Below are 72,089 nucleotides of genomic sequence, written 5' to 3'. Positions count from 1 at the left end.
TTATCAAAAGTCATAATAAAACTTTCACGTTCAACGCAGGAAGCTTTCAAGACATTTTCCACATTGAAATTCAATGCAGAACGAAAAATCCCTCCATGTGAACCTCGCAAGTCTGAATATATTATAATTCTAAAAATGAAACCTTTACTGTACAACACGTTCCTACATACATACACTACAAATAATGAACAATTGAAACAAATTCACCCTTATACTAAATTACACACTTTTGGCAATTGATTCTGTCTGTCTGTCTGCCTTCAGTGATAATACTTATCTTTTTCACGGGAAATTCATTCCAAAAGTATATAAAGCCGTTTTCAATTCATAACTGTGAAGGCTTCTTCTCCATTATACATATATTCCTCGTGCGTCGGTTTATAAAAACTTCACTATGGGTAGGTTTGTCTACGTAGGAACCTGATGCTGTCATGTTAAACAGACTATACAAGGTACAAGGTATTCTTCCTCAATTTACCGGCCCACAAAAATTCCTCGCATCGAATTTTCACCAAAAATACTTTGCTTCCGATTGAATTGCTCCATCGGAATGATGACTGTCTGATGTGGATGTCTATTGGTTCTTCTTCTTCTGCTGGATGCTGCAAAGACGTGTTTGGAAATTATCATTCGAAAACCAAACAGTCGCCTATGCAATAAATTTCATATCTGATTTTCCCTTTGGATTATCCTTTTTGAATTTCAAATGGGTAATTTTCCTCCAACAAACCTCCATCTCTATAGTATTGTGGCCAATTTGCTTGAATTCCTTGACGTTTTGAATCTGAAGACGGTAGATTACATAAGTTGGGTTCGGATTGTTCGTCGTTGGATGCTTTTCAAGGATAAAAAAAAAGCAACTGATGTTTTCTAATGAATATTCTTGAATAAGGCGCGTATGTGGGCGATGTGTGGGTTTTTGTAGCTTGGGAAAAAAAAGTGTAACCACCCCCTCATACATTTTACATCTCATAAAAGTTTATGCTTACGTAAATTTAAAGATGAATTTCTTAAAGATGTAATGAGATTCTTTCGAAATTCATATGAGTTTATGTATTTACTACCTTTATACTCAAGTGCAAGAAAAAACACTAACTGTCTCGAAAGCAAAAGTGCCAATAATTTTTCAAAAGAAAGCATATGGGTGGTGAGAAATTTAGGATAAATGGTATATGAAAGGTAAAAATAAATTGCCCACAAACAAATTGGGGTAAAGTGGGTAAGTAGGCGAAAAAGTTGGGTGGGTGTCAAAAATCGTGGTTTTTTACCATTTATATGTCAAAAGTAGACCTCCTATCCGGCAAAAGTTGTAGATGATAAAAAGGTCTACAACTTTTACTCAAACTGTTTTTTTTATAACCTCAAAAATATTGAGAAAAATGCAAAAATTCGATTTTTTGTTTTTTTACTTTTATTTTTTACAAAAAATAGTTGGATTTTAACAAAACGTGGTTAAAATTACTTTGATATATGTTTTTTACCTATTTTAAATGTTTTTTGAGCAAAAAGTAAATTTTTAACGAATTTAATTTGAAAAAAAAAAAACCTTTTTTTTTCAATAAAAAAAATGTAGCTACAACATTTTTGATTTCTGCAGTTATTAAGATAAAAGCCTTTATTTAAGATTATGTTTGTAGAAAATGAGATAAGGGCGCATTCTGAACAAAATACCGGCATCTTACCTTTTTCCTCCTTTTTAGTTTTATTGAGATTAAGTTTTAAGAGCTTTGATGAAAAGAATTATTGCTATCAGACGCAGCAAAAAAACAAATTTATTATAACCGGTGAGATTGAGACAGGACAGGTCGCTAAAGCCAATTTTTTACCGGTAAAAACGCTAGGCCCTTTTTTAAAAAGAAAATTTTTGTATTTTGAAGAAAAGAGCTAGCAGGTACAATGTTAGCAAGTTTTCGATCTTCACCGACGAATTATTGTAGATAGATAGATAATATTCTTTATTTTTTCATCATAAAATTTTACAATTTTTATAGTTAAGAATAAGGACATGGCAATACTGCCGTCTGCCTGATATGACATTTCATAATATGATTTAAAAAATAAAAGAAATAAAATGCAAAAATAAAATTAGAAAATTTGAATAAAAGATTTTTTTCACTTTTATATATAAAACTGCAAACAAATATTTTTAGTTTGGCAATGATATCAATTTTGCCGTGATTTGAAACACAAAAAATATATTACACAATTTGCTTTAAATAAATAGGTATTTGTACAAATTTTTAACAATGTTATCAATTTTGCCGTGATTTGAAACACAAAATTTTACACATTTTAGTTTGTTTGATTAGGCATTATTAAAAAATTACTAACAATTTTATCGTGATTTGAAACACAAAAGAAAAAGTATTAAGTTTAATATCAGTTTAATATCAGCAACATATCAATCAAAAGTTAAAAGTAATTTGACAGAGTTTATTTACTTTAGAAACTGCAAGAAGTGGGTATAGGACTTCGTTTTAATATAAGAAACTATTACGGTACGAAAGAGCATGTTGGCAATAATTATAGAGGCTGATCCAGCCCCTTGCTCCATTTAAGATTTCGTAAAGTTTTTGTAAGGATAGAAAACTCTCCTGAAAATGTAGCCGACGGATTTCTTGCAAAATTGGGCAAGCCGCAACGAAATGGTAAATATCTTCGTTTACTCTTCCGTTACATAGATCGCAAAGTTGAGGCAGATCCGGACGGTGAGGTATGAAGTTTAAATTTAAAATTTCAACTCTAGTTCTAAAGATGATACCTATAACAGAGGCTGAATAACCGTTACGAAAGTATGTTACGTCCGAGAGTAGTTGATGATTTAAATTACTGTAAATTGCTCTAGATCTTGTAGAAGATGCTTTGGAAAGATTATCCAGAAACATTTTGTGATCAACCTTAGCAATCACATCAGCAAACTGAGCCTGCCAATCAGCCACGTTACTTTCAGATAAGTTTAAAGATGTTTCGTAATAAACAGCTAGTTCGTTCCAGTCTTTGAACGGGGAAGCATTTACTCTTAGTAATTTCTTTAAAATTATTTTATGGAGACATGATTCACTTCTTTTCATTACTTTAGTGATGAAGTCTGCGCTTGCTTTTAAGCTTTGTATGTATATAGGGGCTATACCAGACTCCACATATATCGCATAGTTAGGTGTTGAGTTTGGCAAACGGAATAATCTCTTAAAAAAGTTTCTTTGTACGGTTTCAAAGGCCTCAAGGTACGTGTATCCGAACACCTGAACTCCGTACGTCATGCAAGCATTAACCGTCGCATTAAAAACTTTGTATTTTGACGATAAATCAACATTTTGGTTAGAGAAAAACTTTGGCCACATAATATTTAATGCTAATTTCGCTTCGTCGCTTTTTTCTTTGGCATGCTTTAAAAAGCTTAAATTGTAGGTCAAAAGGACTCCCAAATATTTGAACTCCTGTACAACGTCAATGCGTACATTGTTTAGCAACCAGTTTTCTTCTGGACGTCTTCTTGACTGTCTCTTTTCAAATATGACGATCTTAGTTTTTTGGGTATTTACTTGTAAGCCCCAAGACTCACAAAATGAACTCAGACGGTTTATTTGCAATTGAAGCGCAAAAGGATTATCAGCAAGCATAACTAAATCATCTGCGTACAAGAGGACTTTGATTTTTAAGTTTGAAAAATGAACTCCACCCGGAAGGAAGTTGCAAACATCATCTATAAACAGGGCAAATAATAATGGGCTGAGGATGCATCCTTGAGGAACACCTGCAGATGTTTCAAAACGATTTGAAAATGCGAGGCCATCCCATACCCTTGCATTTGTTGATGAAATGAGGCTGGCATAGACTTGGAGAAACTTTCGTGACAAACCAATACAAGAGAGTTTGTATATTAAAGCTTGTCTGTTAACTTTGTCAAATGCAGCCTTAAAGTCAACAAAGCAAGTGTATAGTTTGCTTTTTCTGTCTATAAATTGTCGGGCAATACTTGAAATAGCAAAGATATGATCCGTGGTCGAGAAACCTGGGCGAAAACCAGCTTGAAAGATGCTCAAAATACTGTTATCCTCAATCCATTTTGTAAGCCGATTGTTCAGAATTGCAGTAAAAGTTTTTCTAATTGAGTTCAAAATTGAAATTCCTCTATAATTTTCCACAGCGTTAACGTCACCTTTCTTAAAGATGGCAAAAATAACAGATTCATTGAAACTGTTGGGAACACATCGATCACTATACAATTTATTGAAGAAAGAAACGAGGTAGTTTTTTAAATCAGTGGTGCTGTTTTTATAAAACTCGACTGGTATGCCGTCTACACCAGGAGCCTTGTTATTTTTCATCTTTTGGAGCGTTACTTCCAGTTCAGACAAAGAGAAATCCATATCCAGCTCGTTGACTCTAGTGTCAGGCAGTGCGTATTGAAAGGTATGAAGGTCTTCATCAGCTGAGAGCAGAGTTTTAAAATGAGCTGCTAGCGTCTCAGCTTCTAAAGAGAACTTCATACCCTGATTGCGCCCACCAAGCTCGCGTACAGTGTCCCAAAATTGTTTTGAGTTAGTGCAGTTTTCTAATTTCTTAGCCACGTTTTTTAAATAAATAATTTTTTTACTTAAAAGCATTTTTTTAAAGTCGTTATTAACACGAAGGTAGATGTTTTTGAAAAACTGGGAATTGGTAGTTCTAAACAGTTTTAGGTAAACAAACGAAAGTTTCCGAAGATTTTTACAATCCTTGTCAAACCATACATTTTTAGCTACAAAAGTGTGAGTACTCTTCACAGCAAAAGGGGCTGCAGCCTTTACAACCTGTTCTATGCTTTCACATATCTTTTCAGAAGAGACAATGGATTGTTGAGGCAGAGATTGGAAGTGCCGGGACAGGAGACTTTTATATAGGTTTGCACTGTTCTCCGACCATTTGAGCTTGTTAAAGCTAGAAGGTGTAGCTTGTTGATTTAACTCCTTAAGCTGAATTTTAATAACTAATGGAAAATGAGCCGAATAGTTGACTAACGCAACTTCAAAGTCGTCTATAACGTTAAGCCAGTCCCCTGACATTGCAGCAAAGTCAATCACGGATTGTCCCTGTCCACTAACAAAAGTAAATTCACCACATGCATCACTATTAGAAGACCCATTTAAAACGAATAGACCGAAAACTTCGAAAAATTCTGTTAGACTCCGCCCGTTGCGGTTATAAATTTCATCTTTAGAACATCTACTCTCAGCCAGCGCACCTCGTGGTCGCAATAAATTAACGGAAGAATTTTGATATTCACCAATCCTAGCATTTAAATCACCGACGATTAATACATTTTCAAGAGACGTGTTATTCATAAAATCAACAAGTTCATCGAAATCGCTTAGCCAATTATTGCAGTTTAAGTAAATAGGAATGATATAATAGTTTAAGTTGTTGCTTACCATATGAAAAATAATTTTAGATTCAATAATTTTAAAATTAATAAGATTACCCCATAAAGATTTTTTAATCCCATATAAAATACCCCCACTGGCTCTTCCATGTAAATTAGATCTTATCGCGGGTGTAAACATTACTTTAAAGTCTTTGAAATATTTCAGAAATTCATTTTGATTCTTTTCTTCAATAAAAGTTTCTATAAGAATTATAACATCAAATTGTTGTAAATATTTAAAAAAATCGGATTGTAAAAGCTTACTTTTGAGACCAGTTATATTATACGAACATATATTTAATTTTTTAAAAATAATTGTGTTATGGCAGACGACAGAATTTACCTATAGTGTTTTATCCCTAAGATGGTGTGAACTTTGATTTCCAGATGGCGCTCGCTGCGGTTGGTGGCCAAAAGAGGAAGAACAATTTGGAACCACAGCTAACTTCGCTCCCTCGCTGCAGTCAAAGTAATCATAGCAACTGTCACCAAATAGATCACTAATGAGTGACATCTCCGCTGCTGATTTGACAACTAAACCTCGTGAAATTTGGTAAACAAAAAGTTGATTGTTGATTTGCAATTTGTTGTCTCCTTTGACGAAAATTCTGGTGTTTGGATTTATCTGCAGCAGTTTGTTTTTTGTTTCAATTAGTGTTTTTCTTTTTTTGCGTGATAAAAGTGATTGCTCTCGAAATAAACTTATTCCGGAGCCTTTGAGCGTGTGCGCGGCCGCAATAAGTTTATCGGTGATCGCCGCTGTTGGAAGTTCGATGATGACAGTTCCTCTTTCAGTGTTGTTGTTGCGTATTTGTCTGGAGCTCTTAAATTGGATTTCTTCGTCTTCATTTAACTTCAGAAGCCCCTTGCAAGTCTGTTTTGCAAATTGGATTGCATCGGTTTCTGTGTCTAAAGGAAGGTGTACCACAATAGACTTATCGTTCGATTTCCGTGAAAGAATTTCCAATTGGGTTTCAAGCAAGTCGCACCTTTCCGTCATGACAATGAGTTTATTGTTGAGTTGTGTGTTGAGTGTCTTCAAAGCAGTTAGCTCGTTTGAAAGCATCAAAAAGTCATTCTTTGTGGCTAGATCCTTAAACTTTTCTTCAAGGGTCTCATTAAGGACAGTTTTGAGTTCAGCAATTGATAATTCACCTATTCCCATATTTGGTGTTTTTGTATGAGAATTCTTTTTACTGGCAGTGTTTTGTTCGGGTGAAGTTTCAAATAGGCTACGCTTACGGTTCATCAGCTAATCGTTGTACCGCAATTTGATTTTGCTGTATCGCGGAAAATATATTTTTGATTTTTCTTTTTATAGAGCTTATTAACTTCAGTGAATTCAACTATTAATTTGTGGAGTTTAATTAGAGTGCTTTTATTACTATTTTCGCGTGATTTTTTTAGAAAATTTCAACAGATTTATGATTTAATTTCGAAAAAATACGGGAGCTACGAAAATTTTGCACTTCCACTTTGACAGTTGAAATGTCAATTCCGAATTATTGTAAAATTAAATCAATTATAGGGATATGGTAAGCAAAAAACTGGTTCAAAGTAGGAGTTTTTTTTTAATTTCACAAAAAATGCGGAAAGGAAGGAAAACGGAACGATTGGAAGGAAAAAGAAGATTTTTTGTGTTATACCTGGAAATTATTCAAATCAACAACATATGTATGGAACCAAAAATTAATTTTTCAGAAAAAAACCTATACAAATATTCAAAAATTCATTTTTGAAAGTTCGTCTTTTGGGAAAAATTAGTTAAATGTCAATTTGAATTTAGTCTGACCTGATGAGTATATTCTATGTGTGATGGTCCAATATTGTAGATATACAAATTTTACTCTTAAGAATATGGTCCAACTTAGATTTGCTTAACTACTGGTCCTAAAAGATCGATATAAGCCTGTCCAAAAACAAAATATTGTGCCTATATATCACGAGAGATTAGGTATGTCAGTAGGAGCTGTTAAATTGGAGCCCGAGTGTACCTACCTACTTACGTAGACAACCTTCCCCAACAAAATGTTTTACTCGTTTATATCATAAGTAACAAGCAACTTGTATGTATCTGTATCCCTCAGGCTCAGGATTCTTAAAGAAACGAGGTGTAAATTTAATTAACTCGCCATGATGATGTATAAGTACGCAGCACCTTTTTATGTTTACTTTACACTTCTTCCCCAAAATGGGGGTGTAATTTGATTTCAGTTATAGCTATTGAATTTTATAAATGGGGAGGCCAACATTTATTGCTCACCTGGAGGTGATGGTGCAGGTGGAGCATCCAACTTCAGTTAAGAAAATATTCCACTCTATCTTATGGCAATAAATATGGGTGCTTGATTTTCTTTGATTTCATATCTTTAAAAGTACCTCTACAACGAAACAATTTAAAAGAAAGGGAAAGATGTGAAATTTGTAATAGTTGTTTTGTTGTCTATGAAGAAAAAAGAGTTTCCTTGCAAAGGAATAGGACGTATATTTGTATATGTATTGTTTAAGCAAAAACGGATGTTATACAAGATTGTCGCCGGAGGATACATGAATATGAATAAACAGGAAGAGATAGAGGAACAACACATTATGTTGTATATTATTTTCATACTACAAGAAGATAGTTTACCTGAAAAAAAAGAAAAGTTTTTGGAGGTTTTTAATGATGCAAAGGAAGACGACATTTATAAGGGATAGGGATGGAAAGACGAAATCTCAGAAGAAGCTCACAAAAATCTGATTTTAACAACTTCAATCAACTTTCGCAAATGATGTGTAAAAGTAACTGATATTTTGCAAACGTTTACTATCTACTTATGAAAATATTGAAGTTTCAAAAACGTTAAATAGAATAAATTATAGCCACGACAAATTCTAATATTTTGTCATTTAATAAGAAGCAATATTAAAAGTAAAAAATAAATCAACCAAATTCACTAAAACTATGATTGAATACCATGTAAAGTGAAAAGGTAAGTTAAGAAAATTTCAAATAAATATTTGCAATGAAATTCGACACTTCTATTTTGAGATCGAGTCGCCAATATCTTACTATACGTGCGTGTCAATATACTGGATGTTATTATGCAAGCTTTCAACCATTTGCTTGATTTGTTTGCACGAGCCGAAGATAATTTCATAATAAATTATAAAAACCATGTTTTCACTGTCACAATTATATTGCTATCACTTACTCATAATGGCACCAAAATGAAATATAATAAATTACATTACCAAATTGCATCTCCTCACACCAATCTGTGGTTCTCAAAACAACGCCCGCAGCGAATCATTTCTGGAAACCAGCAAAATGCATGCAATCACGATCCAACATTAGCGCCATTACGAAGTAATTTAACACCATCACATTACGGCTATTTTATAGCAATTATAGGGGCAGATCATTCCAACTGATGCAAAATCTCCCATCACACCATCACCACTGCTAAAAACCAATCTGAATCACCAGTAGTATAGTGATGTGAGCGCATATAAAGCTACTGCGTGCTGATGTTGATGCTGATTCAAGGACTACTGCGAATATGTTGTACTTTTGAATGGACATATCTACATTTTGCCTCTAGAAATCACCAAACATACATGCAGTCATGCATACGGAATTTCGTGGTTTGGCTACTGGCAGCCTTTTGTCGATTCGGACACTATACTCCACTCCTTGTCGCGGCTGCCTTTGGTTCCATGTAACAGGTGTGTCCTCCTGTAGTTTTTCGCATTTGCCATATGGCTGCCTAATGTAGACATATCCACGGGACATGGCAGCCAATTAAATGTTTATTTTTTTATCGATTTTCATATACATATATAGCAATTTATAGGTACTGCAATTATTTTTTATTTTTAATCTGCAAATGACAAAATTAATTTGTTATAAAGTACCTATTTATATTAAAAATAGCTCCAATAATTGCCTTGGTCTTTTTTTTTAACTAGAAGCTTGTGACTTTTGTTTTTTGATTAATTTCAATAAAACTTAATTACTCTCGCAGACTGAGATTTATATACAAATTTATCAAGTGGTTCTTATAATACAGCTAATATGTATTAACTTATGGGGATAATAGGAAGGTTTGTGTCTTCCTTTATTTTGTGATAAATTAAGCATCGATTTAAATAACTTAATTAAAAAAAAAAAACGGTAATCATGGTAATAAAACCAATCTATTTTAAGAATTTTGTAAAAAAAAATAATGTATAGGGTAACTTCGGGCATTATGGCGCACCGGGCATTATGGTGCACCTCTCAACTACCATACTTCCAATGCTCGTATTTAAATAAAACCAATGCAGAAACTTTGGTCTTCGTCGAATACCAGACTTGTGACGATCGCAGGTCAGTGATATTATTTTTGTGCCAAACAAAAAAGAAACCAAAAAAAATATACCGGTTCTGGGTTCCAATATAAATATGGCTTTGTTTTTGTTTGTGTTTATCTCAGTAAGTATACAGTGCACGTGTTTGTTGTGAAAAGTTTTATTATGGCGTGACATTATACAAGACTGCACCATAATGCCCATATGAAGTTTCAATGTAAAACTTATTTCAAAGGTAACTTACATAAAGTCTCTGCATTTTTTTAAATTTGAAAATAACCTCAATTTAAGGTTAATTTTATGAAACTTATTTATAATTATTATAATTCAGAAATGTCGAATATACGTAAAAAAAAAGTAAAGGGCTCCGATGTAAATGTATTGCCCGTACATAGGGCAATATGGTTTTTTTTTTTTTTTGACTATTTTTAATTTAATTTATTTTTTGTTAAAAAGCTTCAATTTTTATTCTTAAATAATTTGTTTATGTTACGTTTTTTATGAAATTTAATAAAAAACAATAATTAAAGTAAAAATTGTTGTCCGTTGTAAAGTTATTTGAGTTTGTGCTTAGGTATGCTATAATGCCCTAATTTACCCTATTGTTAATTGAACCTGAATAAAATGTATTCATTCATTGTTCAAGTATTGAACTACGCATTCAATAGATTTTCTTACCGTCAGAATTTAGATTTCAAATCAGTTTTTGTCGGTGTAATATCCCTAAGTATAATAATGTTTTTTCTAGTTAAATCAGGTAGTTCTGATTTATGGCATAGTATGTTTAGGCCAATGAACAAAGCTTCCTATGTTTTGCGACAAAATTCTCCAAAATGCATACAATGTCGAGTTTTTAAGACTTTGTTGATTTTAGCCCTTAAAAATTTATTTTTGAACAAAAGCGATGTATCACGGTCGTAATAATATAATTTGAGTTTGAAAAGGTTTCTGTGTATTTAATGGTTTCCAAAACATAACTTCTCAAATATCATCAACTTTGCCGAATTGAATAATTTTTTTCAATTTTTTTTAACACAAGTATATTTTTTCCTCCTATACTTGAACTTTTACCCTTTGTTTAGTTCTACATTTCAACCTACAATTTTGAAAGCATTTTAGATTAAGCCCATGACTACAATAATTATATCGTTTGTTTTACATAATTGATTTAAATTTCATTAGAAATAAATTACGGAAAAACAATAAAAATGCTGAGTTATGGAAAAATCTAGGTATGTTACGTATACACCATGGTGTACCTTTACCTAAACAAACAAATTTAAAACTATTTTCCTAAAAACTTGCAAAATAATTCAGTTTGTTAAAAAAATGTTCAAATTCCTCTTTAAGATTAAGCAAGTAGTAAGGCCTTCAGATTTGAGATTGAGATTGAAATTATTATATATATTATTTTCAAGTGAAAAGTATTAACAAATTGAAAGCTTGAACAAATAAGCAAAATCGTTACTAGGTCCAATGTGGTGTTGAGATTGTTCAGTCAAAAAATCCTAGGATGGCGATTCTCTATTACCATATATTGCTTTAGCAGCATTTACTCTTTCTAATCACATATATATTCTTTAGAAAATACCAATTATTCAAATTATTATATTTAAGTTATAAGTATCCATACACAATAATATTATTTATTTTCAGAAAGTTCACTAGACGAAACAGCTGAAACAAATACACAAAATAAATAAAAGAGCACTCAAAATATATGAAGTAAATATTTACCAAAAACTTACAGACTTTTATAATATAAATCTATCTAGCTATACCTTAACTGCTTTTCAACAAACAAATGCGATATATTTTTATAGATGAACGACTATCACAGTTATAATAAAATATAGAAGGCAAAATAAATGGAATGCACATCACGTGGAAAAACATCTTCAAGATGAACGTCCCTTTTTATTGTCTTGTCTAAGTAAACACTAAAGCTCTTCTTCAAAGGATAAAACAGTAAGCAGGAAAATTTAAATGAGCTCGTACACATAAAAATAAAGAGAAAGGCTAGGGATGAATACATATATATTGTAAACATAATGCAGACTTTCAATAAACGTAATTTGTATGCAATTTTCATTTATGAAATATTTTAGGGTCTTCAGGTCTCTATAATGACTTATGAAAAAATCGGAAAAGTTGTTGAATAAAAAAGCAAGTTTTTCTCACAGAAAGTCTAAGTGATTTAATTTATTTTTAACAATGATAGAGAACTTACATCTTCTTCAATAGGCCAAGAACTCAAATGCATCATTTAAAAAATTGTCAGTTTGCCAGAGGAGACCTTTCAGATTTGTATTTATTTAAACAATGAAGTCAAATGGGTTAAATTTGTCACTCTTAAGAAAGTTGAAAACGAATAAATTTATGTGAAAATTTCTAAAGCAATTTTTCTAAAGTGAAAACAAAATAAAGAGTCCTTGGTCTTTCTAGTAAGTAGCTCTACTGATTTAAAAAAAATCTGCTATTTTTTCTTTTTTGACTTTTTTTTTAGCTGATTACATCGAACATTGTTAATTGCTTGAAGTCTAACTCAATTTGGTATCTATCTCCACTGGACCGGTTGCATTTTTATGTTAAAAGCTACTGCAAACCAGCCCGCAGATGCCAAACAGATTATTTGTATTGATAAACACATTTTGGCTGCAATCCAACAAAAATTAAATTTAAATAGCATAAAATAACAAAACGGCAGACAGGTTCTTTCTGTCGCGTTGATGATAAGAAAAATAAATAATACACCCAAAACACACATAAGATATAGAGTACACTGGCATACATTACACACATGAACAGGGCTGTTTTTATTCAAGTTAGAGCCCATGTCCTTTTTTTCACAACAAAGCTTTTTACAATAAAAACATGTAAAATGGAACTGGTGGCACGTCCTTTCATTTGTGGTAAAAAATGGCAAGGGATATATTTTGATGAAAATATTTTTTTGTAATTCCTGGAATACTCCCAAACGACTTATTTAGTAAATCTGAAATACCCGAGTAAAAATAGAAATTGCACAGCTGCACCACAGCCACCGTTTGGCGGAAAATTTCGGCACACCACTACTGAACCACGTCCGCACCATTTCATTTTGAATGAAAAATTCGGTGTTCCACCGCCGCACCACGAGTGCACCATTTCATTTTGTATGAAAATTCGTGGCACCATGATACATAATTTTTGATTATTGAAAAATAAAAAAAACAAATACCGACGCCGAGAGGAGATTCGAACCCGAGTATCCAGAGCACTTTCAATTAGAAGTCCAACGCCTTAACCACTCGAAAACCAAGTCATGTTTGTACGAACTTAAGTCAAAATATCTTTGAAGACGACTTAAAAATTTGTATAAGTTAGAGAATAGAATTTTTGATCTTGGTGCAGTCGTGGTGCGGCGGATTTTTTTCATATTGTTTTCATTTTTTTCAAAATGAAATGGTGCAGACGTAGTGCAGCGGTAGTGCGGCAGTTTCGAAATGTTTAAAATGGTGCGGACTTGGTGCGGCTGCGGTTTAGAAATTTTTGATCATGGGTCGGACGTGGTGCAGCGTAGTTTTTTTTAACGAAAGAAAGAAAAGAAAATATTCTAAAAAAAAGTGTTATTATCAATAAAATTAATATTTTCTTCGAGCATTTTCTTAGACCCCCCCTCCCATGGTAGTAAATGATTGTATTGAACCCCTCTACAAAAAACCGTTATCAAATCCAGGCGCCCAAGTTATCGTACTACGTGCCAAAATAACATTTTTGTTCGGTGCCTAAACGTTCGAATTTCTGTATGTTGAAATCGTAAAAATTTTTTTTCTAAGCCAACTTTGAACAGATTTTCACAAAAAGTACCTCGTTTGATTTGGAAATAAATATTATTTAAGAATATATTTTTAAAATAGCATGTTGTTTGATTTGATGTCGAAGTTGGGCAAATGAGGATAAAAATCTAATTTTTGAACTTTGACAGCTTATAAATTAAAGGCTTAACTGAACGAATCACATGTTTTATACATTGTTGAACAGGTATAATTTTCTTTTATCAGAAACTATATAAATAAAATGCACGACTGGGGCCGCACGAACTTGCTCTTGCAGTTCAAAGCACTTTTATGTTAGGTTATTATGTAGGTTATTAGAGCTGCCTCTATATACATTTTTAAGAAATTTGGTTGATGTAGGGGAAGAGCCGGCATGGAGGCCAAATGTTAGTTAAATAAAATTTTTTTTTATTTTACTCGACTTTTTTGAGAAAAACTAAAAACGCAGTTTTACTGCAATTACTTTGAATATTACGTAAGCAAAATTTTAACAAAATCCTTAGAGCCATTTTTGAGAAAATTGCAATAACTCCATAATGATATACGGGAAGAGCCGACATCCGCGATTTAAAAAAATGTAAAGACCATATTTCCACTATCCGTATTTTTTGAGAAAAACTAAAAACGCAGTTATGTTAGAACTATATACAGCATTACGTGTGCTAAATTTAATCGAAATCGTTAGAGCCGTTTTCGAGAAAATTGCAATAACTCGAAAATTTTGTATGGGAGGTATACGTTCTAAGCGAGATATTAAAGAATAAAAAAAAACCAACCTTGGAAATTACGAAAAAAACATCCATACCAAATTTCAAGAAAATCCGTCCACTCGTTTAGGCTGTAGCTACTTGTACAGATGGACGCACGGACGCACCGACGCACAGACCGACGGACGTCATGACGAAACCCACTTTTTTGGGCTTCTCCATCATCGTAATGTTAGTTTTGATTAAAACCTCGAATTTTTTTTTACACGAAACCAATACTTGCCCTATTGAGCAAGTAAAAAATCAATGGGTAAACATTTGACGAAGCTAGAATTTTTCAAAGGGTGAAGGTCCAAAAAACCGTTTTTTGCCCCTAACCCAAGATTTTGGGGGTGTAATTGACTTTTTAAATACCGTTTCGTAATCAGTGTGACTAGCTCTACAAAACGTGATAGGTCTCCGCCCGCGTTTATTTTGGAAACCCTCTTTTTGTAACACAGTGTAATTAAGATTTTCTTATACCTAACATAGCAATATTTTTTTAAATCTTTTATTTTCATTTATAAATTACGGAATACGGCGCTGTCTATTGAACGATTTTCAACATTTCTTGCCATTTTTTGCGAAAATGGTTTAAACAGGGTTGAATGAAGAGGCCGAGGCCCCCTTATTCACGCCCGGCCTCGAATATGGCCCATGTCTTATGATAGCATTATATATTATATATTTTTGTTGTTGTACCTACATGGTAAAATATAAATACAAAGATAGATATAGGAATATATAACATTTATGGAAACATTTTGTTTTTGCAAGAGGATGCAGATGCATTCATAATATTTTCTGCTGGAGCAATTGACACTGCATTCGAAAGCGAGCAAACGAAACGTTCCGATTCTGTGAGTTGCACTACAATTGAACTCAAGGATAACTTTGTGCAGTGACAGTGGGTTGATGGTTGCATTAATTAATGACGGGAAAAATGGATGCCTGTGTTGTTCTTAGGGTTTTCTCCTTTGATATACATGCTACTAGTTGGTTTATGGTAAGCTGGTGGTGATAATGGTGTGGTATAGTATCTTCTACCTCCAACATACAGATACCTACACACAAATGCAATTTAATATAATACACAATATGATGATGATGATGGAATTTATTCAAAAGGGGTTACTCTGATAATGAATGAAATAAAAGCACGTTGCATTGTCCTGATGTCATTTATTTAAATTAAGGGTTGTATTTTCTTATTTCTCTTTTTTTTATTTAAAGTTTTTTGATTTTGAATTCATTCACGCTATGAAGTTTAAAGTGCAATGAATGGTTATTTAGAACAAATGTATACTCCCATTTTTGGACGAAGCAGCTTTCGTCTTTGCCTTTGATTATTTTTTTTTTTTCTAAATTTTGTTCCTTAAACCCATAAAATCCTTCTACCCCTTTCTTTCAAAGTTTAATTGATTTTTTTTTTCCTATTTATTTCCAATTAATTTACTTTGTCAGGTTAAATCTAATCGATTTTTTTGAATTTCCTTTAAAATCCCTTTCTTTTTATTGTGTCATTGAATATCCGTTTTCTTTCTTAAACACAAAACACAATCGAAATGCCGAACTTAAATTTGATTCAAATTACAGTTTACATCCCTTTTATGTTGTCGTTTTCATGTTAATGCTCCATTTTGCCAACTTCACAAGCGAACATAACACAACAACCAACAACAACAAAAAAAATACTTCACGAATCCCTCTGTATACAGGGTGTCCCAAAAGTAATGGATTAAACGAAATATGCTGATAGGCCAACTTTAGTGCTCTCAGAATTTGGTAACTTGTTCATCCCAAATCCTTACGGTTTTCGATTTAATGCAGTTGTTGTGAAATTTCGAAAAATCCCGACTTTTCAAGAGTATTTTGCTTCCTCCGGTAAAAATATATTTTTTTTTTTTACAATTCTTTCACTAAAACATTGCCTAATAATAAGAAATAATTAATTAATCAAAATATTTTTTATTTCATACGCCATTTTGCTGCAAATTAATTAACAGTTCCATGAATTTTAAAAAATCAATTTTTTACTTTTATTTTAGAGCAACACCCTGAAAAAAAATTGTATGGTTTGACTATGGTTTATTATTTTAAAAATTTGCCGTGTTATTGCAGTTTTCAAAAATGTACAAAACTCTCAAAGTTGAAGTTAGAACTAAAGATATTACAATTTAAAAGCAACAAAACAGGGCTTTTCAGAGAAAATAACAAAGAAAAATAAACACATTTTCTCGACTGTTGTTTGTTTATTTCTTTTTGAATAAAAGCCTCGATTTTTGTTTGTTATTTTGCTCTGAAAACCTCTGTTTTTTTGCATTCAAATTGTAATATCTTTCGTTCTAATTTCAACTTTGGAAACTTTTATGCATTTTTGAAAACTGCAATAACACGGCAAGTTTTCAAAATAATAAACCATAGTCAAACCATAAAAAATTTGTTCAGGGTGTTGCTCTGAAATAAAAGAAAGAAATTGAGTTTTTATAAAACATGGAACTGTTAATTAATTTGCAGCAAAATGGCATATGAAATAAAAAATATTTTGATTAATTAATTATTTCTTATTATTAGGCAATGTTTTAGCGAAAGAATTGTAAAAAACAAAAATCAATTATGACCGGAGGAAGTAAAATACTGTTGCAAAGTCGGGATTTTTCGAAGTATCACAAAAACTGCATTAAATCGAAAACCGTAAGGATTTGGGATGAACAAGTTACCAAATTCTGAGAGCCCTTAAGTTGGCCTATCAGCATATTTCGTTTGATCCATTACTTTTGGGACACCCTGTATATGTAAGTATTGGTACCTACATTACGTAGATTACATAGACCGATTGGAATTTTATGTCAATCGATACAATGACAACATTGACTTCGTTGTATGCTAATTCTGTATCGTTTTTCTGTAGCTTCACACCAATGAATTGACTATTTTGCTGATACATATTTAGATAAGGTCACGCAGGGAGGTGGTGGTTATCCTTGGCTACATATGTACATAGCAATGTGCACATCAATGACGATGAATGGCAAACAACATTTCCGAGTACCCACAATTCAGACAGTTAAATTGACCTGCCTCATGCAGGTGGTCAAATGTTCAATAATTGAAGACTGGCAGGTGGGAGTGATCGGTAATTGCAATCAACGCAACGTAAAAGTAGCAAAAAGTGACTTTAAATTAATTTCCCATTGCATTACAGAAATTGATTGGATTTCTTTGGAAAAAAAAAGAAATACCTATCAAAAACTTTAAAACATTTTGTTTTGTTTCTTCATTGATAAATCAAAAACAATGTCGTGATAGAGAGCTTAAAAGATGGAAAATAATTTCATATTTGCCTGAATTAGTTCACATTCTATTCAACAAAATAAACTTTACGTATATGAACAACTATCGAATCCAATTTAACTCATCGTTGTGAAATACCTTTTTAAGCTATATTTTATCCAAAGGTTTGGTTTATTTTAACCGAAAAGTGGAAGCATAAATTCTGAAAATTAAATTTATTTCCTTTAACCCTTTATATGACACTCCTGTAACAAACCAAGAAAAAGATCCTACAAAAACCATACGAAGTATTTGAATTTCTTTTGACTTTAATAATTTAGCTTTGAAATATTTTTTTATCTAAATAGTTTAAAATGCTACACAGAAATGTCGCAATGTTAAGACAGTTTATTTTGAAATTTTTGGTTTTCTTGAAAAGAAGGAAATTCGAAAAAACATATTTTTCTCATCTTAAGCATTCACTTGAGTATAGAGTAAAATCTTGACTTGACAGAATATTTTTTTTCAATCAAACTCACAATTAAATTTGACTGATTTGAGGAAACTATCATCTAAAAAAAAATAAATTTAAAAATTCCCTATTCGTTTATTTCTTCAATGGTAATTATAGCTTTATATAATGAACAAAACAAAAATAGAACAGAATTGACCTATTGACTAGAACAGCACAAGTAGGTACTGTCAAACGCAGATTAGTTTTTTTCACAAAACTGGCAGTTTTAAAATTTAAAACTCAAAAATTAAAAGATTTTCTATCAAATAAATTTTAAAAAGCGCTGTTTTCAAATTCCTGTATTTTACTACTTGCGATGTAGAAAAAGGTGGGTACTAAAAAAAATTAATGGTTAAGGCAAATCAAACTCGAGATAACAATGTCTCTGAGTCTGTCTCTTTCTGAAGCTAAACCCACTTCACTAACCATTTAATTAATTTTACCAAACAAAATCTGTATACCTGAATTTAATAACTAAAAATAGTTTTCCAAAATATCAATTCTGGATTTTTTAAATATTTTAAAAATTATATTTTCTTGAAATTTTGTTTAAATATTTTAAAAATTATATTTTCTTGAAATTTTGTTTAAATATGTGGGAAAATAATTTCTTCTAAATGACAAACAACATTTTCTTTTTTGTAAAAATTTTTGAAAATTTGTAAGTACCTATAGGCGAAATTTTTTTTTAAACGGCTCCAACAATTTTCAAAAATTAATTAAAAAAAAAAACATTACTATTGATTAAACATAACAGAAAGCCCTTAAGAATATTTATGGCAAAAGCATTTTTTTATGTGAATGTATCTGACATAAGTTTTGTTTATTTTTTAACAAATTTTTATTTTTTTAAAATTTTGTATTGGAAACAAAAAAAATTTAAAGAATCTATAAATAAAAAATTAAATTCAGGAATATTTCCGAAAAAAAACTACAATATAAATTGTAGTAAAAATAATTCTTTAATATAGAAATAAAGAATATAAAGAGTCAATCAAAAAAATAAAGTGTGAAGTCCCAAAAAAAAATCAGTGGTATAAATTGAAGACTTGCGAAGTTTATTAAAAATGTTACCTATGTACTAAGAGTAACGTTTTTTTAAGCTGTTTTTTGAATCATTGACTAAAATTTAACGCTTTTTAAATTTTTTACAAAAATACTTTTAAATAATGTGTGTTATGATTATGATGTACTAATATTTTTTAAACTGTCTTCAAACATAAATATTTCCTACTGACCCGACTATTCATTAAGCCAACTGGGCGCACACTAGCACCGCCACACTAGAGGTGACGTATTACTTTTTGAATACCCGAAAAAATGACAAATATCGACGCACAATGGCTCAAGAATACAACTTTAAAAAAAAATGTTACACATACACCCCGTGACCTAAAATACTAAATTATGAAAATAGTTGATTTTTGCTAACGATTCGCAGAATGTGAAAAATATACAGTTTTTATTCGAAAATAAACTTATCGAACTGTGTGCCATCATGACAAAAATCTTCTTTTATGCCTACATAGAAGAAAAATAAAAAGCAAGCCGGAAGCGGCGTCGATAAAATATTAAAGAAAATATAAGTTTTTTTTTTTCATTCAAAAAACTATCTTTTACAATTCAAAACAGGACAATATAACTTGTTCGCATTAAATTACCAAAGTTTTACCTACAGCAAATTTAATTACAAATGGTTCTTAATAGAAAACATTCTTGCATAAAATTGTTCCCATAGTTAAAAGTCATAATCTGAGTCGACAATTTTCATTTTATCTACCATAAATGTCAAAATAATATCTATTTCCCAAAAAAGTGAATGAATATTTTCTAATTAGTTATACCTATCTGATATCCTATTCTGGATAAAAGACCTTCTGCTACATGTAGATTAGTTATATGTATGTTGTATAGGTTAGGTAGGTAAGTCCTTGTCCATATACATAACACTTTCGAATTATGAAGCTAATTATTAACGCTTGCTAAGCAACTATACACACCATGTGTTGTGTGTGTGCTATGGACTAAGGTCCAATAAAGAGCTAAGGGATGTTTCTATGTACCATGGTTCTGATGTTTTGGCATAATTAAAAACTTTCATTTTGCATGCATTATTTGGTAGCATAAATCAAACACCAAACCTTATTGTTATGAATGGCTAATGAGTTATTATACAACCTCGCAAGAGTCCTTCCCATATACCATCTGGCTAACAGTGAAACTTTTAATGGATAAGCATATTTTTTGATAAACATTTTTTCAAGCACCGCAGATATTTTATTTAGTAAAGTTTGGTTTTGACATTAAGAAGAGTATAAATGTAAAAGAAATAATCAATTAGTTTTAAACATTATAAAAAAAATTATCACAACCTTTACCTCTTTAATAGTTTTGAGTTATCGTAAAACCAATTATTCTACTTACGATTGCATCTCCATCTTCCTCCAGAATACTGATACGTATGTATGTTTAGTTTGTGCCATAGTTGCTTGAGAAAGCGTCTGACGTTTAGGAATTTCGTAAATAGGAATACTTCTACTTGATTGAGCCATCAAATTTGCAATTCTGATTTATTGAAAAATTCAATTAGACGCGATAAATTCCATAAAAATATTATATTTATGTATTAGACGATGTATACTTGTAGATTTATTTATATGGGAGAAGGTTACATTCTAGCTTTTGATGGGGGGTTAACATGAGAACACGTATGCGTTGATTAAAATTGTATGTTTAAGGGCTGGGGTCGAAATTCTGTATGTGCAAAAATTGGTGCAGGGTCATAAGTCCACAAATCAATTATGGACTTACAACCCACCCAAGGGTGTCAGAAACCCACAAAAAAGTGAGCCAGAACTCCATAATGTCGAAAAAGATGTGCAAGGTCCTTAAGGAATATTAATTTGTAAAGAATGTTGAAACGTTAATTTTTTTCAACAATATTTGTAAATTGATTTAGTTTTAGTTTTTTTGTATAATTTTTTTTTTGAAAATTTTATGACTCGAGTTTTGTTTTTAAAGCTTATTGAAGTAATTTTCGCAAACTCGCACAAAGTAAAGAAGAACAAAATTTTGTTCAAAAGACGATTAGTTTGGAGTCTCATAGTGATAATCGCCACTTATTTGGTTAACTATCTCGCAAACAAAGCGTGCTAATTAATTATCACATGGAGATTAAAAACAAATAAATCCCAATTAATTGTCGGAAAGCGAAGCGGAACAAAATTTACTCACATGAGAATCTAATTAAATTGCAGAAGCCAAACGCGAATTTTTATTTTCGCACCTCAAAATTGATTCTCCCGTGGGCAAAATTTTTTTCCGCTTCGCGGTTGGCTTGTGCAATTTAAATAGATTCTCATGTGAGCAAATTTTTTTCCGCTTCGCGTTTACAGAGTTATAACATAAACATCTTTGGTGTGCGGTATTATCATACAATTGCCAAAATGGGATTTTTTCATTTAATGTATTCAATGTTTATTCAAATGTTTTAAAATGCTTTTGAATAATTGTATATTTATAAATGTTGAAAATTTAAGTAAAACCTATTTTTGAAAGTTGGTCTTATTTCACTTGGACTAATTTCATGACACCAATTGAACATTTAATAAAGAAACTTTCGAAAATTGACGATTGTTGGAGTTTTGAATACTTATTAAAGTAATTTTCGAAAATTCACTCGAATTTAAAAGATATTTGATCACATTATTTATAAATGCTTTGGAGAGATATTGCGAAGAAAATTAGAATATGAGAACTCAGCCGCATTATGAATTTTTGCTTTCCTAATTCGTTATAAATTTTGAATCGATGGGCCAAAAGTTCACAGAAATTTTGTGTGAACTTTTGACCCACTTGGGTGGGTTGTAAGTCCATAATATTGATTTATGGAGCTATGACCCACACTAGTGAGCCAATAGTTATGGACTTTTGGCCTGTTGACTTTCGACCCTGCACCGCCAAAATTCGGATTCCAAAATTCTGTATTCCAAAATTCTGTATTTTAAATATGCTGTAAATTCAAAATTCTGTATTCTAAAATTCTGTAAGCACAAAATTCGGATTCCAAAATTCTGTATTCCAAAATTCTGTATTTTAAATATGCTGTAAATTCAAAATTCTGTATTCTAAAATTCTGTAAGCACAAAATTCTGGGTTTCAAAATTCTGTATTCCAAAATTCTGTAAATGATAAAAGAAAAATTGTTTTGATAATGAAAAAAGTGCGCACTTTTTTTCACTATCAAAATAATTTTTCTTTTATCATTTACAGAATTTTGGAGTACAGATTCTTGGTATTTTTCTTGAAGAAAATGTTGAAGTAAAGTACCTCCCCAATTAATTTTCATATGACTTACAGCTATTGGATTGAATTTGAATGACATATATCATATATGTACCGTACCTTGAATACCAAAATACTAGTAATATTTAGCCAAGAATCTTCATACATATTTCACCATTTTGTTTTTTTGTTATTTTTTATTTGTTTTTGTCTTTTTTTGTAAGGTCTGAAACGAAACTTAAATATTTATGTATGTAGAACATAATCTCTTATTCCCTAATTTTTCCTCTGCGAAAACTGTCACATGAGGTTTTATGTAGAACATAAATCCTAAACTTGCGTTTTACCAAACGGCTCTTATACACTGTTGCACTTAATTTGTTAATTGAATACAAATTGTTTAACAGGAAAGACAAAAAAGGTTTGGTGTGGAATATACAGAATTCAAAAAAGCAGAATAATGGATTTCCAGAATTTTGAAAACAGAATTTTGTATTTACAGAATTTTGAAATACAGAATAATAGAAAAGCAGAATAATGGAATACAGAATTATGTTCATACAGAATTTTTTATTGAAATACCTACAGAATTTTGGTCATGCAGGCTTTAGGAATACAGAATAACGATCCGTTCCCTATGTTTAATATAAAAATATTTGAAATTAGATAAAACAAATTATTCAAAAACTTTCAAATAAAATTGCAATTTTTGTTTTGTATAGAAAAAGGCCTTTTTCCAAAAGTTGTCCTCAAAACTATTTTATTTTTTTTTTTTTTTTCAAAACAATAAATCCAGATCTCTTATCCAAACTAAATTAAGTTTCGAAAGTTTCATTGGTTTTGTAAGTTAATTTCAACGCCATTTTATTGATGCCTACCCCACTAAAAAATATTATTGACCAGTTAAAGAAAATACTATTACTTCCTCCAAATCCCAAAATGGACATTACCAGCAAAATAAAATCCCATAAGTTATTAACAACATTCATTTTTTGTAGTCCTTTTATATTAAAAGGGTCCAGTCGATGATGATGTTGTGTACAATATCCGGGGTATTAATATGATGTTGTTTTAGTGGTGACCATTCTCAATTGTTGAATGTTGATAGTAAACTTGACAATAGGTACGTTCCACACTCAGTCTGAGACTGCCGAATTTAGTAATATTTGGTTATTTTTGATACTGAGTCTGTTCCCAACTACAAAAATTGTGTAGAAGAGAGCGCTCACGAGAGAATACAAAATTTTCCCACCCTGACAAATTTAGACCCAACAATTTCATTTGGCAGAAATATGAGTTCTGTCAAATGAAAAGTTAACGTATGCCAAACAAATAAATAAAAGAAAAAAACAGATCAAATTGTAGTGATTCAGTGTTTGTTGTATAATGGTTTTCAACTCGTTCCAGACTCTTTGGCAGTCTTTCTTAGTTTTATTTCCTACTGAGAGAATTCTCTCCCAATTTTCATTAACTTCACAGACTTCCTAATTTAGTGCACAAAAAGTCTGGAACTGACCTAATATAACTACAGTCATGTAATTAAAACGATCAATTTAGTAATGTTGTCATTTAGTCCTTTTTTCAAAGTGACAGTTTGATTAAAAAAAAAAAAAGTAAAGTAAGGCCGTGTGTGAAACGGGTTAATTTTTTGACACTATTGAGGTAAAAAGATAAATTTCCAGCTGAAAATGTATCTTTTCACCTCAACGGTATCAAAAATTTATCCTCAGCTATCATGTGAAGAAAATACGATATAAGACTAAGTGCCCAATAAATGATGAATTAAAGTAATAAACATTTGTGTTTCTTAATTGAGCTTTTCAAAAATATTATCTGGTCACCCTTTATACACATAAAATCATATACAATAAAAGCCGACTATACTAAAAAAAAAAAAACCAAACACATTGCATTTGGCTCCACATATACGATTTTTTCGTTCCCAAAGGCGCTTCGTACATTTCATTTTGCAGGATTGCTTCCTCCAATGCCACAAAATAAAATATCAAATTTTATTTGGCGAAAAACACGCATCCCGAACCACCCGATTGGACCATTGTTGTCAATGGTGCTTTCATGTTTAGTTCACTTTATTGTGTACAATGTACATTGCTCAGAGGTTTTCTCAGTATTGCTTTTAATAACATTTTTACCACCCCCTAATGGATCATTATGGGCACAAAAAAAAAAAGATTCAGTCCAGTGGTGGCCCATTGAGCATATACATATATGAATGTTTGTAATGATTTGGCCCCAAGGTGTTTATGTCGAACGGGACTCACAAACTGACGACATACATACATTTAAAAAAAAAACCTTTATTAGCATAAAAGAAAATTCTTTGGTATAAACTTTCACATTGGGAGCAAATGGCATTGACAACCACTGCGATGGGAGCATAAAAAGATGTTGTGTTGGTTAACTGGAGCCCCCAAAACATTTTTCTGAAATCAGTGTTCGTTTAGGGAGTTAAAGTTTATTTGTAAATTTAGAAAAAGAAAGGTTAAAAGTAACATTCTACAACCATTATAAAATCATAAAGTAAAACGAAGTTATTTAGATTTCCCTTGTGGATGTGTGGGTTTATAATGATCTTTAGAAAATGGTTAAATAAAGCAAAAATGGTGTTATAAAACATAAATTATCTTCCTAAGATCTATTTAAGTACTTAAATGACCACACAGAGCAGATAAATTGCAATTGTCGGATTATTAGGTGATTTTTTTTACAAAGGAATAATAGTACAGAAAAGTTAGTAAAAAAAAGGCGTTTTGTGGATCAAATAATATATGAAGACTGATTTTTTTCAGATCTCAAAGAAACGTATTAGAAAAGCTTAAGTCTTGGTTTTCGGGATGCCATCCACCCCCTGGAAAAAACCACCATTTAAAAAAAACGCGATTTGGTCTGTATCTCTGAAACTATTACTTAAACCGAAAAAATAAATATCACCAAAGTTGTAGCAAATATAAGGCGTGTTTTTTCTAATACTCAGTAGCTAGGCTAGAGTTGCTTATTTTCTGCCGTCTCCAGTATCCGGCCACCTTTCGGAAAATCGTTGTAACTAGGTAATTGACAGGTATATAAATAATTAATTTATGTTACTTTAACCCATTTTTTCAAATAAAAATAACAAAAAGCCCAAAAAAAAAAACGAAAGAAAAAACACTTCGAACACTTTGAACATTCTAAAATAATAGATTTTTTTAAAAACTATATGTCTCACTGTTTGCTTTTTAAAAATCTTATGTCTCACTGTTTGCTTTTACGTAATATCTCACTGTTTACTTTTTGTCATTTTTCGGAAAAATATAAAATTATAAAAAACGAGAAGGAATTCTAATTACATGATATTTTTTTATGAAAGAACATATAAGTATAATACATATGTAAAAAAAAGTTGTCTCCACTAACCAGGGGTCGAACTACGGCATACGTTCGTTAACGTTTTGACTATTGCTCTCTCTATTTAATTAGAAGAAAATGATAGAGACATAAAGCGTCATTACGTTAACGTACGTATGCCGTAGTTCGACTTCAGATTTTTTTGTGTTATACACTCTTTTTATAACACTCCAAAAACTACTTTCACCTGATTTTATGTGATATTTTACGGTGTAGGGAAATGGACAGCTTTAATTAAGTCGGGACAAAATTAAAATACGCAGACGGGGAAATAAACGTTTTGACCCAAACTAGCGTTACTGTGCTTATTTTCAGAAAAGAGAAAAATGGATTGTCTCACTGTTTGCACTGTCTCACTGTCCGCACCTTTCCCCTATTTGTTTTTATTGTTTTTCGAATAAAATAAAAAAAAATGAGTAGCTATGAGTTGTAGAAAAAACACGCCTATAGTTTCTCCTTTTTAAACATGTTTTCTTTTTCTGTAGAGGCATTTTGAGGTAGTATTACTTGATTTATAATTTTTTAGTTTTTATTACATAATTTTTTTGTCCTCATAAATGTTGTAGAGAGACCATAAAATTTTCAATAGTTCGGTAAACTTTTGAAGATCATACGATTTTTAAGTCCAAAGTTATGAAATTTAAACAAAAAAGTCCATATAAATCACTAAAAAGAGCTAGATCGTGCGAAATCACACTTAAAATTGTTATAGTGCCTTTTCATCCCTAACAAAATAGGAACTAATTTTTGCTTCAACAAAAATGATTCCGATTAAAAGTAGGAACTTTCAATTTTTCATTATGGTGTTCTTTTGAGGAAGACAAGGACAAACATAGTTTTTTAGTGCACTCAAAATTGAATTTTTACTGGCTTTTCACACCAAAATCAAGAGGCGGTTTACCCCCAAAAAGTATGTTCACATCGCGTATTCTCAGGTTTTTGTTTGACATTTCAATTATTTTGCTTCTGCTACGCACCAGACGTCTCCAGAAAATTTGCAAAATTAGTAAAAAAAACATACCTATTTCAATGATATTAAATTCTTTCTTCTTTAACAAGTACAAATTTAACAATCAGCGGCATAAAGGTATAACTACAACGGCCACTTTTTGCAAAAAGTTTCAAACTCATTTTGTGACAGTTTTTCCGACCACAAAATTAAAAACAATGATGCAGAAAGCTTATTTTATTTATTATTTAAAAAACAATTTTTGTAATTTTTTCCAAACAAAAATAGCGATATACTACGTTTCCACCTACCTTAAATCCGAGATTTAGCTAAGTAGATTTAGAATAAATCTCGAGATTTATTCTAAATCTACTTCGCTAAATAACGGATTTGGATTCATCTACCCTAAATCCAAGGTTTTCACCCACTTTAATTCCGAGATTTAGAATAAATCCCGAGATTTTTGCTAAATCTACTTAGCTAAATCTCGGATTTAGAGTAGGTGGAAACATAGTAATAGAATGAAATAAAAAATTTTTAGTTTTGTAAATTACAAACTTTTTCACTTGTCATTGTGGTTAAAGCTTAAACAATAAAGAAAATCTTGTGAAATTAATTGTTTTTCTTTTAATTTCACGGCCAGTTCTTCCACACGTCATATTTCTCTCTCTCTCCGTCTGAAAATCTATTCTTATTTCTTTCTGTTCTTGAAGAAAGAACAAGAACCGGGATATTTTTAGTACACCCAAAATGAATTTTAGAACATCGAAATAAAGAGCTAAATTGGCGATTGGTAAAGTTGAAATGCGCTACCGGTGGTCAAAAAAAAAAAACTAACACAACAGCTTCTTTAAATTGAAATCTCGCAGGTTCTACTTTTTAAACAGCTTGTATTGATCTTGCTTCAGAATTTAATTGCTTATAGAAGTTCGAACTTCTTTAACAACTTCTAATAAGTTGTTTAAATACTGTTAAAGAAACTTAACCGAAAAGAATTTGTTTTTCGGATAAGCTTGTTTAATGAATTTATAGAAGTTTTACCGAAATTAACAAGTTGTATTTGATTTTTGGTTTTGATATTGAATAGTCTAGCTGGAACACTTTTTGGTTTTGTCATTGAATAATTTGGCTCGGACATTTTATTTATTTTGATATTTCTGTTATTTCAATAAGACATGTATTAAAGAGCTATACAAGCTCTTCCGAAGCTATCTGTCAAATCTCAAAGTTTCGGTAGAGGTTCGGTAAAACTTCGTTTAAACTTCTTATATAGGGCCAAACTTGTGTAACGTTCTCCTTTTTCCATGCCCAAAAACCTTACTAATGTTTAAAAGAAGCTGAAATATAGCTTTTGTAATACCTTAACCGAAGCTGAAATGTTAGTTGGGAGGAGCTAGCATCCGACATTTTTATCGAAAACTTGTGTTTTACGAAAATCTGTAGCTTATTAAAAATATATGGAAAAACTTGTTTTTTTTTATGTGATTTTCGCCTTTTCGCAAAACCCAGTTTTTGTTCGATGTGAAAAGGTTTTTAGCAGATCAGTCAGTATAAAGCTGAAATGTTTAAAGTCTTAACGAAAACCTGTTGCTTACAAGAACCTGTATTTCAAAAAAAAAAATGTACCATAAATCTTGATTTTTGAATGTGGCTTTAGTGTATTTTTTTAATGAAGCCCCGGTTTTTATTCAGTGCTGTGTTTTGTTTAGATTCGAATTTTAATTGTTCTTTTTAAATGATTAAAAAAGCGACATCTACATGTCGAGTACTAAAACTGATAAAAACACCCTGAAGTATTTCATTTAATCATTCAACAAAACACACTCGTTTTCATTGAACGCGTTCACTTTATATTTACTTCGCCGCAAATTCCTTTCCAGACAACAAATCAAAAAATTCGCTTCATATATGTATCATTTTCTTGTATACATCAGCTGGCGCAGTGTCATTCCATTTTGTTTAATTTTTGCAAAAAACTTTCCATATCAATGAAAAAAATTAATTTCATTAAATTTTTTTGAAAAAAACTATAGAAAATATTTAATAACATAAAATCAATTGTTTTCAATCAAACATCAAGGCGAAATTTTGCAAAATCCAAAAAGAGATTGTTTCTTTTTTTCCAAAGTGACCTCGGCAAATTGACAATTTTACCATAGTTGTCGTTGTCGCCGCTGCCGCTGGATAGAAAAAAAAATATATCTTGCTTTGTCTTTTACACATTCAAAAGCAATACTAACCATCTCTTTTATCTACCTGCTTATTCGCCCAACAAAACGACAACGTACCAAGAAAACGGCCATTTTTAATTCTCATTGTGGATTTTCCAGTTAAAGTGAAATTGGTGAGTGCTGCTTGTGTGGTGCGTTTAAATTTTTTTCGTATTTTTAAATCTTTATGTATATTAATTAAATTTACAAATTTATTATTAAAAATACATTTATAACACAAATAACAATTGTTAGAGTTAAAAAATCAAAGTGTCAGGTAATTTATAGTTTGTTTTCTATATTTTTTTCCAAACTGAAAATTGGCGTCAGTGCTTGAGAAGTGCAAAATTTTCCCAACAAAATTCCGGTGCCATTATTTTGTCTTCTATTTATTCTTTAATGGGTTTTCTGTCTTTTTGACATTCTAACAGTGATTAGTATGAAAGAATTTCTAAATTCAATTTAATTGAATATTTTCGTTTATTACCAATTTCAAAGATGAGAGAGTCTGACTGACTTTGGTATGCAACAGTATTTGATTTGGTAACTGTGCCACTTGTGGCATTACTTAATATTTTTGTGTATCTTGGTTAAGCATTTTACTTTCTTTTCTTGTTCGCTGTCGTCTGTCTGTTTGTCGTTGTTCGCCATGGCCACATTGTTGTAGGCATTAAAAACGAGAAATACTAAAACGAACGAAAAAAATAAACATTTTTTTTTTCGTTGTAGAAGGCCATCTCCGTGCGTAGCCATCAAGTCAATTCGACACACGACTCTGTTTCAGTTTATATAAATTATAAGTCGTCACTGATTCTATATACTGTTTTTTTGCTCCAAGTGGAAATCGCCAAAAATGTGTGTATACTACTCGTTGCAGTGATGTCAAATTTTTTGTTGTTTGAATCAAAACGCACGATATGGCTGACATATTTGGGGCACACACCGCACCGCAATATTGCAACGATAAGGAGCGCAAGTGTACACAAATACAAAAGATCATCATGACAAAACTTTGGTTCTCTCTAGTATCCACATAACTTTTTTGTTTCGTTTCGTTTTTTTGTTTTGTGTACATTATTTTTGTGGATATGTATATTGTTTTCAATTTATTGTTGTTTGCTGTGCGCAAGTACAGTTGTGAACACATTCTTCACCCAAGTACGTAGTCATGGGGGGGGTCGACTATGGATGGGGAGAGTCAGAAACCCCTTTTGTGGAATGAATTTCTTTATAAATTGACATCAGTAGTGTTAAAAGATAGAATTATTTTTTTTTTAACCAATTCCAATTTGGGTACCTAATTACTCAAAATCTGTTAAGTTTTTCCCAAAAGAGAAAACTTTCGAGGGTTCAAATATGTATTTTCGGGCAAAATTGACTGCACCAAATTACAACCATAAAGTAGTAAAATGGAAAAAAGATGAAATAAAGTTTTTTTATTTGCATTTAAAATCAAATTGACCAAAATAGCCTGCATATATGACTTACCTATCTAATATAAATCTACAAAAAAAGTAGTAGAACCATTTGCTGGAAAACAGTTGTCCAGGTGTTATTATTATTATTATTTTTAAATATTCATCACTTTTATTAAAATTTTATGTAGGTATTTTATCCTAATTTTATGTTTTCTCAGATTTATTGAATTTAGCCCCAATTTGTTCACTCTCCCCCATTAACAAAAATAATTTCCTTATAAACGGCAAATTTAAATATAATGGAATCGGGCACAATCCTTACTTCGATTTGCATAATGAATGAACTTTGTTTTGTTTATATTAAAAATGTAGGTATTTTATTTGTCTTTGGATCTACTTTCAATAAGTCATATCATATCCCCTGCCTATAATTGTTATTTTTGGTTACAATTCTTGCACTTAAAAACTTATTATTTATTTCAAGTACCTACGCTATTTCCAATGTCAATTTAAATATATGATACCATAATAAAACCACATTTTGAGTATTGCCCAACGATACTATCATTGGGGTCTACCTGGTATGACCCTAAAACTTCAAATATTACAAAAGAAAGCTTTGCGGTAAATTATATTTTGCAGTAAGTCTATGCATACGCCAATATATTACGAAAACAAATCTCAACATTATGTGCAATAAACATATACAACACCGTTTTAAAACCGCACTTTTTATACAATTTTATATATGGGGAACCTATCGGAAATCAACAGGCTTAAAAAACTTCAAAATAAAGCGTTGAGAATAATCCTGAAATGCAGCTTTTATACACCAATTAACTTTATGCTCTCATGCTTAAAATGGCTTAACATCACACAGAGAATTACATACAATGCAGCATTTTTTGTGTTTAAAAATAAAATGATGCCTGATTATCTTTGTCTAAACTTAACCCTTATTCATGATGTTCAACCTCACAACTTAAGAACAAATAACAATTTTAGATTACCACTTACAGAGATAATAGAACTCAAAACATGATTATGTATAAAGGACTTAATCTTTTTAAAGAATTGCCAAATGAAATTGAAAATGAATCAAATTTTAATGTTTTTAAACGTTTGCTTATATCGTTTATTAAATCTAATGTGTAATTTTACAATTTATAAAAATATAATAACAATTTTTCTCAAATAATTAACCCAAAATGTGTTGTTTTATAAGAGAATACAATTTGCTCAGACTTAAACTTCATTTTCAGTTTATCATGTACAGCTAGAATACGTGGCTAACATTAAATATATCGGTTAGTTATAGACAACAAGTTTTTTTTTTTTTTTTGTTTTTTTGTTTTTTGACAGACAACTTTAACAAGTTATTGTCCCAAATAATTTTGAAAACCAGCATAATCTTGTTTTTATAACTACTTTTTAATGAAAATAAAATTAATTTATCTATCTATCTATCTAGACAACAAGTTTACTTTTAAAGATCATAATATAGACTTTGTGTAAATAAATATGAAAGAAAATTAGAGTTCTCTGTAAAGTTACACATAACAATGAATTGTGCAGCAAGAGTGTTTACTGTTGTCCTAAAACCTCATTTTGAATATTTTGATAGCTTACTTTTTCTATGCCATCAATACCAAAAAAAAAAAGGCTACAAATGCTCCTGATCCAAAATAAAGCAATGCGAATAGTTTTAAAGTGCGATAGATACACACCAATATCATATCATTGAACTGGCTCAATATTAACCAAACTTTTTATGTGCGCTATGCTATTTGTATATAAACTCAAAAATGGTATATGCTCAATGTATCTGAGAGAAAATGTTAGCACCAATAAAATCTCAGAACACAAATCAGGACACATCCATGACATAAGAATTCAACGGATACGAAGAACAAGAGGACAAATAAAATGCACGACTGGGGTCGCACGTACTTGCTCTTGCAGTTCAAAGCACTTTTATGTTAATTTAGTTGTAGATTCTAAGAGCTGGCTCTATATAAATTAAAAAAAAAATTTGTGGAAGAGCCGACATTTAAGGCAAAATTTTGAAAAAAAAAAATTTGTATTTGACTTTTTTTGAAGAAAAAAAACTAAAAATGCAGTTTTATTGTAATAGCGTTGAATATCACGTCTGCAAAGTTTAATCAAAATCGTTAGAGCCATTTTCGAGATATTTGGTATAAATTGAAAAATTTGTATGGGGGGTACACTTTCTAAGCGAGATATAAAAAAACAAAAAAAAACCAACTTTCAGAATTCCATAAAAATCATCTGTACCAAATTTGAAGAAAAACCGTCCATCCGTTTAGGCTGTGGAAATGTGTACAGATGGACGCACAGACGCACAGACGTACAGACGCACGGACGGAATTGCGAGACCCACTTTTTCGGAGTTCTCCATCATCGTATTGTTGGTTTTGATTAAAACCTCAAATTTTTTTTTCGAGACGAAACCAATACTTGCCCTATAGAGCAAGTAAAAACAATATATGGAATTCCAAACATTCAACAGCCTCCCATACTATAAAAAAAAACTTCAGAAACTATTTTTGTATTTAAAAGAAAAATTTTAAATTATACAGGGTGTCCCAAAAGTAATGGATCAAACGAAATATGCAGATAGGCCAACTTTAGGGCTCTCAGAATTTGGTAACTTGTTCATCCCAAATCCTTACGGTTTTCGATTAAATGCAGTTCTTGTGAAATTTCGAAAAATTTCGACTTTGCAACAGTATTTTGCATCCTCCGCCCACAATTGATTTTTGTTTTTTACAATTCTTTCACTAAAACATTACCTAATAATAGGAAACTATTAATTAATCAAAATATTTTTCATTTCATGCGCCATTTTGCTGCAATTTAATTAACAGTTCCAAGTTTTATAAAAAATCAATTTCTTACTTTTATTTCAGAGCAACATGCTGAAAAAAATTTGTATGGTGTGACACAGGCTTATTATTTTAAAAACTTGCCGTGTTATTGCAGTTTTTAAAAATGTATAAAAGTTTCCAAAGGTGAAATTAGAACGAACGATAATACAATTTGAATGCAACAAAACAGGGCTTTTCAGGGCTTATACATTTTTAAAAACTGCAATAACACGGCAAGTTTTTAAAATAATAAGCCTGTGTCACACCATACAAATTTTTTTCAGCATGTTGCTCTGAAATAAAAGTAAGAAATTGATTTTTTATAAAACTTGGAACTGTTAATTAAATTGCAGCAAAATGGCGCATGAAATGAAAAATATTTTGATTAATTAATAGTTTCCTATTATTAGGTAATGTTTAAGTGAAAGAATTGTAAAAAACAAAAATCAATTGTGGGCGGAGGAAGCAAAATACTGTTGCAAAGTCGAAATTTTTCGAAATTTCACAAGAACTGCATTTAATCGAAAACCGTAAGGATTGGGGATGAACAAGTTACCAAATTCTGAGAGCCCTAAAGTTGGCCTATCTGCATATTTCGTTTGATCCATTACTTTTGGGACACCCTGTATACGATTAAAATTATATACGCTTAAAATTATATACGATTAAATATTTTAAAAAACTGTTAAAGTAAAGTTGAACATTTAAGAAGATCAACCGATAAAACAAACAAATATTGTTAACAATAGAGATGTGTGTCTCTACCTAAATCCATTTTCAATGATCAACTATCGATGAAGGTCGTCTATCGAAAGACAAACGACTCGCAATAAAGGCCACAATATGGTTTAAAACAAATTATGCAAAGGAAATAATAAACTGCAAAGAAATTAGAAAAAACTTGGTTACCACTAAAATGAATTAGTTTTTTTTTTAAATCATAAAAGCCCAAATAAACAGATTATAAACTTTCACAGTATCAAATAACATCTAATACGAAAATTTTTTTCATTCCAAACTTCGATATAAATTGAGGAGGCTATGTTATAAGACTTATTAAAAATGTAATTTTCTAACCAGATGCAAAAGATATGGCAACTATTTAATAAACTATAAAAATATAGACTCATGGAAATATTTGTCTACCAAAACAAAAATGCGATTATAATCGTTCGATCATTCATTCAAGTTCAATAAAATTTTCCCCCTCAAAAACAATATTCTACCTACGGGTTTGATACAATTTAGTATCTCAAACTTACCTCCATACAAATCCTTCAAAAACGTTTCATTGCAAAAAGGGGGAGGCGGATCCGGTTTATTATTAAAACAGAACGCGAATGCGGCAACAAGGCATAAACGACAATCACAACATTGTAGGCAAGTTGGTTGCTATGAATTGTGACGTCAGATCAATGACCTGTTTATATTTAACGTTCTACTTTGCGAAAACTTTTCTTTTTTTTTTATATATGCTTAATTGTGCAGGTACCTGAGGCATAAAGATTGTTTGACATTTCGTTTGATAATTTTAGAATTGGGATCCCCAAACAAAACTCTCAAAATTGAAATGGAAATGGGGTTAACAAAAATTTGTTTTCATGGTGGGAGAAAAATGCGCCCTTTTCTTGTTTTTCTTGGGTTTTCGTTCTCTCAATCACGTAGACATGCAGGCGAAGAAAAACAACTTTCCAATTCGCCTAAAAACACAAAATACACACATACTATCCTATACCGCGCAAATAGGTAAATATATTATGTATGTATATATGTATTTAGCGTAAATAAAAAACGTACACACCACAAAAATAATCACACAAAATACTCGTTTTGTTGTTAAACAAAATCTTTATATTTTTTTTTGTGTATTTTCCTTTGCGCATGTTATTATGTACTTCTCTTTTTCTTTTCATCATCCAGCAGCACCAGCCAGCTGCTAATCGCTGGTTCTGCTTTATTTTGCTTCTTCTACCTTGACAGTTTTTCTTGTTTTCTTGCTTTAATATTGTCGGTGTTTGCTTTGGTGCTGCCATTCTCTTTTGTGTGTACCTATGTTATTTTCTTTTGGTTAATTTCTTAAATGTTGTCCATTTTTGATTTTGTTTGATATTTTCAATTCGTAGATTTTGATAGTGTTGGTGGTTGGTAGTGGTAGTCTAGTAAACGATACCGATACCTACTCTTGGTCAGAGATACCCAAAGGAGATGGGAAACTTTCGTACGTTTTACCCCCCAAAACCCATTTGTTTATTTCGTGTTGTTGTAATCTCTTTTGTATTCGTGAATAAATGTGAAAAACACACATAGTGTAGCCACGGTGTTTTTCCGCACACCTAAGCAAAAATGTCAATTTTTCACGCATACTTCTCCAAAAATGTATATTTTTTCACGCATACTTATCCAAAAATGTCTAAAGCAGCTTGTAGGCAAACCGCGTATGACGTCAGAAGTTTCTCATCTCTTTTGGGTATCTCTGCTCTTGGTTTTTGTTGCCGTTGTTGGTTCCATGGTTCGTTTTTTTCGGTTTTCGGTATTTTTTCTTCTTCTAGATTTTAGTCGTATAGTTGTTGCCGCCCGCCATTGTATAGAGAACGTAGTTATTCTTTCTGTGTCTTCTCATTCAAAATTAAGAAAAATCTTTCATAAAGTAAAAGTCGGAAAAGTTTCCCCATTTACTTTTAAATCAGCAACTATCGAATTAGTTCTGATTAAAACAAAAAAGTGTTGATAATTGTGTTACATCTCTTTTGTGCACTGTTTAAAACAAATATAAAACCAGTTTAATTATATATATATGTGCATTATTGTATATATACGTTTAAGGTTTTTTCAACATTGCTTAAGTGCACTCTTTTGGGAGAAATGATAAAAATTGAAAGGTAATGGCGGGTTTAAAATTTTTCTGTGACATCGGATATGTGATTAAGCTACCTGTTTAAACAAAAAATGTCCATTGTCAAAAGAATTAAATATATATTAACAAAAGTATCTAATATGTATATATATAATTAAATAAATGAAGAAGTGTTATCTGACAAAAAAGCAAAGCAAATTATTAATATTGTGTCTCTTTTTAGAACTTTCATATATAATAAGTATGTATTCGTAAATTGCATTTTATTTTTTTGTTTACAAAATCTGAATCGTGACAAAATGGCAGATTCTGAAAAATATTCGCGCATAAGAAATAACAAAAAAAAATTTTCTGCGATACGAACAAGAACAAGATGCTACATGTCGATATGATGTAGGAAATTTAATTGTGCCAGAGCCCAGACGAGAGAGTTGAAGACTAGAAACGGGTGTCTTCATTGAAAAAAAAATCATCAAAAAAAAAATGGTTAACTTGGATACTTCTTTTTTTTTCTTCTTTTGCTTTACGAAAATTATTGACTCCTTGGTATGATAGTAAAGATGTCAACCTGTTTTTTCTTGTTTATCGTATAGGTATTTATTCGATAAAGAGATTTTCTTTTGTTTTGTGTTAAATTTTTAGTATAAAGCAAATGACCATGGAATCTTTTTTGAATTTGCAAGAAATAATAATCAAATTTTTATTGAATGCAACAAAATGATTATTTTAACTAACACCGACTTTATTTCAAGATGAAATAGCTCTAAAATACATACATACACAATTTGTTAAAAATCAGCTTAAGGCTCTTATTAACCACCTTCATCTGATGGCAATGCCTTATTTCAGAAAGTGTTCACTCTATACTACACCAAAAAGTAGAGTTGAGAAGTGACCTTTTAAATTTTCACTTTTTTGAAAAACTCCACAATCCAATGCACAAATAAACTTTCAATTTGATTTAAAAATAAATAAAAAATTACTTATTCTTTTGAAAAGTGACTCCCAAATTCATCTATGTATCTTTAAAGTTTCTCATTTTACAATTATTCCAAAATCGAATTTAAATACATACCTAGATAGAAAAATGTGAATTCAATTTGTTTTAAAACTCGATTCATTCCCATTGGAAGATTGTTGTTAAACTAAACAAAAAAGTAAGAACCCAACCAAACATTGACTTCAGAAAGAATGAATTTTTATTTGTCAGAAGAAGGCTCTAGTTTTAAATAATGATGTGAAGTAGGAACTACTTTACCAAAAGTCCCTACTTGAGAGTTCAAATTCTTGTATCAAACTCTGGTAGTAGGTGCTAGACAATAATGATCATAATATTTTCTTGTGCTGTATGGTAACTTAAATCTTCGATAGCTAAATAACCAGAAATGCAATTTGATCATAAATACACGATTACAAATTTTCATTGTTGGATTGGGCATACTTAGTTCGAAATGAAAGACTGAGGGATAAACCAGTCGCGAACGATCTCTTTCGGAAACCTTGAAAAGTTTTATAATATTCTTTCCCTATCGTACCATTGAGAACATAAATCCTAACCACATAGCATTCTTACAATGCTTGAGGGATACGTAGGTTATTGACGAAAATTAGCAACTGGGCTTACAATCTGTGGACTACGATTTAGCCAAAGTAAAACAACTAATGCTTTTCACTACCAAAACCAAACTCCCCATATCTGTCCAAATCTGCCTTCAATTACCTAACAAAATCAAAGGATTGGTGGCATAGTTTGAAAAATATTGTCTACCTATAAGGCTAGAATAAATGGACCAGTCGAGATATTTGTGGATTATTAAAGAGATACATATTTTAAAATCGAAAATAGAAAAAGATAGCTCCCACAGTCCAGGATGAACCTTGGCCTCAAGCCTCAACCAACAAGCCTCTCCACCCAGCTCAGTCCCTAGCTATCTATCTTCAGCTGCACACCTCAAGTTGATTGAGATTGTTCTCAAATTGAGAGCACCGCCTAAAATGAGATCTTCCTCTTTGCTCATCGGGGTTGGATACGGAAACGCGGCGGGATGGTGAGTCGGTGTTCTTACGCTCCACATGTCCCAGTTATCTTAAACGCTGTATTTCCAGCTTTCTGGCCAGAAGAATGTCCCTGTAAAGCCCTTATACCTCGTGGTTGTATCTTCTATATTTTTCGTCGACTCACACTGGGCCAAAAGTTATCCGAAGAATCTTTTTATCATAGAAACTTAGAATGTTTTCATCGGTTCTTGAAAATGTCCGTCCATGTCTCCGCCTCTTAAAGCACGACTGGGATGATTAAGGTCTTATAAAGGGCTTCCATAATTCTTTAATAGAAGGCTTTACTGCTTAAATGCCTTCTTAGACCCAGTTATGTATATAAAACTCTTTTAAAAAAAGACAACATTAGCAATAAAATCCTCATAAAACTATGATCCATATAAATGTGTCAAAAATTATAATAATCAATTATTTTTTTTCTTTTCAGTTTAAAAACATTTGAAATGTTACAAAACAGATAATTAAGTCTATTATAATCGCCAGTTAAAGGAAGAATAAATAAAAAGCACAAATAAAATTAAAAAGCAATAAAAAAACAGTTAACAAGTTTAAAAAAAAAACATTCGAAATGTTTTCATTTCATAAACCACGAGTATATCGTTCAGCCGAAGGCTGTTGCATTTGCAGAGCAAAATCTAGCAGGTAATTTATTTAATCAAATGAAATAAAAAATGTCCTTTATTAACTTCTGTTTCTATAGTTCCAGATTTACTGACTCGAAGAAATACGAAGAAGATTCTGTGAAATGCTTCGATTTGCGAGAAGCCAGACATGGAGAAATTTGCAATGCTTGTGTTCTGCTGGTAAAGAGGTACAAGCGTTTGCCAGTTGGTAGTAATCGGCATTGGGGACATGTTGTGGATGCACGAGCTGGACCGGGAATGAAATCTATGACCAAATTTAAAAAACATAAGGATGATTGTACTTCAGTTTCAACAAACGGATCTGACCGTTCTGCCAATAATCAAAAATCTCTTATTCCCGAAAAATTCTCGAAAATCTTCAAGAAAAACAAAAAGAAAAATGTTAAAGACAAAAGCAAATTAAAAAACATAGCTGTAACAAATAAATCATGGGAAAGCCAATCGCTGCCTTTGACACCCGAATCTCTTGACAGCGATTGCGAAGATGTGCAATATTCACCAACCAGAGCAATCGAATCGGCTAGTCTTAAAATTCGACAAGCAATCAATCGCCGTGGCAGTAGTAAACGAAAATGTCTACCACCGAAGAAGTTCCGCAATATTAATACTGACCAAGTACAATTCTTCGATGAGAACTTATGGGTTAAAAGGAAATCTTGCTGTGGTATTGTGTTTGAAAACAAAGATCTTGGTGCTATTATTTTAGATATTCAAAACTACAGTCCGTGTGCTGAACATCAGCAGCGGAAGAAGACAGTGGATATTCCAGCAGCAGCAAAGCCATTACCATTAGTCTCTCAACTCAGCGCTCCACAACAATTTAGCATTAAGCCAACTCTATATCAGTTGCCTTTCAATCCGCCAGCCAATCGTAATCCCACACCGGTGCTAAAGAAACACCACTTATTTTACAAACGTCAATCAGAGAGTTTCCCCCTCGGTGATATGAAACAAATAAATAACAGCAACAACACAAATACCAACATCAATACCAACAACAATCCTCCCAAGACTGATTTTGTACTAGATTTCAAAGTTCTTCCCAACTCACTTCCTACCTCATCAGCAGTTAAAGTTGCCAAACTGAATCCTATTGACCTTGGTCTCCACAATAGTCATCTTCAGATAACACAAGGCAAGATGGCCGCTCCATTTGATCATCATCATCAACAACAACAACAACAACAAGCTATTCATAAAACAAGCAGTAAATCGAGTTCATTTATGCATAAGGTAAAATCAGACACGGGAAAAATTGTCAAACATTCCTTGGAGAAATTCAATACACTTCGACTTAAACCATCTGAATTGACGGATATTAAACACATGGTTAAGACTGTGGACAAACCGTTCCTGATAAAACCTGTATCGGCAGTATCACAAGAAAAACTTAAGAAAATGGGTTTGGATAATGTGCCATGTTCCTCCGTGCAATCAGTGGCAACTAAATTTAATGACAATTCATCTGACTCTGGATTTGATGAAAACTTACAAGATCGAAAATCTGTGAGTCCATTGGTAAGTTCAAAAAAATCAATTGCTTTTATGAATTGTTTGACATTTTTTTGTTTTTCTTATGTTTTGCAGCAGGATGATGGTGAAAAGAAAATCATGACAATTCCAGTGCAGACAATGTATTTAGCCAGTGGAGTGCAAATACACGGGCAGCATCAAAATCTCTTGCTGACAGGCAACGATGTGGCTGCAAAAATACTACAGAATCGAAAACAAATCCAAAATGTAAGTATATATGAATTCAAAAATTGTGCGTTTATAGCACAACCATTGTTCAACTGCTTGACAAAAGGAAACACTTTCGAAATGACAGACGAAGCAATAAGTGTATTTCAACTGCAACACAAGTTAAAGGTATCAAGTCTCATACTTACAAATCCGGACTTTCAAAACATTTTTTATATACAGAGCGACGCCTTAACTTCATGTGTACAAAGTTTCAGATAGACTTCGAAAAAAATTAACAACCTAACCTATAGCATTTATGCGCCAGAAGCTCATTCTATTCAAAGGAATTTATAGCGTAACAGAACTTGAATACAGCCTTTTTATCGGTAAAAAATGCTTGGCATTATGGAACCTAAACCTCAAGGAGGTTCGGTTTAGCGATCGAACATAGAAAGGGTGTCCCAGGGTCCCTGAAACTCCTCATCAGTTTGAATGGATCACAACCGCAGAACTAGTGCCTGCGATAACTGGTACAGGGTACACCACATTTTTTTCGAAAGGATATGTTGAACTGCAGAAAAAAAAAATGAACAGAAACAATACAGACTTCCAAATATTTGTATATCTGACAGTTTTGTTTATAAACGTATGAACGTTAGAACTTCCTCAAAAAAAAATTCCAGAAAGCAAAGAAGTCAAGCCAGGAAACACTTAACTATGATCCGAATGTTTATAGTAAAAATGTTTATTCATTTATAAAAACATGCAACACTTCTTCTTCGCTTCTTACGCTCATTTTCAATTAAACTTACAAACGCATTTTCAAAATGGGATCATAAAATAGAAAAAAAAAAAAGCAAAAAGCAAAGCATCAGCTCTTCGTATGAGATCAAGTTTCGACAATTTTTAAACGATGGAAAAACTTTGTACTGGTCTATTCCTTTTTGTCAGATCGTCCATCCAAACCCGACAATATTTTATTTTTGTTTTCGTACTCGTTCATAATCACCACCAAAATAATTTTTTTTTTTTAAATCAAATAAAATACCTAAGCCCAGGAACCTTGATTCTATAGAACAAGATCCTGACTCTAATCTTGCAGTTTTTAGTACTGTTTAAATAAATAACATATGTTTTTTTAACCGTTAACATATTTAAAAGTTACAAAACATGTGAAAACTTAAGCTTGTAATAATTAAAGCCGTAAAAGATTAATTTTACAACTTCTATAGTTTTTTATACATCATTTTTAATATTTGAATTTCTATTTATTTTTAGAATCGTAATGGAGTTAAAATCGCACAGATTGTAGCCGGTGGAGGTCATCAAAAAATGCGTGCAATATATAGTCAGCCTTCGGAGGGAGCCGTCATAACAACAGTATCATCAACATCACCGAATATTATTGCTATCCCTTCTAAGACTGGTACCACAACATCCTCAGCGAGTCATTTAACCAAACAACCAACGAACATCATTCTAAATAGTAGCGGTGACAGTAGCAATGTAATCTCTACCTCTGTACCAAGTCTGAATCAGAAAATAATCCTAGTTAAGACTAAATACAATAACAGTAATAATAACAATCAATCGGCGTGTAAGAATTAACCCAAAGTAATTATGTCGCTCGAGAATCATTAGAATCATAGGTACTCCTTTTTTTTGTTGTTGGTTACACTTTATGTATTTCTTGTCCAAATTTGCCCAATACTTTTGAGCCGGTCTAAAAGTAAATCGGGTGCGGTAACAACAATAAATAGTTGTAAATGTATAAAGTGAAATCCATTGCAGTATTTGAAAAAAAAAAAAAAAACAAAGGGAAGTCTCATTAAATATTCGTTGATAAATAAAATTTTACAATATTTTTTTGTATGTAGTCTTTGCATTTAAACATTTTTTTTACAAGACGTCTTATTTATTATGATAAAGATATAAGAATATATTTTAATATTTATTTTAAAAAAAATTAAAAAAAAAAAAACAAAAAAAAAATACAAACTTGAATCTACAAATAAGATTGTTAAATTGCTTAAAAAAAAAAAACAACATAAAAACACTTGTGCATTCGCTTTGTCAGACAAAGACTCCAAGTGCATTTATAAAATGAAAAATCTAAAGCACCAAATGATTTTAAATATTATTATTATTTTTTTTAAATCTGTTAATTACTCTTCGAGACAAAAAAATTAGCTATTTAGGAAAAATTCCTGTTATTATGTAGACATTCTATGCCTGCAAGCCAGAGAAATATAAATTCCAAAACATTTTATGTGATTTAAATTAATTATTTTAGGTAAAAGAAACCCCAAAACGGTACTAGGCAAATTTTTGTATTTATTTAAATTTATCTAATTTAAAAAAAAAATTACTTAAATAGTTACATGATGTGCATTAATTTTTTGTGAGATAATTGTGAATAAAACAAAAATTATTGTCTATTACGTTTTCAACTCCTGATTATGAATTTTAACTTTTCCTTTTTCTTTGGACTAAGTAAATTATTTGGTAACTTTAGAAATAACATTATTGATCGCCAATATTTCGAAATATATTTATATATCGAAAACTCTCAGTAGATTCAATTTTTTTTAAAACAAAAATCTTAGACAAAATCCTAAAATGTAAGAAAATATAAAATAAAAAATAATTATCTCTCTCTTTCTATCTGTCTCTCAATCAATCATAGTATGTATTGCGAAATTATATATATAAATATGTACTATTTTACATTTTTTTTAACAATGACTAGTTGTTAGATAACTTACTTTTAGACTAATAATAAATAATAATAGAATGTATGTTTATAATAAATAAATAAAAATAATTTTTAATTGAGATTAAAAGTCAGAATTTTTATCACAAAGAAATTGTTTACATAAAAGATATACAAATAAAAAAACAAAAAAAAAATAATTTAAAAATAGTTTTCCCTTTTTTACATTATTAAATATATAACTATATATATATATTAAATAGAATGTATGTAGTTGCATATAGATATATATATATGTCTAAGAGTGAACAGTAAAAACGCAGATTAATGATATTGCAATTAAATTGTAAGGAAATCATGTCAAATATTAATCATTTCATATATTATATACAAAACAAACAATTATGAATAAATTAGTTAATAAAAAAAAATGTATTTACTGCCATGAAAAAAAAGAGAAAAATGTTAATCTTAGGGAAATTCATTATGGTGTAGAAATATAAAACCGTTTAATCAAGCATATAACATTTATATCTTCTTATTTATTGATAAAAATCAGCCAAAGCCATCAACTCTATGAATAAATCAATCGCGTGGGAATTTGTCAATTTTGCCAAATTCAAAACCACAGCTTCTACGAATTGATCTTAATGTTATTTTCAAATAGCTTGACACCCATGTTCTGCATTAAGCTTTTTGCGAACACCATTTCAAAGGAATACCATTTGCAGTGTCATATCATCGACATGTTCCATAAAAAGAGTTCAAGTCACTTTTTTGTTATAAGAAGACTCCGAGTAAGTAATTTATTTAGTTCCAATCAACTCAAGAAGCACATTTCAATAGGGGTTGAATACCAAAAAAGCCTAAACAATTGAAGGGCTTATTTGGATAACGTGATAAGCCACACATGTAAAACTTTGTTGAGAACGGGCATCGGATTTTCTGAAGGGACAGAAATCGCCGATGTTAACAAATTCCTATGGTAATTTTTGGGCATCCTTTACATTTCCATGTTTGAAAACAAGGAACAGTAACATATTTATTCACGATAGCCTTCATGGTATCACTTTCCGAAATGCAAAAAAAAGTGTCATATTCTGTGGTTTTGGTGTATTAATTGAGTTGGGTTGACATTTAACCGCGGTAATAAGCTGACTGCGTGCCAGAGTTAGAGTAAACTGCTTCCTGGTTGTCGGTTGGGATTATGTGCTCGTCAAGAATATCCAAAGCACAAAGGTACATTATGTAGGTTCGGGATGTCCTTGCTGCAAAAATATTTTTAAAATACCATCGCCAACCTGGACCTCTCAGTTGGTATTGATGGTTCTCAGAACGTCTCAAAAAAGGCAATGTCACATACGGTTCCTATACATCTAAGAAATGAAAAAAAATTAAAACCGGCTAACCATACAGGCAAGTCTCTATATATTGATGTATATCAGGGGCCCTATTTTGTAAAACGATTATCGTTGAAACTACTTCGTTTTCGTTAAAATGCGACTACGAATTACGATAATCGTTTTACTTCAACGATACTCGTTAATCTTTACGACTACCATTTACCTACCTATGGTTACACTTTCGTTTTTGTTTAGCTTTCATATATTATTATTGCGTTTGCTGGTAGAATTCATGTGACCCTCAAAAAAATATTTTTTTCGGTTTAGTTTGGCCAAACGACTTTCTCGTTTTACATTATCGCTTTTTAACGTAACTATCGTTTACTTCAGTATCGTTGACTTGCCACTCGTTTCGTACTACGTAATAGACCCCTAGTAAAATTAACGACGAAAAATAAGTGATCGGTTAGTCCTCTCTATATGATGCTTTTGTTTCTTTCTTTCGGGATAATTAAGTTAGCATTTTTCTATAACATTTTTACCAAGAAAGCAGTATTTGGGCCATTTTATTCACTCGAAGTTGAGCATAACTTGAGAATTTGGTTTTATAAACATAAAGTTAACGTTTTCCACTTTCAATTTCCCGAAAAAGTAGAAGTAGGGCAAGCTAACTTGAGATTTTGTATGAAAATTTTAAGGAATTGTTTAAGGCATTTTATTAACATAATGTATATAGTGGTAAAAAGAAAGAAAATTTGCTCAAAAATTTTCAGGATTGCCCTGGATCGTAGAATATTTGACAATTATTTTTAAAAGAGAAATATTCTAGTGCATTTTAACTTTCGTTTATAGCACTGATTCTGGCATTTTAAATTAAATTTCTAAATATTTTCTAACTTTATTTTTCTGAACTGAGTTGGGAAACAAAAAATAGTGAAAATAAAAATCATCAACTTAACTCTCGAGTGTAAGTCAACTCTGAAGTTCGATAACGCTAGAGTTTTCTTCAAGTTGAGGAATAATGAAGAAAATGGCTCTAATTGGGGGCTATCGTGATTGAAAAAAAAACTTTCCTGGGAATATTTCCCATATTTTAGGTATGAGAACGAAATTGATTATGAAAAGTGTCTCTCGGAATTTATTCGCATCGCGAGTAAATTTTCCAGTGATTTTTAGTCATTCCATAGATTTTTTTTGTTAAATTCCAAAGAAGATTCACAATTGCACAAAAATATTCCGAGCAAAACAAAACTGGCCCGGAGATACATGTGGGAACGAGAGCCAATAAGCGTCGATTGCCAGATGGATATTAAAGGTCTTTTAATTGTATAAATGAAATGTACAAGTCCTGCAAGCCCTGGGGGCATTTGAACGTACAATAACAATGCAGTTTTTATTAAATAACTGTTGAACAAAAAAATATCTGCCAGCAATATAGATCTTCATTCCGTTTCTTTTTAACCACAAGATCCACTTGGGAACAAATATTTTAAGTGCATATTAAGATCAACCGACAAATAAGCTGGCCTTGAACCTGTTTAATAACATTTGTCTAATAACATAAATCCATAACTGCTAATATTAACAAAGTCATAAACATTTGCCTCTACATTTTTCAAAACAAAATAGAAAAATAAAAATATTCAGTCAAATTTGTATAAAAAATGCGATTTTAACGATTTTATTATTCAAATAAATGCAGCCCATTAACTGATACAGCCAACAACCATTATGTATCTATTTCTTCTTTTATTATTTCATCTTTTTCATCTTTAGGACTTTCGTCTTCAGTTTTTGGCAGTTTAATTAAATTTTTCTTTTCCGAATTTAAACTAGATTTTCTCTTTAAATTAAATTCTTTTACTTTTATATTATAAATTTTTTCGGTTTTCTTATTTATATCGGAAGGAATGGTCCATTGCGAGCCGATGTCCATCTGCGTTGGATCTTTGTCTTTGGTATATTCTGGTATCTCAATACCAAGACGTTTACATAATTTTGTCATAATATCATCAACATAAGTGGATATTAAAAAGTCAGCTTTTTTGTCCTAAAATCAAGAAAGGATAATTAAGAAATTCAAATTTTGTTTAAACCACTTACATGTTTTGTTGGTTGTAAATTGCAGATGACCAATTTACCATCATATTTTTTGTTCTTAAGTGGAAGATTTCCACTTGGCACGATTTGTAAGGTTGTTCCCAAAGTGATATTTAAATCAGCTAAGCTGAAAAAACAAGGTTTTTCAAACTGAATATAAGGCCGGCCAATGGCAATATTTTATCTTACGTCGAATGCATTATTGACATGTCGAGATCTTTCTCTGGAAGATCATGTTCCCAGTCCAGGACATTATCCAACAATGTGCCACCTCGACATGGACGCGAATTACCACCTCCTTTGCATAGGCCACCACATGGTTTCTGGCCAACAGTTACCGCAGCTGTTTGTCTAACGAATTGCCTAAGAATTTCTTTATATGAACGAATTGTATTCAATTATAATAAACAATTTACTTGTGACATTTACTACATTGTTCCACAAACATATTTCCATGGAGTTCGGAAATGTATTGTCTGGAGAGACCAGATTTCAAATGCAGGCCATCAATATTTTGGCTTATTATATAGTGAACATAGCCTTTTTCAACTAATGCTTTAAGAGCCATATGGGTTTTGGTGGGAACTGCTTCATTAAATGATATGTTGATGTTAGGCTTCTCTCCTTTCTTTTCTAACGTCCATACACCATTAGGTCCTCTAAATTACGCAAAAAAGTGGAGTCGATATATTACCATAATTACTCTACCCCAGATTTACATTCATTTTTAATATTTCATACCTAAAATCAGGAATTCCAGCAGATGTACTTATGCCAGCTCCAGTATGGACGACAACATGTTGGGAAGCTTCCATTAGTTTAGCTAGTTTCTCACATTTTTCATTTACTTCGTCTTCTTTATCAAATCTCTATTCAAATAATTATTATCTAGTTTATAAATAGGTTTCATGTTTTAGTGTTTTATTTAGAATAAATACCTCTGCAACACCAAGTATTCCTTTGTCTTCGTATGGAGATAATCCATCTGCATAAGTGCACGACATCTTTGTTTTTTTTTTTTTTTTTATTTTAATTATTTAAGTAAACAATAAAAGAAAAACAAAAATACATTAAATTTTGAATTTATAAATAAACTTTATTGTTTTTTGTTTTGAAGTACTTCTTCTTCTAGACGCATTGTGCATTTAAAAAAAGGGAATGTCAAAAATTATGGAAAGAACAAAAAAAAAAAAAAGAAGGTGTGTTTGTTTTAAGATTTTTATGGTAGGATTAGCTTGGAACCGGTTATGCGGCGAATTACTTGGAACTGTTTGCGTACATAGGAATTTGTGTTCATAACAAGAGAACTGGCGTCTACCAACAAACAAAAGCCATCTGTTGACTAGAATAGGAACTATAATTTTTGATTCAATGGGTGCGTTCACGTACCGATCCAAGGGTATCCGGATACCTTTGTGTTGTTGTAGTCCCATATAAAATCTCAGCTGATCGATCAGCTGTGTTGACAAGCAAAAAAATCCAAAGGTATCCTAAAAATTTCTGGATTCTCGTGTATCTTATGGGAGATTTGATGAACAGCTGATTTGTGTTCACAAACGTATCGGATACTTAGGTATCTTGGATAGGGTATCTGTGCGTACGTGAACGCACCCAATGAAAAGTATACCTATAGAAAGCAGAGTTAAGGCTTAACTACATACACCACTTTTTGAAAAAGTACAAAAGTGAAAATATTTTTTTTCTGGCTTCCCAACTAACATTTCAGCTTCGGTTAAGGTATTACAAAAGCTACATTTTAGCTTCTTTTAAACTTTAGTAAGGTTGTTGGGCATGGAAAAAGGAGAACGTTATACAATTTTGACCCTCTATAAGGATCTTAAACGAAGCTTTACCGAAGCTCTACCCAAGCTTTGAGATTTGACAGATAGCTTCGGAAGAGCTTGTATAGCTCTTTAATACATGTCTTATCGAAATAAAAAAAACTACTACAAAAACAAAAAATAATTCTTTTTTAAATGGTTTTTATTTGATTTTAAATCATGAATTTTATCTTTTAATCTGAAATTATATTATTATTCCATTAGTTTTTAGTATATCTATTTAATAATAATTTTAAAAGTATATAATTTTTTTACCACACACAGGAATCGAACTTCGTATCTGCTTGGTGGCAGTCCACCACTCTACCCACTCGGCCATCCTCGTATATTAATTAATGAAATCAAAAACTTAATCAGTTCAAATAGCAGAAATGTAAAACAAAATGTCTGAGCTAAATTATTCAATGTCAAAACCAAAAAGTGTCCCAGCTAGATTATTCAATATCAAAACCAAATACTAAACTTGGTAATTTCTGTAAATCTTCTATAAATTCATTAAGCAGGCTTTTCCGAAAACAAGCTTTTTTCGTTTAAGCTTCTTTAAAAATATTTAAACAACTTATTAGAAGTTGTTAAACAAGTTCAAACTTCTATAAAAAATTAAATTCTGAAGCAAGCCCAATACAAGCTGTATAAAAAGTAGATCCTGCGAGATCTCAATTTATAGAAGCTGTTGTGCTAGTTGGGTTGTGCAATTGTTTTATGAAAAAGAGTATACAAATTATTTTTTAGACCAAAAAATAAGCTTTCTGCATAATTTGTTTTAATTTTCCAGCCCGAAAAACTATGCAAAAATGCATTTGAAAATTTTCACTTTTGTACTTTTTCACTTTTTGAGCCAATGTAGTTAAGCCTTTACATGTTGTTTTTGTTTTACATGTCAAATTGATCCTATCTCAGATCGACATGAATTACCTATAAAACACGGCTGTTTGTTTTTAATTTCGTGTCAGAAAAACTGAAAAACTGAAATGCGTGAAAAGAATGCAGTCGCATGACGGGCTGTCACGCATTCTGCTCTTAATGCTCTTTTTCGCTAGAGTCCAAATGAGATAATTTCGCAAATTAATGCGGAGGAGCTGGGGCAATACCTTGATTTGAGAAGTCCTCATTCTTCAAATCCAAGAAGGCAGCATTAAAGGCTTGACCACACCAAAGGGTACATGCGGTAGCGGTACGGGTAATTGTATGAAAAAAATTCCACATCTGAACGTTGATGTGTCAGTTTGGAATTTTTTTCATACAAGTACCCGTACCGCTACCGCATGTACCCTTCGGTGTGGCCAAGCCTTAAGGCTTGGCCACACCGGAGGGTATGCGGTATAGCGGTAACGATATTTGTACTAAAAAAATTCCACATCTGAACGTTGATGTGTCAGTTTGGAATTTTTTTCATACAAGTACCCTCACCGCTACCCGTACCGCTACCGCATACCCTCCAGTGTGGCCAAGCCCCACACCGGAGGGTATGCGGTAGCGGTACGGGTAGCGGTAACGATATTTGTATGAAAAAAATTCAACATCTGAAAGTTGATATGTCAGTTTGGAATTTTTTTCATACAAGTACCGTTACCTCTACCCGCACCGCTACCGCATACCCTCCTGTGTGGCCAAGCCTTTAAATGAATCGGGAATTTCTAGCTATAAAAAAATTTACTTCCTATAAATAAAATGTACTGAACGAAGCCATTTTGCTGACATCTTTTCACAGTTTTGAATGCTTTTTGTTTCACATGTTTTTGTTTTTGTTTTCGGTCGCGTCGTGTTCTGAAGAAGAAAAAAAAACAATTTCCCGGTAAGTACAAAATAAACAATCATTTTTGCTTTTATAAATAAATCCAATTAGGTGTTCTGTTTTTAATAAAATTTCGAACAGAAAAATGGAAGACCCTTCACAGTATATGGTCGAAAAGATCCAAAACTATTTTCTACCCTCTGCACCACGCAAAAATGCAACAAGTTTAATAAAAGTTCACAATTGCAAACTCAATCAAACTGGCGACATCAGTTTTCCTTTAAATCCAGAAATATGGGAAAATTATTTTAAAATACCAATTGTTGATAGAGAAAATAATATCTTTAGTTTTCAAAATACCACCGAGCAAGAGGCTTTAGAGAAATTCAAAGAATCTTCTCAGAATTGGACATATCCTTTGGCCGAAGTCAAACTACAGAAAGACCGCTGTGGAGTCTTTTTGAACAGGCAAAAATGTATTGAAATCCTTATAAATCAAGTTTTGGACAATAAGACTTTTGGCATTCAAATGAAGGATCCAAAAAAGCGTTTCAGGTTTTTAGACTCTCAAAATAATAACCCTGAAGGTTTGTCGGAATATAGAGCAAGACTGGTCTATAAAACATTAAGAAAACTTTTAAAGTATTCTAATTGGTCCGAAGTGGACGATGAGTCTGGGAAAAAAATCAACGTTGTTAGCGTTGTGACTAAAGTCCCTAAAGCTGAAATTCAAAATGATGTTATTTCAATAAGATGCGGTAACGTTTTGGATCCCCAAGATGGGAAACTAGCAAGGATTCCACCCTCGGAGTACATCAGGTAAGTTTTCCAATAAGAATTGAATAATAAATTTCTAATCAGATTACAAATTGTGGTTTTTGTACAAGATGATAACTTAAAATTAAAATTTTTGAGTAACCTACAGTGCTGCTAAAAACTTTCCGGATTTTTTTGTCATTTTCATCAATTGAAATTTTAAAACTTAAAACTGGAACCAAATATTGTTTTAATATTTTTTCTAGGTCATAAATATATCAGTTAAGGAATTCCTACAGAAAATAATGATCTTAAATACATACAAAAATTTAAAAAATTGGAAAATTAATGAGAGTCACATTTTCGGCTGTGATAAACTAACCGGATTTTTTAATGTTAGTGTTAAAAATTAATATTTTGTTCAGTAACCTTTGTTTTTGAAGACTGCTCGGCACCAACGAGACTTGGAGTCGGCCAAATTAAATAAAATTGGCAAGGAATATGCACCCAGTAATTTTTCAAAGCCACAAGTACGTTAGTTTCTGAGGTGTGTTTTCTTTTCACTATACTCGTCACTTAAAGATAGCCCACAAATTTTCAATCGGGTTCGAGTCGGATAATTGTTACTGCTATTCTAAGCCAGGAGTATTGTCTGCCCCAAACTACTGTTTTTCGAGCTTTTAATAATTTTTGATTTGGTGTACGGCCAGAGCCTGCAGTTGAAAAAAAAAACCCAAACCATCACTGATCCTCCGCTGTGTTCATGGTAGGTAGTATTTTTTTGGTTTAAAACATGTGCATGTTTGAGCGCCTGGCTTCCATTTCACACTACACTCGGAATAAAACAATTAAAAATTGCTTTTATTATTGAAAAGGATATTTTTCCGTTTTGTTATCGAGCAATTCAGATGATTTATTGTAAAGACAACCAGATTAAGTATTTTCCTTTTAATATTTAAAGTGTTTCTTAAGATCCTTTCATTACCTCCCTTTTTAGGCAATGCTTACTATTATGGAATGGTGTTTTTCCGAACCGAAGGCATAAAGATCAAAATTTCTCACACCCTTTCTTACTGTAATTGATGTTCAAGTACAGATTAAGGCAGATTAAGCTCCTCACCAATCGTTTAAGAAGTCGCACTAGGATCTTTTATCAAAAAGCTCTTTATTCGCCTATCAGTTTTTAGGGCTACTTTGTGATGGGACCCACCAAAGTGATCTGATTCAACAGATTTTTTGCCTTTTTACTGTTTGTTGATATAATAATCACTTGACGTTGCAATTTGCAACATCCCAAATGGATAACATTTTGTTTTATTTCCACTTGAAAAAGTTTTAAGAGTTCGTAACTAATTGGATGTCTATAACGCGTTATTTTTCGTATTACATTAAAAACTGTATACAATTCACAAAGCTAACACCTTTGTTTGTCTTTGCAAACAAAAATTTTAATGAAGTGATACTTAAAACCGTTATCTCAGTACTGAGAATCGAAATCCTTAAAAAATCCTGTTAGTTTTTCACAGCCGAAATTCTGACTCTACTTCATTTTTCAATTTTTTAAATTTTGTATGTATTAAAGATCATTATTTTTTGTTGAAATTGCGTAAATGATATATAAACGACCTAGAAAAAATATTAAAACAATATTTGGTTCCAGTTTTGAGTTATAAAATTTCCATTGATGAAAATGACAAAAAAATCCGGAATGTTTTTAGCAGCACTGTATATTCATGAATGAATGAAAGCTAAGAGAGAAAGAAATCTCACAATCAAAAATAAATACCTACAATACATTGGCTAAGTGGCATTTGGCGTAGTATGGCAAATGTTCACAATTCTTTAGAGTCCCCGCACACTACAAACTTTCTATCGGTCGACAGTTTAGTCGGTCTCTTAATCAGTATCAAAATGTATGAAAGTGCGCACACTACAACGATTAAGTATCGGCCGATCAAAAAGTTTGTTTAATCGAAAAAAAAGTTTGTTTTGCTACACAATTGCCTTCAAACTAAAATGTTTCCTAGCGACCCGACTGTTTAGTCGGTTGCCTGTGCGCACACTAGGAGCCCAACCCGACTAAACTATCGGCCGATAGAAAGTCTGTAGTGTGCGGGGGCTCTTAAAGAACTCGCATTTTTTGGCATGAACTACTTATTGCTGGTTGCGAGTGTCATTTTAATGGCAAATGTCCCAACACTTTCTGACACAGTGCTCTTTTTCTCATTTTTGGAGAAGAGCTTTTTCAACATTGCCATATATTTTTTTTTGCATACCACCTATTGTCAAATTAATTGAAAAAGTGTTCTCTATATATGCTGTTTGCCTAGTCAGGGCTAGGCTGGAACACTTTAAAAGAAAGTCTTTGGCATCAACTCCTTGACGCTCTGCTCATAAGGGTTCCTATTGAGTTGTGCTCGGTTAATATACCAATCAGTAGGAAAAGTTGGGGTCTGCTTAGTCCGAGTAAGTATTTCTTTCAGTGATCAGTCTCATTCTCTCTCGCTTCGACAGTGAACAACCGTACAGTGGAACCATTTGCATAAACCGAAATTTCATTTCGTTCTTTCGTTAAATTTTCATTTACACATTTCCGAATCAACAATCCTTTGCAGCATAGATTCTATCCAATTTCTAAGTCTACGTTATAATTGAAGGCCCGTTTGATGTAAAGGCAAAACTCCTAGTTAAAGTTTACGGAAATCTGAAATCAAGGAAATGATTCTGTAATAGTTTTAGTTAGTTCCTGTTAAACAAATATACATATTTTTAAAATCTCCATCGTGTGACTTGTTTTTAACGTTGTCATTTTATTTTAAATGCTTTTAAAATTGCGAAATCATAAATTTTAATTAAACTTTTAACATGTCCTAAAAAGTTTTAAAATTTATCTGGATACTTAACTCCTCAATATGTTGCTCATTATTCGTAAAAAAAATTTTTAAAAGAAATGCTCTGTAAAATTAAAGAAACCTTTATCTATCAACCACTGTCTTGCTTTTCGTACAAAGTATTTTAAAATATACAAAAATCAGAGATTGTCCAAATATGGAACAGTTATGAAACAAATTACAAAATAGGGACACTAATACGTCCCGCGTTTCTTAAATAAAAACCAGGGACAAGCTATTTCTATATTCTGTAAAGGGAACAGTCCCGGGTAATCTGGGACGGATGGTAACCGTAATCATACCTCCATATGGTCGTTTAAAAATGTTTAAATGTAGCTGATTTAAAAGTTCAAATGATGTATGCATATTTAACAAAAAAACGATTTAATATTTTTGTCCCTACAGTCTTCGATCGACAGACATGCGACTAATGGCTATGCATAAATATGGCATACGTGTCAAAGACGACAAAAAATTTTGCGAATTGTTTGGAAGACTTGGGGAAGCAGCTGTTACAGTTGATTTGCTCGAAGTAAAGCCTTCAAGTCCAGTTAATATGATAAGAAGTGGACAAGGCAGTACAAAGGGTAAGTCTCGCTAAAACTTGTACTTTTTATCATTTTACAATATATCTGATTCCCATTGCTTTTTCGGAATTTTTCTAAATTTTTATTGCCACATCTTTATTTTTCTATACCTATTTTATATGCAAATTTGTTTTTATGTTTAACTTTGGCTATTTTCTTCAATTCCATTAAAAAAATACCATCTCAACTCATTTTCGCTTGACTATACACCATCTAAATATAAAATATTTAAATGCGTTTACTAACTTTTTAGTTTTAATATTTGCCTCAAAACATTTTACAAAAATGAACAAAACAAAATTATTGTTGCAGGTGCATCTTTTATTCTCTACAATTCTGCTCGACTAGAAACACTTTTAAGAACCTTCGAACAGAAAGTTACAGAAGGCATTTACGACAAATTACCCCCATTAAACGATATTGATTTCAGTTTACTATCCAATGAGGTAAACCAAAGATAAATATATTTTTTAAATAAACATAAATGCAAAAAAAAACAAATTTCAGGAAGAATGGGAATTAGTGTATGGCTATATATTTGGTTTTCCAAATCTTATAAATCGATGCACGGAAAACTTTGATTCAGGATCTTGTAGTATTCATTGTTTGATAAAATATTTGGATGGTTTGGTATCAACATTTAGTGTTTACTATCGACGTGTTCGTATACTCACGGTAGGTTTTTTTTTTAATTCTGTGTGTATCACAACAATAGCGCAATTTGTATTAAATTTTTTTTAGGAAACTAGAGCTCATTTGATGCCACATGTCTATGCCCGAATCTATCTTCTCAAAGCAGTTCGACAAATATTCAATATGACCTTGGCGTTGTTGGACATTGAGCCGGTTGAGTTTATGTGATTTTTTTTTTGAATTCATAAAAAAAAAATTGATACCATAAAGGAATAAAATTCCGACGGTAAAAGTTTATCTGTATAAAAGTGAAGTGAATTTTAAAAGTCGAATAAAACAATATTTTTGATTTATATATTACATAATTATTATTTAAATATTAAGTCTTGTATGTATCATAAGCACAACAATTTTTTCCTCATGCTCGACATGGACAACGACACCCAGCTCATCACATAGGTTTTATGCGTTCCTGCGGTCTTTTAATTGGTAAATGGCGCAATTCATTCTTTTTTCGGAAAGAGGTGTGAATTCCAGGGGCAATGTCTATCACATTAAAAATCATGTAGACTTAATAATATAAGCAGAAGTAGAATAATGCGATTCAAAAACTTTTAATTTAGATCTTCTTTAACCATTTTATTTCACCTTTAGTAAAGACAGTGTACAATTTAATTTAAAAAAAATTTTATTAATATTGCTCGTACCTAAAAAAATATAACTTTCAAAGATTCATATTTAAAAATCAACAATTTAGCTGCCGCAAAAAACTTTTACAACAATTGATCTCTTAGTTTACATATTCATGCGAGGATTTAAAATAAATTTAAAATCTGTAACCCTGAAAGAGCTTTTTCTTACACTAAATAATACTAGTTACACAGGGTGTCCCAAAAAATAATGATAATTTTCTACTAGCTAAAAAGAAAACTAGGTATGTGTACTTAATTTTACTGGCACATTACATACAAAAAATATATTTTTCAAATATTTTCATTATTTATCCCTACTTCTTACTTGGTACAAAAAATAATTAATGACATTAGCCATTTTGGAATTCTTACAGAATTACCTATATTTATTATTTTTAGGTTGGCATCTTTTAGTTTTATCCCGCCTCGCCTCTAAAAATCAACCAAAAACATCTTAACCTATTTAAATTTATCTTTCCACTTTTTTCTTATTATATTCAATCATAAAATCTATATTCGCTTTATTACTTAAAAATATTTCCTCCATTAGCTTTGTGCTACCAAGAGTGTTGGCTTTTGTACCCAAACACATATTATATTGTTGGGCTTCCAAATTGACATCACAAACAATATCATGATGCACATGAACCAATGATGGATCTGGAGCACGGAAAATACTTAAACGGCGATGTTTTTCCGCTGCTTCATTATAACCACTTGGTACATCAGCAGTGTTAACCAAAAATGAACCTTGACGATTACCAACTTTAACAATTTTCTCCAAAAATTTCACATCCTCCAGACCCCAACCGGTTATGTCTCTATCAAATCCATTTATATCAGGATCCAATATGTCAGATTTGTATATTGAACAAATTCCAAATCCATATTGACGGAAATATCCTGATTCATTGTTTATTTCACTGACAAGCAATCTGCCTGAATTTCGTCTTCTAGGATCGTATTGACTAAATACAATTGGAAGGTACACTTGCTTGCCTTGAATCGTATTCATTCGAATTCGTTGTAATGTTTCCAATTTGAAAACCATATCAACATCGACAAAGAGAATTATATCATTCTCCTGAATAAATGATGATCTAGCGGCTGAATCGAGAGCAACACCTCTGGAGAATTCTTCATTGCGGTGAATGTAATGAATTTGTTGATAAACATTTCTTTGGCGTAATTCTCGGATTAATTTAAAATGTTCACGCACTGAGGTTTGATTTCCAAACATAACAATTACCAAATCACAGTTTGTGTCCATCTTAATTGCCACTTCTTCATAATTGTCAATGAACCGCTTGAAAGTGTTATAACGCCCTGATATAGGCAATACGAATGTTATTTTGGATTTGTTAATAAGTTGTGAGCCCGGATCGCTATTGCCAAATCCTGGAATTGTAAATGAATTGCTGAATTTTTCAATTCCCTTGTCGAGCATGTTTTTCAAAAGACCTTAAATAAAAATACTGTTAAATTATTTGGACCTAAATATTACAATTAGAAAACGTTCTTACTTTTCTGCAGAGTTACATTATAGAAATCTTCTTCGAACTCCTTAATAAAAGTTCCAGTGAATGATCTCTGCACGTATGTATGACGTCGTACTGGTACGGTCATCTTTTTTCCTCTATATTTTTTGTAGATCAAAAGGAGATCTAGAATGAGATCCTGTCCATGGAGAGTATTTAAGCGAGAATATCCATAAAGCAATTCACGGAATTCAATGACACGTCCCCGTTGTCGAGAATAGTTGTTTATATTTTCCATAACTTCGTTAATTACGTCTTCCAAGCCTTCACGTGTTGCTGAATCGATTTTATGTTTTGGATTAGAATGATCAGTTGAGTAAAGGCTTCTAGCAATGAATGACCATTCCAATAGGTCTTCTGTTGATGTGGGTGTGAATTTGTTTAAATCGGGACTAATGCCTAGAAACAAAGATCATTCATATTAAAAGAGATAGAAATTATCATTTTAAAATTTAATTTACCTAATATATTGTGATCTTCAAAGTAACGATTGCCGTTTTCAATTTCTGGAATAAGTGAAATACCAGGAACTAAGAATTTACTTTCATTTGGAATCTCCAACAGTTTTCCCATGCGTGCGATATCTCTGTGTAGTAATAGGGATTCCTGGCGAATTTCTTCCGCTTTTAAGCCCTAGAAATTTAAATTTCAATAAATGATTTATTAAAAGATATTGGATAGTGAAAGGTTGATGTTGTTAGGTTTTTTCATTTCAACTAGTAGATCGCGAAAGTCCTTTAAACAAGGATCACTAACGGAATTAATGATTTTTAAGTAGTAATTATAATTTAAGAAATTAAAACATGTATTTTAAATTATAAATTCAAGTTTACAAAATGCTGTTTTGGAAAAAAATGCGCTTTCTTATTTTTACCAGGCCCAGGTCAAAAATAAAACATCTCAGATTTGCTGATGACAATGTTGAAATTGACTCTTAAAATTTCATTTCCAGTGGAATTGGACCTCCTACAAATATAGACTTAGAAGTATACAATTATAAGACCGTTTGTCTGTCTTGTATGTCTGTCGTTAGCTTAATGAGATTTCGAGGAAGTCGTTTGAAGAAAATGTGTTCCGAAGTCTAGCTTTAAATAGAAAAACAGCATTGAGTTTACTATTTTGGTGAACGTGGAAATATTTTGCCTAAGTTATTTATTTGGTGCGCCATGTCACCACATCTTCCAAACTCATCTTACAGATAGAAAACAATTGAATATTTTACTAAAGCTCTTTATATGATGGTTGCTCGAGAAAATATTTCAGACAGTTTAAGTTCTGGATTTCGCCCAGTAGACGAAAAGACTCTTTAAATGTGCTAGACAGGTTAGGAGAGTTGTACTCTAGCTTAGGTGCGTCTTATTTATTATTGCGAAAGCCGGAGAGGAAAGAAGTTTTCGGAGCCTAGGGCTCAGTAATGCACGTATCAAGAATTGGAAGCTTTAAGGAATTGTAAAAAGCCGTTTTTCCAACAAGAAAATGAAGAGATGAAAAAACAATGTTCATATAATTAATTGTCTCTTAAAATGAGGTTATTCATGAAATACTTTGTATTCAGAAAATAAGAAGTCAAAGCTTATAGGACTGATAAACTTATCAAACCTGGATATATGAATGCAATCGATGCATAAGAGGTCCTTGTTTAATGGGATGTAACGAAATAGCGTTGTGGATTTCCTTTCGTTTTAAACTTCCAGTGAATGCCATTTTTCCGCTAGAATTATGCCTCAAAATGTATTGCATCTAAAAAATAATAAACGTGATTGTTAATGATGAAAAAACAAGGCAAATAATAAAAACAAGAAACCTCATAGTTCCATGTACAGGGAATGCCAGCAAATTTTTGAACACATCGTCCTATTTCTACGTCTTCATGTGTGCTGTATAAGTTTTTCAAACAAGTTGGTATATGAGGGGCAACTGAAAAAGAATTGTTTTTATTTTTATGTAGTTCTATATTTTGTATGTATATGGATAAATACCTCTCCGTAATGTTTCACTACTCAGTATAACTCCTGGTCCACCCATACAAAAGTTTTCATCGAACTCCAATGACAATAAACCGAACTCTTCGCTATTTCCTTTTCCAGCTTGACCTGTTGTTAAAAAAAAATAAAAAAATAACAGTTTTTCAAATAAAAATGTAGGAATCGTTTACCAATAAATTGTGGTTTAGAACTGTCAATGGATCTTAAAAACCTTTCCAATTTAACTGGTTCCATATAGACATCATCGTCAGCCCGAATAAACCATTCAAATTTGTCAATAAAATGCTCATACATATAATAAAGCATCATGAATGATTTTTTCTGTGGTGGATATCTATCGTCGACATTTTTCAATCCAATAACTGGCAACTCATCAGAATAAGAACCCTCAGCACTAAAGAACGCAATCCGTCCTGGTACTTCTTTGCCCCAAGTATCATAAACAGCTTTCGCTCGACCTTCGATAAAGTTTTTGGCCGTCATAACCCCAACAAAAACCAAATTCTTTTGTGAATTGTAAATTGTTTCATTCGGTTTCATTCCAATTATATCTAAAGGTGAATTAGGATTCCCAGGTTTGAGATTACATCTTTTGACTATTTCTAAGGCTCGATAGTTTTTTAGGACTGTTCCTATACACAGACCGATTGCTATGCCAAAACATGAGAATATGAGTGTTTTTCTCTTGGACATAGCTGCCTGAAGCATTTTGTTAAATTTATTTCTGAAAATAAAAAAAAATAAAAAAAATTTTTAAAGATATGGTTATAAAGTGAATTGGGATTTCTTGGGGCAAATCAATAGAAACAAAGAGTTTGATAAGGACATTTAAACAAACATAACAAAAAAAGAAGGATTGTTGTAGATATAAGGTTCAGGAATTTAATTACTATTCAAATATAAACCACAACCTGTGGAATAAATTATCTCATAGTTATTTCAGTCCCACATTGAAAGCTGCTTCTTAGGTACTTAAGAGAGCAGCACCTCTTTTAGACCAATCAAATTGTCACCAATTTGTTAATTTTTGACTGCAATAGAAATAATAATCTGCGACCATCAACTCAAGTCTTCACTAAAACGGAAATGTATGAACGATGTATTAAAAAGCTTTGTTTATTGCTCAGTAGCTAGTAAATATTAATTTATCTAAAAATATTTATTTATCATCGGAAAAGGGGGAAATCATGTCTGGCATTGAAATACCTCATGCTGCAAAAATTAATTTAAATTAAATTAAAGAAACGTGGGTGCAGCACTTTTGCAATCAAATCTGTATAAGGAAATTAGGGAAAAAAATAAATACTATATCCAACAGACAATAAAAAACATAATAGTGTTGCTTGATATGTATTACATATTTATAGTTTAAATGATCATTTTGAATATATGTATAATCCTGATAACTCTAAAGCTGGATCCACACTAGGTTGATCAACACGTTCAACATACGTTCCAAATCGACATAATGAATAGTTAAACCTTTCCAAACTGGTTCAATTGATGTGTGGGCTCAGATATGTCCTATATGTATCAGTAAGAATAATAAATAAATTTTTATCTGTTCAGTATGTCGATTTGGAACGTATGTTAAATGTGTTGATCAACCTAGTGTGGATCCAGCTTAAGTGTTTTCTTTATTTTGTTATGCTTGGTTGGTATAGCTTTATCTGTTCCGATATCGATTTGAAATAATCTGGAATCTCCTTACGGCTCATTTCAGGGGGAACGAGATTGTTCAAATTCAGTGAGTAGGTTTAGTTCACATTGCATATATCACATTCCTAATAAACAAATGATGCTCAATCATTTTACCCTTAATCTGAAAACCTCAATTTTTGCGATCCGATAGACCACTATGTAGTAGGGTGGGTCAAAAAAATCGAAATTCTTTTTTTTGATTTGGTACTCCGAAAAATCGATTGCTAGACCCCTCTAGAATATACACACCAAATATGAGCTCTTTATATTAATGGGAAGGTCCTCCGCTTTGCAATTTTCCATTTTTACATCAAGCTTCTACTAAAAAAAAATAATTTTTTTATTAATTGACTTTTTAGCAAATTTCTTTTCATATTCTTGTAGGAAATTGAACGCTCTACAAAAAAGGCCCTGTACACTTTTTTCGTTTATCTAACCGTTGAATAGATATTTGAGGTCCAAAAATCGAGAAAATCTTTAAAAATTCGTTTTTTGTTCTTAATTTTGTAACAAATTGAAAAATTATAATGATCAAACGCGCAAGACATATTCTTGTTGAAAATTGATTGCTCCACAAAAAAAGTCTTATTAACTTTTTTCATTAATCTAACCATTCTAAAGATATTCGAGGTCAAAGTTAAAAAAAAATATAAAAACATTTTATATTTTTAAAAAATTTCTAATTCACTGAAACTTCATTATTTTTAAATTAGCAAGATATATTCTTGTAGGGGCTTAAACGTTCTACAAAAAATTCCTTGGAATGAAATTGATTGCATTAACCGTTTAGAAGATATTCGTATCCAAATCGCAATGCATACGGGTCATAAGAAAACTATTGAAATCAGTGAGCATTGGTTTGGATACGAATATCTTCTAAACGGTTAAAGCAATCAATTTCATTCCAAGGAATTTTTTGTAGAACGTTTAAGCCCCTACAAGAATATATCTTGCTAATTTGAAAATAATGAAGTTTCAGTGAATTAGAAATTTTTTAAAAATATAAAATGTTTTTATATTTTTTTTTAACTTTGACCTCGAATATCTTTAGAATGGTTAGATTAATGAAAAAAGTTAATAAGACTTTTTTTGTGGAGCAATCAATTTTCAACAAGAATATGTCTTGCGCGTTTGATCATTATAATTTTTCAATTTGTTACAAAATTAAGAACAAAAAACGAATTTTTAAAGATTTTCTCGATTTTTGGACCTCAAATATCTATTCAACGGTTAGATAAACGAAAAAAGTGTACAGGGCCTTTTTTGTAGAGCGTTCAATTTCCTACAAGAATATGAAAAGAAATTTGCTAAAAAGTCAATTAATAAAAAAATTATTTTTTTTTAGTAGAAGCTTGATGTAAAAATGGAAAATTGCAAAGCGGAGGACCTTCCCATTAATATAAAGAGCTCATATTTGGTGTGTATATTCTAGAGGGGTCTAGCAATCGATTTTTCGAAGTACCAAATCAAAAAAAAAATTTTCGATGTTTTTGACCCACCCTACTATGTAGGTATATGTTATCATGGCTTTGATCTCAAGAGAATAAGTTTGTTACCTAAAACGCTTGTTGTGGTGAGCGTAAGACTTGTTGCACCGGATACTAAATTATGTGTACATACAAATTTCATTATACCCCAAAATCTGGTTTTAGAGTCAAAAAATGGGTTTTTGGACCTTCAGTCATTGGTCATTGCAAAAATTCTAGATTCCTTAATTTCAAAAGTAACAATTTTATAAAAAATAGTACTAACAAGTCCTTTTGAACTTCAAATATATACAAGCAATATTCAGGGCTACTTGGATACATGTCCAATTCTGTTTCAATATTTATAAACCACATGCTATTCGGTGAAATAAGTAGATTACAGACTTGAATCAATTCTGAACCCGTTTTTTTTAATTGGCCCTAAGAAGAGTGCAGAAATTTTTAATTTGTATTAGGTACCCGTACTCAACTAGGAAACCCGCCCGAAAAATTTTTTTTTCTATAATAATGGACAATTTATAAATTCTTGCTAAAAGTAGTGTACAGCTCAACTCATGAACTTTTTAAGTAGATAAAATCTTTAAATGCTTCAACCAAATTGATTCAGTAATTCAAATAAAAAACGCATAATAGTGATCCGTCAGCTAAAAAACATGAGAGCTGAAAATTATCTTCTTCAACTAATCTTGTACACTTAAGAATTTATCTATGTATCTTACGAACTTATATTTTAATTTACTATTTTCTTGTGTCATTGTATAGAACATTTTGAGTGCGTTTAAGAGGGGTATACCCTGAGGAAAATTTGTTTAATCTTTAATTTCTTAACTGATTTTCAAGAAGATATTCTCTGAAATCTAAGAAATCTGAAGAAGTAACTATTATCTTTTTTTAACAAATTGAATTAATATTAAGCTTAGATTTAAATATTCAATCAAAATTGCAGGTAATCTTCCAATTCCGGTATATTTCTGTGGTTAAGTTAGTACAACATATTCTTTTAAGTCGTTCACTGATGTATATACACATTTATTCGCCACAAAAACCAGCTGCACAATACCTAACTACTAGATCCCAGACTATACGAGTATAGTCATGTATCTTTTACCACAATTTCCGGTCGTAGTTTTCACATTTGAAAAATAAATAAAAATTATTATTAAAGCAACATTTCAATTAGTCTCATGGTTTGCATTTTTTTTTTTTTACTTTACAATTTCTAAGGCTTCCCAAACCGACCGACAACAACCACAAATCCACACAATGTATCTTAAAAGTCCATAATAATAAAGATATCAATACAAATTCACATGAGAATCGCTGTTTGCTGATAGATTTCCGTCATTGATGTTGCTTACACAATCCACAGTTTGTTTCGTTCTAAAGTTACACTTTTGTTCGTATCTTGGAAGGGAACCCTTTGCATTCAGTACACTTTTGGAATGTAATCGAACTTAGAAAATACAATTTGATGTTAATTACCTGCGCGTGCGATCTATATCATACAAAATAGTTATAAGGCAACGCAAAAAAAAAAACATGCGGTTGCAATCAAGAAAAGTCGACGAATAATGATGTTCAATCAGAGTTCATAGGGTATAGAGAGAGCGGTATAGGAAAGGAAAATCAAAATGCCGATTTGCTTATGTTGCAAACTTGTTGATGTGTATATTAAGTAGTTCGTAAATAATACCCCGACTGCGAGTTATTGCCCTTACCTTCACTTTTCACAAATTTCACTTGAACTTTCCGCAATGAGTAATGATAATTATTTTTGCGTTGAAAAAACGTGATTTCATTGCGTGATAATCATTTTTTTTATATAGAATTGTATCTTTTAAAGTAAATAGAGTAAAGAGTTTTGTTTTTTGTTTTATAAAAATTTGCTTAAACGGACTACAAAAGTCCGACAATTTCAGAAGAACCGACGAAACTAAGTGGAAGTGCTTTAATAAAAATAAACCAAAAATTATTTGATCGTTTTGAGAGTGTATGCAAGTATATTGTATCTTTATTCTCCACATGTTGAGATTACTTTAAACATGTGTTGCGTACACCATTTCTATTTGGCTATACACATTCATACGAAATACTTTTCATTTTGTGTGCGAGTTTAATATAATGGTTGCCAACAGTAGGTATTTAATTTAATTTCATTGTTTCGTGCTACATTTGTACACATAAATTGGTAACGTACTATACGAAAATCTTGATTATTAAATGTTCATAAAAACCTTTTATCTAGAATTATCTTTTGGCAAAGTTGTGATTTTGTATTATTACAAATGATATTGATAAAACAAGTACTCGTTTCAGGTGTTACACGAAAGTAAATTTTTGAAATTCATGGGCAATTTAATACATTAGTTAAGTGCTGCTGAAGGATTAGAAAAATATTGTGTTAGTGTTAGCGAAATATTGTTTCGAGTGTCACACATTTTAATTTTCGGGCATAACGATTAGGAAGTTAATCGTAAGAAGTTGATATGAAAAAAATATATTTTTTGTTTCTATTTAGAAAACGTAAATCCATAAAGTTGAAAACAAAAATTGAGTTAGAGTTGAAGCTTAAAAGAAATTTACTCTTTACACGCTTATTTTTTGTGCAAAGTTTATTTTAAAGATTTTTAACTTAATTTTTTTTATTCTAATAGAATACACTTATCATTTATTTAAATTTTAACCATTTCAAATATTTCTTAAAGCTTCTTCAACTACGTGACTACACTCAGCCATATGACATAAGTTTTAAACTGTATAAAAACCTGACAGACAATACCGGAAGTATTAGTTATTACAATAACTAAAAATTATTTAAGATAACACCAGCAACATTTATAATTGAGGCTATGAGAGCAATAGTGGCGTAACCGGTTTTTTTTCAAAAATGAGTTTTTCATAAAAACTTGGTCTCTTAATATATCTACTTTATTACAAAAATAGATTTATGCAGCTTGATACACTCAGAACAAGATGGCATTAAAAAAAGGGTTGTTTTGAAAAACCCTCTATCTTAAATCACTCGTAGCTCAAAACTTCCTTTTTGTGGCTTACGCCACTATTGTTCTCATAGCCTCAATTATGAATTGTTGTTTTTTTGAAAGGCGGAATTTCATACTTAATTTTAAATTTTAAATAAAGTTATTCCAAGCAATGGTTCTTGAAATTATTCGTTTCAAAGTCAAACTTGAAAATAAAACACATTGAGTAGCATATTTTTTAAGACTTCGAATTAAAATACAAAATAAACCGATAAAATTAACTGTCCCTAATTCCCTACTGATCTACATTATATCAAAAATTTTAAAATGGAAAACTTTATTCTCCCCCAGTGGTAGAAGAAACTTTATTTTTTTAAACTATCGGTGTGTTTAAATGGTGTTATCATTAACGTGAAATAAGGCCCTACGAAATAGCCACAAATTTCAGTAATGATTTTCTGTAAAAAAAATAAAAAAAATATTTGTTTTTTTTTTGTTTTTCTAAAGTTAGTTTATCAAAACGTGACTTGATAGAATATTTCTAATTTTTGGATTAGAGTTCAACACGCCAAATACCTACCTTTCCCATCCATTTTTAATCTAAATAAAATCATATTACCTGGTAATCCTGTGTCTAGAAGGCCAATGGTGTATAAAAATGTATTTATAAACTCACTGCGAGTCGTTTTTGCGTTTCTTTATACATTGTTGTCGAAATATATTTAATCAATGCACAACGCACAGTACCGGCGAGACTATCTGTTGCTTAATTTTGTTGTGTTTGTCTGTCAAGAGTCTTCAGTCAAGTAGAATCAAATAATTTTTTTGAACAATCTACTCTGTGATTTTCAAATAAATTCTCTTTTAATTAATTTAAAAACACAGTGGTGTCTAGCGGTTGTAAAATGATTTTTGAATTTTATTTAATATTGGAACATATTTAAAAACTTGAATATTATTCAACATCTTGCCCCCCTTTTTTGCATAAGCCGTGGTTTTTGTACACCTCATTTTTCATTACAAACGCAAAACAAAAACAAATTATATAAGTCAGTATTTCTTGTTGTTGTTTTGCAAATAAGACCAACAACTGAGTAGCTAAGCTACCGAATTGGAAAAAAACTATAGTTGTTTTATATGATTTGTTTGAAAAATTGACCCTTTTGATGCATACAAATACTATGACACCTAATTTACCCCCTGAATACAATGGTGTAACTGTGGCTGTTGAAGAATTCTCAACTTTTTGCTCAGCTGAACAATTTTATTATTCCCTTTGTTCAGGATCATGAGTATAAATTTTTTTTTAGCTACAATATTACTGCCATTTAAAAAGTACTAATTTATAAAATTTGTATCCGATTTTTTCTAACATACAGGAAATTATTTCAATTTCATAATTTTCATGATATTCTAAATGAGATAATTTGCGAAATTATCTCATTTTAGGTTCTAGTCGAAACAGGCTATTAAATCTAAAAGAAATTTCCAATTAAAAAATATACGCAATCTACTGAATTACCAATGTTGACTGTAGGTCAAATTTTTTTCACAAAAAAGTTGGTATGCCGTTCTTAAGAAAACATTATTCAACACTTAAAACGAAACTTTGATTAAATTCATCAACCTGTTTCAAAATCTTTGCTTGATTAAAAAAAAAAAAAAAAATTAAAATTGGTACATACAGTTGTGTTCAATATAATAGTAGTGCTTGCAACAAAATAACATATGTTATATATACGGTGCTTCTACGGTTAAAAATTTAATTTCTTTGATGTCAAAGTTTGAAGGGGTAAATTACTAATAAATGTATCGTAGTTTTAAAATGAAAAAGAAGGTGCCAAATAATTTGTTATTGACCTTTGGTTGTTCTTTCTAATTTGACCTGTTCAAAATAATAGTAGTTAAAGTTATTTTTGAAGAATTTAAAAGCGGTTTATAACTTAGAAATTTTTTTTTGGTTTAAATTTAAGTACTCATATAATTTGAACAATTTTTCAACAAAAAACGATTTGTTTCGGTTTTAATCTATTTAAAGTTCGAAGAGCAAAACACTGCAGTTCGGATAACGGAAACTTTTACGAAAGCTGCTTGAAGAAGGGAAAACCTACTTGGAAATTCAAGGTTATATTAGGATGCTCCCCTGCAATGCAATAAACTCAACAAAAGACCCGAAACGCGCTGTAGAAAAAGAAAAAAGACCATCGTAGACGACAGGCGTATTGTCCAGATGAGCAAAGTTGAACCTTCTGCATCGTCGTTTCAAATCCAGAAGGCTTTAAGCCTGGATTGCATTGCAGTGACCATTCGTACGCTTGAAGTCCACGAAAAGTTCCGCTATTAACAAAGAAATATGTTAAAATACTAAAATGTTTGACCCTCCATGATTAACTGTTTTCGTCGTACACTATGGAACATATTCCGTATTGGGTGGACGTCGGACGTATTGTGGAGATCTAGTACCACCAAAGAGGACAAATTTGCCCTCATCAGTAAACAATATGTTACACCATTATTTCGCTGGCCGGTTTCGCTTTTTAACATGTTTCGCGGAACTTTTCGTGGACTTAAAGCGTACAAATTAGTCTCTAACAGTCGCCCCCGAATGGTCTCTGCACTGCAATCCAGACTTAAAGCCTTCTGGATTTGAAACGACACATCAGAAGGTTCAACCAAAAGTCAATAACAAATTATTTGGCACCTTCTTTTTCATTTTAAAACTACGATACATTTATTAGTAATTCACCGCTTCAAACTTTGACATCAAAGAAAATAAATTTTTAACCGTAGAAGCACCGTAAATATAAAAAATGTTATTTTGTTGCAGGCACTACTATTATTTTGAACACAGCTGTATATATTTTTTTTTTAATCCAAAAATGAATTTTTTGAAAATATTGTAAATTTTTTATATAACGATTACTTTAATTTTTCTGTAAACAATTTTGGTTGAAATCAGCTGTGTCGTTTTCAAGAAAAGCATAAATAAAAAAAAAACCTTCTATGGCAGGTAGCGTAACAACAGCACAAAAAATATTTCTTTTATTTCAAAAGTTGGCTCTTATGATTTTTAAGACTACATTAAACATTTTAATCAATATCATTAGATCAGTTCTTGAAAAAAGTAACTATTCTATTTCCGTTATATGACAGGTACCGTAAGTTTTGGTTCTAAAAAAAATTTCAATTTGTCCTCTAGGGAATCACCCAAAACTGTTTACTATCAAGTTTGAAGAAAATCGCTCCAGTTATAGTTGCTATATAAACCTCTGATTAAATACATAATGTACATGTATTTTTTTTTAATTTTCTGTTTTAGATCCATGACCTTAAAAAGTATTCTCGGATTAACTGTTACTGCACCTAGCACTATAAAATACCTTTAAATAAAGTACCTACCACACATGATTCCTTTTTTTTATTGTTAATTTTGTAACAAAGTTTTTGAATTATACTTTATCAACATCTTCTTTCTAAACTAAAAAATGCCCATATCTTTATATTAATAATCCGTTTACGGACAAGAAAATCGTTAGAGAAAAGCCTGTCGATTGTTGTCTGGTGTGCATTCCTTTCCATGCTAACAATTTAATCGATCCAGTTTGCACACCAGCAACCTAACATGGCACATGTTGATATATGATTGGGTTGAATATCACGTGTTTGTTTATATAAAAAAAGATCCTTTAAAATCTATTTCAAATATGACGTAATAAACCGTCCCTCCAAGCCACTATCATGCACATAACAAATACTCATAGTTTATTATTTCATATAAATCTCAGCGTTACAATTGCAACTTATAAACACGCCCATTGTGACAAATTGTGACATACCATGTAATTAAAACCACGATTCCAATGATAATATTATGAATAGCTGCCATTAGTAATTATTGTTACGTTACTCAAGACCCCAACTGCTACAAATTTCAAACGTGCTCCGCTAAATGATCTCATTTATTTTCTTAGATTTCTTATTCTTTTTTTTTTTAATAAATTAATATAAATCGCTCAGTGATTTATTTCCATTTGCACATTATGAACATAAAATACATGGAAATCCATTTGACACAAGCTGTCTGCAGAAGCGAAATATTTGAATCGACAATTGATGTAAAATCAATCGATCGTTTTGTAAGTTGTATGATTTTGACTTTGAACTTACCGAAGGTTTTTATAGGTAGACTTTTATTATTATACATAAACATAGGTGGGAATGGGAAGTTATACCATGCAGAAGTAAAATTGTTCAATAGCGATGGAAGATTATTTGCTGCACGCCTTAAAACTTCAATGCATTCATTGCTTGAATGACAGATAATGCTAATTCAAATATAATAAGTTCCCTTGCATAGGTTTTTTATAATGACAGGAGATGCAGATGTTGCAATGAAACGTCTCATTAAACGCATTGTTCATGCTCTATGAGCATTTTATTGATGTTCATAAGATAACTTAGGTTAAAATCTATTTTATCAAGATTTTATTTATGAAGGAATATTATAGGATTTGGGTTGGGTATGATGTTTTTGTTTTTATAATCCTGTTTCGAAAACAATATAAAATACATGTGTGGATCAGAATCAAAACCCATTTTATCCACTTTTTTTGATTTCGAGTAAATCGAGAAAAACTTGTATCTCGTAAACGAAACATTTTTTAGTACTTTTTTAAATGCAGGATTGATTCAATTAGGATTCCCTACAATTCAAGTCCAGAAATCGTGATCTGAGGGTTTTAGTTTTAGAGCTATACCCAAAACAAATATGGATATAATGGATTTTGAAAATCACCTCTGAATTTCAGGCCAAAATAAGAAAATATGGCATTCAAAAAAACTCAATTAAAAACGAGAAAACTTTATTTCCTTTTTTTTAACTACGCCTACTTTCTTGAACAAATAAATTCAAACCTAAATGCCGAAATTTTTTTTTCAAAAATCCGTATAAATTTTCGGATATTCCCATCTAATTTCATCCCATAGATAAAATGGTTTTTGAATTTCAAATTTATTTTAGAAATAATATTTTGAATGGATATAATGGATTTTGATGCGAATAAAATTGTTTGGATATAATGGGTTTTGAAACAAAAACTCAAGTGGATAAAATGGGTTTTGAAATTAACCTCTAACTTTGTGGTCTGATTTCTACGCCAAAAAATGTAGTTAGAGACTCAAACTTGGGCGCAACGTATGTATTTGAATACTAGAAACAAAACCTCATACCTAAGTCATTTTTTTTGAAAAGTGGATATAATGGGTTTTGATTCTGATCCACACACATATGGATTTTGTTTGTAAAATTCCTGCGTAATATAATGCATAATAAGTTGTCATTAAGTTGTAACTTACGTCTAGCGTTGCACTCTGAATAAAAAAAAAAAGGTTAGACATTTAAAACTATTGGTCAATAAAAATTCAAAATTTAAAAAAAAATTATTTAACTTTGATTTTTTGTACAAAAAAAAAATAAATATTTTCAACCCTAATTTTTTTTTTAAATATTTCACGTTTTGAATTTTATTATATGTAAAAGTTTGTTCATATGTTAAAGTTTTGTATAGCATTCTTAATTTAATTATGACAGCCACACAAAAAAAAAAAACAAGTTCTAACCTGGGGTTGCGACTATGATTTTCATATAGTTTTTGGGTCGCTGAACCCGAATCCGAAAATGTCAAAACCAAAAAAAAAGTTCTTATCTGACATTTTTTGAGGATATCTCAAAAACCTGACGTGATACGGCAAAAAAAAACTTCGGATTCGCGACACAAAAAACATACGACTAACATATTCACACTTTTGTTTTTTCGTGACATTTTTTTTAGGTTATCTCGAAAACCTGACGTGATAGGGCAAAACGGACTTCGGATTCGGGTTCAGCGACCCAAAAACTATAGTTAGTCGCAACCCCAGGACAGAACTATTTTTTTGTGTGGCTGTGTATTTAATAAAATTGAAAAGATATGTAAAGAGGGATTAAATTAATTTTAAAATAGTTTTAATCATCAAACTAATTATGCCATTTAGTTTCTTGTATACGAAATCATTTTTGATTTTTTTTAAACGAGCTTCTAAAAAAATTCTTATTCGATACATAAAAAAAAATTAAAAAATTATTATCAACCAATTAAAAAAAAATAGCTGAAATTTTTTAAAATCCAACACTGAAGGTTTTGATACTTTTTAAACCTATTTATCAACACAACGCGTCACAACGCGACACAACGCGACACAACGCGACACAACGCGACACAACGCGACATAATGCGACACAATGCGACACAATGCGACACAACGCGACACGACGCGACACAACGCGACACAACGCGACACAACGCGACACGACGCGACACAACGCGACACAATGCGAAACAACGCGACACAACGCGACATAATGCGTAATATGTAGAGGGATCAAATTAATTTTAAAATAGCGAAAAAACATTCTTGAATAGTTTTAATCATCAAACTAATTATGCGATTTAGTTTCTTGTATACGAAATCATTTTTTATTTTTTTTATTTTAAATTGTTTTTTTTTTTTTTTAATAACAAAGGAAAATGGGCATTTTGGACGTTGAGCGGCCATTAATGAAATTGGTATCAAGTGAAAGAGCTATA

The 72,089-nt window shown here is 31.3% G+C and overlaps 4 protein-coding genes across 11 annotated transcripts; 2 read left to right on the top strand and 2 right to left on the bottom strand.

The window, feature by feature from the left end:
• Window positions 1–28,958: 28,958 nt before the first annotated feature.
• On the top strand, window positions 28,959–42,356 carry LOC129908869 (uncharacterized). Of its 4 annotated transcripts, none has more exons than XM_055985681.1 (5): window positions 28,959–29,069; window positions 38,581–38,795; window positions 38,854–40,315; window positions 40,385–40,537; window positions 41,759–42,356. In XM_055985681.1, the coding sequence occupies exons 2-5, from the start codon at window positions 38,722–38,724 to the stop codon at window positions 42,086–42,088; spliced, it is 2,019 nt and encodes a 672-aa protein (XP_055841656.1). In that variant the 5' UTR covers window positions 28,959–29,069; window positions 38,581–38,721; the 3' UTR covers window positions 42,089–42,356. The 4 variants fall into 4 exon arrangements, with proteins under 4 accessions (XP_055841656.1, XP_055841658.1, XP_055841657.1 ...); XM_055985683.1 differs by having other exon boundaries at window positions 28,986–29,087; XM_055985682.1 differs by lacking the exon at window positions 28,959–29,069 and adding an exon at window positions 29,104–29,212.
• A 3,832-nt stretch (window positions 42,357–46,188) lies between these two features.
• Window positions 46,189–47,756, bottom strand: LOC129908880 (NAD-dependent protein deacetylase Sirt6). The gene is made up of 6 exons (XM_055985696.1): window positions 47,575–47,756; window positions 47,378–47,505; window positions 47,053–47,295; window positions 46,826–46,999; window positions 46,640–46,763; window positions 46,189–46,586 (listed from the first exon to the last, which is right to left on the bottom strand). Exons 1-6 carry the CDS (start codon window positions 47,638–47,640, stop codon window positions 46,266–46,268), a joined length of 1,056 nt encoding a protein of 351 aa, XP_055841671.1. The 5' UTR covers window positions 47,641–47,756; the 3' UTR covers window positions 46,189–46,265.
• Window positions 47,757–50,193: 2,437 nt separating this feature from the next.
• LOC129908872 (uncharacterized) lies at window positions 50,194–55,434 on the top strand. 3 transcript variants are annotated; one of them, XM_055985688.1, is made up of 6 exons: window positions 50,194–50,272; window positions 50,354–51,031; window positions 54,265–54,446; window positions 54,759–54,892; window positions 54,954–55,121; window positions 55,188–55,434. In XM_055985688.1, the coding sequence occupies exons 1-6, from the start codon at window positions 50,211–50,213 to the stop codon at window positions 55,305–55,307; spliced, it is 1,344 nt and encodes a 447-aa protein (XP_055841663.1). In that variant the 5' UTR covers window positions 50,194–50,210; the 3' UTR covers window positions 55,308–55,434. The 3 variants fall into 3 exon arrangements, with proteins under 3 accessions (XP_055841663.1, XP_055841662.1, XP_055841664.1); XM_055985687.1 differs by having other exon boundaries at window positions 50,200–50,272; window positions 50,324–51,031; XM_055985689.1 differs by lacking the exon at window positions 50,194–50,272 and having other exon boundaries at window positions 50,280–51,031.
• Window positions 55,435–55,749: 315 nt separating this feature from the next.
• On the bottom strand, window positions 55,750–64,422 carry LOC129908865 (chondroitin sulfate synthase 1). 3 transcript variants are annotated; one of them, XM_055985673.1, is made up of 8 exons: window positions 64,201–64,422; window positions 59,465–60,018; window positions 59,289–59,402; window positions 59,114–59,226; window positions 58,909–59,049; window positions 57,771–57,942; window positions 57,295–57,708; window positions 55,750–57,232 (listed from the first exon to the last, which is right to left on the bottom strand). In XM_055985673.1, the coding sequence occupies exons 2-8, from the start codon at window positions 60,000–60,002 to the stop codon at window positions 56,241–56,243; spliced, it is 2,484 nt and encodes an 827-aa protein (XP_055841648.1). In that variant the 5' UTR covers window positions 60,003–60,018; window positions 64,201–64,422; the 3' UTR covers window positions 55,750–56,240. The 3 variants fall into 3 exon arrangements, with proteins under 3 accessions (XP_055841648.1, XP_055841646.1, XP_055841647.1); XM_055985671.1 differs by lacking the exon at window positions 64,201–64,422 and adding an exon at window positions 63,965–64,136; XM_055985672.1 differs by lacking the exon at window positions 64,201–64,422 and adding an exon at window positions 63,793–63,817.
• Between the last annotated feature and the right edge of the window lie 7,667 nt (window positions 64,423–72,089).

Source organism: Episyrphus balteatus, chromosome 2 (assembly GCF_945859705.1).
Source record: "Episyrphus balteatus chromosome 2, idEpiBalt1.1, whole genome shotgun sequence".
Taxonomy (NCBI): domain Eukaryota; kingdom Metazoa; phylum Arthropoda; class Insecta; order Diptera; family Syrphidae; genus Episyrphus; species Episyrphus balteatus.
This window is presented reverse-complemented; position numbering and strand designations above follow the sequence as displayed.

What these genes read in the sequence shown, in the direction of transcription:
- LOC129908869 (XM_055985681.1), top strand. Translation starts at nt 38,722, where the DNA reads ATGTTTTCATTTCATAAACCACGAGTATATCGTTCAGCCGAAGGCTGT. An exon ending in GAAAATCTGTGAGTCCATTG is followed by an intron (nt 40,316 to 40,384) that starts GTAAGTTCAAAA and finishes TATGTTTTGCAG; the next exon opens with CAGGATGATGGTGAAAAGAA. An exon ending in ATCGAAAACAAATCCAAAAT is followed by an intron (nt 40,538 to 41,758) that starts GTAAGTATATAT and finishes ATTTATTTTTAG; the next exon opens with AATCGTAATGGAGTTAAAAT.
- LOC129908880 (XM_055985696.1), bottom strand. Translation starts at nt 47,640, where the DNA reads ATGTCGTGCACTTATGCAGATGGATTATCTCCATACGAAGACAAAGGA. An exon ending in CAATGTAGTAAATGTCACAA is followed by an intron (nt 47,000 to 47,052) that starts GTAAATTGTTTA and finishes AGAAATTCTTAG; the next exon opens with GCAATTCGTTAGACAAACAG. An exon ending in ATTTACAACCAACAAAACAT is followed by an intron (nt 46,587 to 46,639) that starts GTAAGTGGTTTA and finishes TCTTGATTTTAG; the next exon opens with GACAAAAAAGCTGACTTTTT.
- LOC129908872 (XM_055985687.1), top strand. Translation starts at nt 50,211, where the DNA reads ATGTTTTTGTTTTTGTTTTCGGTCGCGTCGTGTTCTGAAGAAGAAAAA. An exon ending in TCAGTTTACTATCCAATGAG is followed by an intron (nt 54,893 to 54,953) that starts GTAAACCAAAGA and finishes AACAAATTTCAG; the next exon opens with GAAGAATGGGAATTAGTGTA. An exon ending in GACGTGTTCGTATACTCACG is followed by an intron (nt 55,122 to 55,187) that starts GTAGGTTTTTTT and finishes AATTTTTTTTAG; the next exon opens with GAAACTAGAGCTCATTTGAT.
- LOC129908865 (XM_055985671.1), bottom strand. Translation starts at nt 64,023, where the DNA reads ATGTTTTTTTTTTTGCGTTGCCTTATAACTATTTTGTATGATATAGAT. An exon ending in GATTGCATTCATATATCCAG is followed by an intron (nt 57,943 to 58,908) that starts GTTTGATAAGTT and finishes TTAAATTTCTAG; the next exon opens with GGCTTAAAAGCGGAAGAAAT. An exon ending in TAATGTAACTCTGCAGAAAA is followed by an intron (nt 57,233 to 57,294) that starts GTAAGAACGTTT and finishes TTTTTATTTAAG; the next exon opens with GTCTTTTGAAAAACATGCTC.